Consider the following 71,889-nt stretch of genomic DNA (forward strand, 5'->3'; position numbering starts at 1 on the left):
TGACGATGGGACCTTCAGCGAGTTGTAGTTGAGCAAGCTGCCCATGCTGCTACTGGCGAGAACAAAGAGGGACTTTGGCGAGCAGCACTGTAAGGTGTCTAGACCTCATTGTTGGCGACAGAAATATCTAGCGAAGCAGGTGGTGCTTGAGCTGGTTCCCTCGGGTTGCTCGTCGTCGTGCTCCCAGCGTTCACATGATGTACAGCCTTCATGGTGTGCTACTACGACAATGACAGGTTGAGAGGAAAGCCACTGTAATTGGGAACCGTCACTCTAGCGACAGAAGAGGTTGGCAAAATTTACAGTGGTTGGTGACAAGCTCATGGACGCATGGTCTTGGTGATTCTTTTGGTAGCTTGCATCCCTTGCCCGATGTGCTGTGCAAGGTCGGTGGTGGTCGGTGGTGTTCCCTGTCTGCTGCGCTATGCAAGGCTGGTGCCTTGCCCATGCGCATCCTCCACCCTGCATGTGGTTTACTTCAGGCATCGAGGAACCACCCCCACTGGCAACAGAAATTGCTGGCGGTGCAAGTGGTGGCTGGTGGTGGCTCCACTGGCTCGCAAACACTGGTGTCCGGTGTGGGGACCTCCAGCCACTAGTTGAGCTTTGCCCACACTGTGCAAGGTGTGCACAGTGTGCCGATGCAATGAGCGTCCGGTGGGGGCTCTGCCATCACGACATCCCCGTCCCACTTTGGGGATGGTGGCCAGGCTGTAGGTCTTGCCATCTGCACAATAAAAACTGGGTGCGCATCGTGCGCCCATTACCCACGATCATGCAGTTCACCGGTTTCATTAATATATATTTATTTTATTTATTGTTTTTTTGTTTTATATATATATATATATTTATATGCATGTTCGGTTGATCTTCATATCAATTGCTTTTCATTTGTACTTATTCTCGCTAAGGTTGGTTGCTCAGTGGAGAGGTTCTCGCCAAGGGACGTTGTTGTGAATCATTTGTCGCCATGCAACGTTGCTCTCCGTGTGAGCTGCTCATGATTGTCTCCATGTGTGAGGAAGCTTCCATGGGCTAGCACTGGCAAGGAGCTGTATCTTCGGGGTGGCGAGGAAGTTCACAAGGCAAGTTCACGCCGGCCATAGAAAAATCAGCGAGCTGGGGGTGGTCAAGCTGGTTCCCTTGAGGTGCTCCACGAGCTAGGGTAGTCAAGCTGGTTCTCTTGAGGTGCTCACCATTGTGTTCCCCGTGTTCGCACGGTACACAACCTTCATGGTGTGCCACTACGAGGATAAGTTGAGAGAGAAAACCATTGTGATCAGGTACTGTTGCCTCAATGACAGGCGATGTTGGCGAGCTTGACGGTGGTTGGCAACAATCTCACCAACGCATTGTGACATCCCTTTTTATGTATATTTTTAATGAATGAGTTTTTTAATTTAATTAATATATTAGTTCTTTTATTTTAAATTATTATATTTTAATTAGTTTTATTATAATTTGACGTGGTGTTTAATTTATTTTAGTCGTTTTATAGTTTTAAAATCGTTTTCGTCGGATCAATTTTTAGACTTCGGAGGTGAGGACTGGACCTCATTTTCTTTCTCCATATTTTCTTTTCTCTTTTTCTTTTTCCCTTTTTCTTTTTTTTCTTCTTCCTTTTTTTCTTTTTTTCTTTCTTTCTTTTCTTCTTCTTCTTTTTCCTTCTTCCCCGCACGACCTGCCCTCTCTCTCTCTCCCTCTTCCGTCGCCGTCCAGCTCTCCCACCCAGACCCACCGCCACTGGCTGACGTGGCATACACAGCCCCCACCGTTCGACTCCCCTCCGGCCGACGCACCACCCTACCAATTTTCAGCCACATCCGTGCCGCCGTTAACTACTTAGAGCACATCTAAGCCGCACGGCTTTGGGCCATTTCCGGCGTCGTCGCTCCACCTCCAGCCACCACCTCTTCACCACTTCATCCTCTACCTCTTGCCGTCCTAACCCATCAATTTTCAGCCCCGATCCGTTGCCGGAGCAGCTCCCACGAGCTCAACTCCGATTTGCTCCTTTTTTCACTTCCACCGCCATTTCCACCGTCACCCACGGCCAAAATTCACTTCCATTAACTTCATAAACATCTCTAGGCCATTCTCTATTAATTTCGTATCTTGGTTTGTCCCTGTTCGAAAGTGGGTATTTTACAACTCACTGCCACAGTGTAAAATACATTGTTACATTGCTTTTTCTCCGTCGTTTGCAACATCGTGATCTTTCAAAAAATACCTTATAGCGCTGTAAGTATTTTTCAAACTCTATTTTAGATTTAAATATATTTTTACTCTTACAATAAATTATTTGACTGATTGGTTGATTCCGGACTGAGTCCGAGGAGTTCGGGGGTCGGATGGATTGATGACGGAATTGCTTGGTTTTGTTATTTTGTGATTGGTTGGTTGATTTGTATTTTGAGACGTGCATTGCATGACGCATTCATGTACTTTTATTAAATTGAGAAAAACTGAATTTTTCGTGTAAATGAATTTTCGGGTGCGTGTGTATCACGACCCCAAGCTGGGATGGGGTATTATCTCGGTGAAGCTCCTCTGATCAGTCGGGAGTGGATAATACTGAGTGACATCCCCTGAGTTGTCGCTGGGCGACAACCGGATCGCACGATACAGTAATGTTGTCGTGTCGACTCCGTGGTCCCTAGAGTGGCGGGGACTAGAGGATAGCCTGGTCCAGGTACGCGCCGGGTGCGAGTACTGGGCATCACTCGTTTAGGTGTCACAAGCGTAGTCGTTACCTGCAGTGTGGTACAGGAACTAGAGTGTGCGGATGATCCCTAGGGGAAATCATGGTGCATGCAATAATTGGATTGGGTTTTTGGATATTGGTTACGGGCCATTTTCTGGGAAAATGGTGAGGTTATGATTGAGGCTTTGTGATTAATTTTCTGGAAAAATGGTGGTTTCTTAATTTAGGCCATTATCTGGGATAATAGTAAGGACTGGTTTTAAAGGTTATGTTTTGAGCCAAAATGGGATTTTGGCGTGCGTGGAAAAATGTGATTTTATGGGTTATGTGCATTTGCATTCTTTCATACATATTGTTTAACTTTAATATGTTTTTATTTAGTGGTGTTTGGATCTTACTTACCTGCGGCACCATTTTGGTACCGTAGATTTTGATGCAGAAATCGAGGACAAGGAGGAAGCTGAGCCCGAGAAGGCGGCTCCGCCGGAGTATTGATTTGGAGTTTATGTTTTGTAGTTTGGTTTGAAACAATATTTGTAGCTTGTAATATTTTATTATATATGTTTTGAACGAGTTTGTCTTAAACATAGAAAAAAAAATTCTGGTACTTAGTTATAAGACTTTCGTTATCCGCTACTTGTTTTTAACTGCACACTTGTTGCATGTACACACACTTGGGACTTGGCGATAGGGATAGGGTAGTGACCCGTGTTGTCATCATCCCGACGTCTCAATTTTCACGTTTCCACACGTGGGATTTGGGGGCGTCACACGCATGGCTTTGCTGGATCCTCAACTGCTTGCCTTCTCTTCTTGCACTATGGCCAACATGAGCGGCTCCCGTGATGAAGGAACTACCCCATTGGCAACAAAAAACTCTGGCAGTTTTGGTGGCTGTCGATGGTGCTACTACCAACTCACGGATGCAATGCATGGGCCTCTAGCAGCTTGTTTTCCTTTGCCCATACGGTACACGGCGTACATGTAGCACTCCAATGCGATGAGCGCCCAATAGGGGCTTCATCGCCATTCCGTTGGCCATGCATGGTTCCTGGAGTCAAACCTCGTTGAGTGCTATGTGGTGCTCGTTGCAGAACCTGCAAGAGGAAAAGAGAAAACCAACTAAGTGCATTGCATGCACCCTTTACATACATTGTGCATGGCACATGCGTAGTTCATGATGCACACGCAGTTTGCTTCTTGTGCTCTTCCACTTTATTATTATTATTTTTTTAATATTTTTTTTTATATTTTACCATTCAATATAGCGCTAGGAAAATAATAGGAAAAAATAAAGTTGAAAAGATCTTATATGGTTTTTGGAGACAATCTTATGAGTCACGGAATTTCCCTCCTCTCATTTCCAGCATTAAGAAATCACGGTTTGTGTGTGATCGCGTGATAGTTGGCATGTGAAAATCATGTTAAAGTCTATATAGATTCCACAAACGGCTCCACTGTTAAGGACGTGTTTAACACCACCAACCATACGGATGACCTGCAACAAACAAAGAGGCTACACTGGATGCCCTGGAGACACTCTGATGCCAAAGTCAAAATAATAATGAGGGAAAGTGTATATAGAAGATGAAGTAAATCAAGTTCTCCATTTGTTACCTCCTGTAGACTATTTATATAGATTATTTCTTTGGAATGATAGGAGTCCAATTAGCCTTGTGAAGCCTTTTTCTTTTAAAAGTTTGAATCTCTTTCTTGCTAGAAACCTGAGTCCCTTCTTAACTTTATCTATTATCTAAAACATAGGTAGTAGGTCTCCTAGCCATGGATCTCCCAGCCCCAAGCGATAACTTGGACTGATGCTCTAGTCACGGGCTTTGATACTCCGGGGGCCCAAATATCCCTTCCAATAAACTTAAAAGAATAAGAAATTGACAATTTAGGAAGCCAAGGGACCTCCAAACCACTATATTTTGCAAAGGGAAATGTTCTCTTTTACTCATAATTAGCACTTGCCTAAACACCTATTAATGCTATTAATGAAACCAAAACTTACTCCACCTACATTATTATCCAAATTGGTTTCAACAAATTTGTTAGCAAACGTTTGATATGCTGGCATAACGTGTCGTAAAAAAAATTGATGTTAAGAAATTGAGTAAAGAATAAAAAAACTAAGAAAAAACTTGTTAATAAAAAAAGGAATACTATTGAAATATATAAGAAATGAAGAAATTTTAAAAAAAAAATCTAGAAAAAACTAATTATACCTTAAATTGTAAAAAAGAAAATTCATTTATTTATAAAAATAAAACAAAAGGAAAGAGCTCTTGGATTTGGGGCTCCGCGAGTAATGAAGTGGGCAATGGAGTGGTTTTTGAAGGCCATCTTAAGGAGGTAGGTCCCCTTGGCTTCATTTGGGTAGGGTGACAATTTTTCACCCCATTCTCGATCTTGCACAATCACCTAATTGCCCACTCTCCATAAGACGATTGGTTGTGAGTCTTTGTATAGACCCATAGCCATGGCCATGCCATGAGTTTGTGCCCCACCAAAAATGATGAGAAGGAGGAGGAGAAGAGAAGAGAAGAAGAGCCATGGGCTTACCGAAGAGAAGGTGGAGAAGAGAGGGATGGAGACGTGGCCAGGAAAAAAAATAAGGGTAAGAGAAGAATTATGATATTTTTTAGTTATATGAATCGTGTAGATGGAAACCCCACTTTGGACTCACCCCAAGACTTAAAATAATATTTAGCTTGCCCACCCCAATCCCTGAGGTGGGCGGGTTGCCTACTCATCCCCTAGTGGGATAGATGGGGTAGGTTCGGGTGACTCACCACCCACTTGTAGCCACCTTGTGGTGACACAGTCCTCTTAGTGTCTAAATATTGGTGGCTCAAAATGGGTTGAAGATAGGCTTCTACTTGACCTATACGCTCAGCAAGTAATAGACCTCCTCAACCCAGCCTCTGCCTTGGCAAGGTGGCTGTATTCTCTCCCACCCCTACCCCAGAGGGAAAATTACTTGTCCTCGCCCTATGAGAAGATTGGGTGAGGGGCAGGACTTCGCTACTCAATCGTAATCAAGCAACAAATGTTTTATATAAGAAAATCAAAACAAAACGAACAACTAAAACAGAATTCCAACAAAATGAGCAAAAGAACAAATCTATCACAATAAAATCAGCTATAACCAGGAAATATCTCAATTAGTATCAGTTCTTTGAATTATTTTTTGTTTCTCTGTAGTAGTTCTTCATAGCACCATAGTCATGATTGGAACTCTATTCATGTGATGACTTTGGAGAAAATGGAAAAGAAATTAGTAGCCCGATTTTTGTATGAGAAATTGCATAAGACCAATGTTAAGGATGTGTTTCACACCACTATCTACACGGATAACCTGCAACGCACAAAGTGGCAGCACTGATTGCCTTGGAGACACTTCGATACCCAAGTCAAAATAATATGAGAGTATGTGTATGCAAAAGATGAAGTCAATCAAGTTCCGTTTTAGTCACCTCCTGCAGACTATTTATAAAGACGTAGGGAAGAACAAATAACCATTCCTTGAATGTATACCTTCACGATTTCCCTTATTAATTCGAGTGATCCCTTCCTATTATACCGGCATTGCTATTTGCTAACTATTTGGTCATTATCTGGTCGACAGCCTGTATATGGTTCGTCTTGGACTGCTGGGCTCATAGGCTTAACAGGCTTATAAACGAATTAGGCCCACAAGCACTAAAATGTCCACTCCAACCAAAACTTTAAAAAACTTTTTAAAGGCATTTATAAACCAATTTAGATATAAAAAATGAATTAATCTTAATTAGAATATTTAGAATTTATTAAAAACAAAGGTGACATGTGGCAACCTTTGGACATGCCATGTGGAAGCCCATGAACTATTTTTTTGTTTAAAAACTCAACTGTTTCAAATATTTTCTAACTACTATTCACTAGTTTTTTATTATTATTTTATTACTATTCACAAATACTCTGAGATATTCTTAGTATCTAAACTAAAGTTTTGAATTCCATTGCAATGACTATTCCAGTTGAGGTATTGAAATAAAATATTTCAATTTTAACATATTTCGATATACCGTTTCAGGATAGTTAATATATAGAGAATACCTGGGGACCGGTTGGGCTGTTAACCCTCAAATAACAGCCCTCCAGTAATTGGCTGCCACGTACGCGTCTCATGCTCTTTATGTCTAAACCGCAATTCACCCTATCTTTTTGTTACTTTTCTTTTTTGCACTCTCTTTCTGTTACTTGGGGACTCTGTCAGACCCAATCAAAATGGAGTTCACCGGGCCCGGGCACCGTCACTGCCGTTCACCCTCCTCCGACCACTTCCTCGGCGTTTTCTCCCTTCCGGCACCATCATCCACTGAATTGCCCGGAGAACACGAGCTCAACGAAGCAGAAGTCTTCTGGACCGCTGATTTTACCGAACCTAACCACTCCGATACCCACCATGATCACCATCGCCGCTTGAATTTCGGGCAATCGATGGAATCCGAAATCCTCTCTGTGCTACCCCAAGCTGATCGATTGCGCTACCAGACCCTCCGTGAGGGACCAGTCCTGTGCCGCAAGCCTTTAACATCATCCACGTCTTTGTCGTCAACGAAAGCGATTCCATCGATCCCGAGACCGCCAGAGAGGGAGTACTCGCAGTCGTCGTTGTAGGGCAGGAACTTGCACCACCATCAGTCTGCGCCGATGAAGGTGCCGGTGCTTTCGAATGCCATGGCGAAGAGGAGTAACGTACTGCTTCTCGACGTGGACGACGATGACGGAGAATAAGCCGATATGTTACCGCCTCACGAGATAGAAGCCGATTTGTTGATTGATTTGAGACTTTTAAGTGGACGAGTCGGTGTTATTTTTAATATACATATTACATATATTATAGTATTTACAGATTGTGGTGGTGAACTGGCGGTGAACTGGTGGTGGAGATCGTTCGGGATTGCCTGAGGGTCGAAGTCGTCCGGAGAAGCACGGGTTCGAATAGAAGAGATTTCTCAATTTGCCGTTATTATCCCGTGTGCATGAGTGTAGTGTGAGTTTAGTGTACTAGCTGAGGTGGCAGCTGCTGAGTGGAGGGCTGTTATTCATTAAAAATCAGTTCGACCGCTTAGCAGCGGAACTGTAATATATATATATATATATAGAGAGAGAGAGAGAGAGAGAGAGAGAGAGAGAGAGAGAGAGAGATTATATTACAAAATAATATCAATACAGGTTTTCAAAATATATATACATGAAAAATTTAGTAATAATTTTAAATATAAGTATTATAAATATGCTTATTTAAAAATTGGAAAGTTATGTTTTTTATGTTGACTCTAGGAACTCTTTTGAGTTTTTTTAACTTCCTCCAGATGAAGAACAAGGAGATTCTTTTTATAAAAACAATTAATCGCCAGCACAAAAAGTGCATCGTAGGTGTTTGTGGGTCATTGTCTTTTTCTTCATTTCCATAGAAGGCCAAGAGAAAATCATGTAAAAATTTGCCGTTGTTTCATCAGTTTCGAGACTGTTGCAAGAGAAATGATTCAAAAAGGCTAAAATTTTTCTGTTATAGCATTTCAGACCGAAAAAGAATTTTGGCCAAAACACCGGAATCCAGCTGGAACAAACCGAAACAGCCGATATTTAATTCAGAATGAAAAAACGGTAAATTCCGATCCGAACAGAACGAAAATAAAAACATTGATCTAAACGAGCCTAAGTGGGTTGTAGTTCTCACAATTTCTTATCTCATCTCATTACTCAAGCATGAATAAGAATTCAATTAAAATAACCTAATAAAATAACTACGCGTACTCTCAACTCGTGGATAGCCCTCAAAAGTGCCTTGCATCTCAATTCTGCAGAAACTAAAGATTTTTTATGCTTTCTTTATCCATTAGATTTCAACTTCAATTATGTCCGAACAAAGTCTGATATTGCTATGGCTAATGCAGAAGGAAATAAGAAACGGCCAACCAATTTAAATTAGAACTCAAGGATCGATTTTGACTTAAAAATCTGGCAAAAAAAAATCATATATGTTAGTGAGGAAAAAGCAAATATAGATATGTTCCTGGTCATTTCCATGCTTTCTTCCCCCGGAACTGTTTGCCAGAACGCTGCTGTTTTTTCTTCTTCTCTTGTCGAGATCTTACTACCTTGGCTTTCTTTGCAGCCAAGGGCATAGCCTTCTTGTGCTCCTTCTGCCTATTGCTCAGACCACCAGTCTATCAAATGACAAAATACGGATTTATCAATACTCAAAAGAAGCTATGTATGAAGAGGCATCATAGCCTAATACACATTGTAGTTTGAAGAGAGGACATAAAAAGAAGTACAGGATGTTAGGATCTGTGCCAAATTCTTAATTAGCGGTATGGTGAGGCATGACCTTTTACTTCAAGCCAATGTGAAAGACATACTCCACACCGCCAACAAGATCTCCACTATATCAGCGGCGTGAATAGCATGACTCCACACCGGCTTGGCATACTTTCCACATCAACTTAAAAATATAATTTTTCTTTCTTTTATTTTATTTTTCACAAGTAGAGAAAATCATCTGAAGTTCAACAAGAAAAATGAAGAGGAGGAAACTTAAATCAACTAATAAACCCTTTTATGCTCAAATAAAATCTTTGCTTCTATTAGCTTTATGGTAAATTGGTCATCACAAGAAATTCATTAAATTTTTCCATCCAAATCTGCCCACTTGTGGATCAGTGAGGAAGAGGGCCCCTCTCCGTCTCTCTTTTTCCTTCCATCTAGACTATCCCTTGTTCCTTACCTATTTCCAGATCTTTTGGATTCTCCAGCAAAGATGTTATATGATGACTCTATAATTCAAGCCCAAGCTTTTTTTGACAAGTAAATCCAAGCCCACACTTGGAAGATAATTAAGGAATGCATTACCATTCCACCAACATGATTGTGAAATGCAAGCATATGAATGACACGAGACAGTTAAAAAAGAATTACCTTTTTCTGTTTTACAGCAGTTCGAGCCTGGAACTTCCCTCTTTCCTCCCTCCCCTCCCTCACCAATGCTAATCTCTCCTCCTTGCTCAACCTTTTTCGCACATGAGCCTACAAAATGTACAAAAAGTGGATCAACATATGCTTTACACGGAGAATCCTAAAAGGATCCAAAGAACTTAAGAAATTTGGCCAGCAAAGAAATAGAAAACTCACTTCAAGCTTGGCAGGATCCACCCGTTTAACACTCAGTTGATCAGAACTTGGGACACCCTTTCTTAACAACCCATGCTGAGCCAAAGCCATTTTTGCTTCCTTCTTTGCCTGAAAAAATAATCATATCATCATCAAACAATGAACATAAAACATTATGAAATCCAACAAGTATCACAAATTTGCAAAATATTTAAAAAGAATTGAATTGTTAATGTTTTCCACACCACATGATTCAAAATAACTAGCAACTCGCCCCCCTCCCCAACAAAAAATAAAAATAAAAAATAAAAACCCGGGGAAAAAAACACTAAAGTTTAGTTGAGATTATTATACCTTCAGCTCCTTGATCCTTCGGAAATCCTCGTTAGAAAGAATTCCATCGGTTGACTCTGATGGGATACACCCCATTGTCACTCCTGCCAATCTCTTTAGAGCTCGAAGACTTGTGTCAGCAGCAAGCAATTGTCCGTCAAAATCAGATAAGTTCCTTTTTTTTGCATTAGATTCACTTCCTCCAGTTTTGCTGTCCCTGATGTCAGGGTCATTAGTTTTATCAGAACCATTCATTCCTTCATGCACATTCTCCTCAACAGCCTTCATGTGCTCTTCCTCTTCCTCGTTCTCTTCTTCATCACCATCATTACTCCCCACATCACTATCATCATAATAAATACTGCTCTCACCATCATCAGATTCTTCTAATTCATCATCTTCACTTCCAATAATATCATTGCACAGCCAGTTCTCTTCACCATCACTAGCAGCAGCGATCCCATCACTATCATGGCCAGAATCACCGAATGTGGATCCATCGGTATCACTAACAGCATTGTTCTCATCATTTTGTAATAACTCAACACCAGGAACGTTGCTGATAACATCAACTTCTCCATAAGCTTTTGGCCTTGCCTTAGGGTCCGTAGGACGCCCACGATCCTTCTTGACTAGCAGTGAGGGGCAAACCTGCATGAAAACAAATTTAGTGATTATTCCTAAGTTGACCATAGGTATGCACCCGTGGGCGCACAAACACAGAGAGAGAGAGAGAGAGAGAGAGAGAGAGAGAGAGAGAGAGAGAGAGAAGTTTCTAATACCTCCCTAAATAATGTAATCAGTGAACGAGCTGCTACCGAAACTGCCTTCTCATGTGATTTCTTGTATAACACAAGATCTTGCAGCAGATCTTCTGTCATCAACTAGTTTCCAGGAACAAACAAAATTAATCCTAAAAGCAGAAAGAAAACAGGCCTACAAATGGCAATATATGCAAACCCAAAAAGAAAAAGACCCATGATGACAGCAATTAAAAAAGCAAAACAAAAATGACGTGTATAGTGTATAGCTGACAGAAACAAAAAGACAATGACATGAATACCAGACAGAAAGATTCTAGACAACTTCAATTGCATTTTCGGTGGTGAACTCAATTGATCATAGAATTGGGGCAGGGTAATTACCAATGGCATGCGTAAACATATCTCCCGTATTACATTCAGCCCAACAGCAATGACCTGGCAAAACAAGGTGACTTAGAGGCAAAACCTTAGGCAAGTGCAGAAAAATATAATATAATGCAGCTGCAAAGCAACACCTCTGGGCGTGAGCGATCATGGACAAAAAGATTTACTATCTGTTTGAACAGTGATTCAACCGCATCAGGCGGCACCTGCTTACAAAAAGTCAATTAAAATTATTAGTGTAATTCGTAAAAGTCCAGAAGGGGAAAAACTAAATCTAGTCACGCAAAATGGAAGAGCTTACTATACCATGTCATGGCACGCCTGAACTGCTGCAGCAAGTAAATTTGTGATATCACGTTGATGGGGCTGCAATAACCAATATAGTTACCACTTCAAGCAAGAAAATAACAACTTTAATGCATTAGTTAGAGAGTATACCTGAACATATTTCTCAAGAAAACGATAAAAATTTAGTAGAATCAAGCGATGAAGCCCAATTGTTCGAGCTATTACTTTTAACATCATCATCTTAACCTGAAGAAAATAATCAAAAGATCGGATCATTTCCATTTAGCAAATGTAATAAACGGTGAGAACTAAACATATTAACTAAGTTAAAAGCAAACTAACAGAAACATAAACCACGATTTGCCCCAATCACAAAAAATAAGTCAGTATTTGGCTCCTCCTTATTTTTTGACCAAGCATTCAAAACTTTGGCTGCTCTTTTCATGCTGCACACATGGTAATCATTTAAGAAGATGACTTGCCAAAACCATATCTAATGATACGAAGGAAGTTAAACCCCAGATACACAACCTCATCCACTAGAACCGTGTGCCAACTTAACCAAGGCAACTTTTAGAGTGGAATTGAACCCAAATTGTCTAAGTTTACAGCTCATCTCCAAACAGGTTAGTGAACTAGGGAAGGCAGCAGCAACTCCCTTGAACCCATGGGGGATGATCGTGACCAACCCCAAGAGATATGGCTCTTGACTCTGGTTGGGCTTCAACAACCCCAAGAGGAACGGCTGACCATCGGGTTATCTTGTTTTCTATTTTAGCTTATCCCCCAGTTATTGTGTCCTTTTTTAAAACAAAATTCAGGGCTCACATGGCACATGGATTGCCCACGTCATTTTGGTAGATGATAAGGCAAGTGCCGCATGCACTACCACATCAGTTTGTAAGGGGAATGTAGAAGAAGCTGTGGTACCCTCACATACTCTTAATGATTCCACTACACTTCTCACAACTTTTGGGGAGAAGTAGAAAGTGGAACCAATAAGAAGTTTATCCCCTCCCACTTCCATCCACTTCTTTTTTACTTAATATCCACATGGTAAGTATTCCTAAATTTAATCTCTCACTTCTCTTTGATTTACTTCTCAGTACATTCCAAACACGGTAAATTAATCCTTCCATCATTTTGAAATAAAGACAGAGCATATTAAGCTTGCATATTTTCCTGAAAAGTTGACCCAAAAAATTGTCTGTCTCCCTTTTTAAATCTCTTCCTTTCCAAAATCTAACACTTCCCTTGTTTCTGTCCACAAGACCATCTCCAAATTCTAGCCCCCAAGTATTTGAGCCCAAAGTTGGGGAGAAGTCCAACCAGTGCCCACAGGCAAGATTTTTCTTTTTGGTATAAATTGTATGATCATACTTTTGTTTATTTCATATTAGATGAATTGATTGGGTTAAGGCGTATTTTATTTAATTCAAGCACTTAAGAGCCTTGGGAAGCCTAATGTCCAGCCCAGAAAAGCAGTTTGTGGCCTGGGTCGGTGAAAGCACTAGTCACACTTAGGTGCACTTAAGCAGAAGCACAGTCTAGACTCTAGAGCCTATGCATGCGCACAACTGAATGAAGTAAAGCGCACGTGTTTAAAAATATGTAGAATAACCAAAAACCATAAAATTAAAAACAAAAACTTTAAAAAGTAAAGTGTTAAAATATTTAGCCTGTTTACACAATTTATTAGAGTATTATGCAACAAAAAAGACAAGTAATAAACTAATTATATAAAATTTAAACAAAGTACATGGTTCAAACAAAATATACCAAAAAGGCCCTGACCAAAAAAGTTTTCAGGAATTGCTTCTGCACTAACACAAGCAATCAAATATCAATCCATCTAGAAATCCAACTAGGAATATTATGGTGCCATGGTGGTGCCATGGTAAGTAAATTATCTTCAATATCAACTAAACATTTGAGTATATTTGATTGCATTATTTTCTACATCTTGAGCTGATTTTTATAATTTTCTTTCTAAAATCAATTAGAAAAGCGCACTTTTCTGCACTATAAGCTTCCAAAAACCACGATTTTGTAAAAGCGCTTCGCTTTTGGTATGTGAAGTGCTTCAAACTTGGCATTTTCTGCTTTGAGCTTTTACTGACTATTTGTGGAGCCTACTTGGAGCCCAAGCTGTCACCTTAAAATCCTTGTCTAGTGTTAGGAATCCAAAATGTTCTTGAAGGCTAATTTAGGAAATATTAGGCTGAGATATTCCTGGAAACAAGACCTGCGGCAGCCCTTAATGCCAAGAACTTGGTGCCTAAGCTTGACCTCCACGAGTCTATCTTAGGAATGCATCTGTAGCACCCTTCAATCCCAATTAAAATGGTGGTTTTTTGCATCAAAGAAGGAAGCTTCCCTACATTGTGCCGCCCCTCCCCCCTTAAGGATACACTAGTAGCTGCTGTCCCACTTGGGAGATCCCAAGAAAATCAAGATTTGAACCAACTTGGTGCCCAAGCATTGACTAGTCTGAAATAGGAAACTCCTGGCAACTTCTAGCCAGCATATTCCCCAAGCTGGCGCCCCCCTCATGACTCGAGAGACTCTAATCCCAGCCTTTATGATAATTTTGTTTATTGATTGGCACCGGGGTGTCCAAGAATAACAACCTGACTAATCCCGGGGGTGCACAAGCACTCAACAAGGAGTTTCCCAAAAGTGCACCTCGGGTAATTCAAGGAGAAAATCCCATAGTCCGATGACCCCTACAGATTGTTTGCACCCAAGAAGATTTGAACCTTAGACCTGGGGGGAGCAAACCCCCTAACCCAAGGCCTTTACCACTTTATGATAATTGTGAAGGCCTTGGTCTAGAGGTATCACTCCCTTCAAGGTCCAAGGTTCAATACCTCATGGGTGCAAACAATCCTTTGAGGCCACACCCCCTTATGAAAAACCCAGCGATTTAACTAGTTCCGTCTAGGGAAACTTCCAAAAGTGCTGTGTATGGGACCGGGATTTCCTCTGCAGGGAGTGGGTCCAAAGGGCCCTGCCTTGGAGAGGTTTCCCGACATTTAAAAAAAATAAAAATAAAAAATCTAGAGAGAAGTTGCCGACAATATGGACATTTAGGAAGGAAAGTCAACAATACTCAAGGAAAGCTTAGAAGAAAGTTGTCCAGACCAGGAATTCCTCACTATGTCACCAGTTAAGCCCTGAAAACCCCTACAGCTGCTGCTAAATCTGCTAAAATCAGAAAACCTAAAGGAACGAAGCTTTCAACCTAACCCCTGCTGCTGCCACTCTTATGCCACCCTAGGATTATAGTAATTTTTAATAACGGTACCGGTACGTTATGAGGCATGAAGTAGAAGAGCCCAGACTCCAAATGAATGAAAACATGACTGAATTGGTCTTAGTTACCCTTCGGACTGGGGTGGAAGAAGAGAGTAGATTCTCGAACGAGGAAAAGGATCTAACGACTTCAACAGAATTGAACGAGGAGCTGTATGAGGTGAAAATCTCATGTACAGTTTTGTAGAGTGGCAGTAATGGTGACTTATCTGTCAACTTTTCCACTATCACCCCAAAAAAACCAAAATCTGCCTTACGTAAAGTTGACAAAGTACGACGCTTAACCTTTGGATTTGAAACCACTCTAGGGTTATAGCAATTTTTTATATATTGAAAAAAAGGAAAAGAACTATCCAGCAACCTCAGCAACAAAACCCTAATTTTCTTGTTTGTGCCATGACTCTCCTCTTCCTCTCTCTTCGCAAAAAGATTAAATTCTGGTTAGGTCTAAAGAAGCTGACTGGTAGCACACCTTGTGCCACCACCCTCAGTTTCTTTAATTCAATTTCTGGTTTAAAGTCATAGGAGGCCCACTACTGCCACTCTACAAGCCTTCTCCTCAAGTTTTATTGCCAAATTATTGGAAGTAAACATCTTATCAAAAAGAAAAATTATTGGAGAAAAATCTCTGGAAGTAACAGCCACTCTAGTAAAGGTTCGATCCAGAGTTTCTTCTTTTCCACCCCTCTGCAGCCTTGTTCTTTCAAGTTTCCTTCACCATTCTCCATAGAAATAGGTTTCCCAAAACCCAGGTAAGAAAATTGTAAGAAAAAGGCCTTCCAGATTCCCTATTATGTGGCAGGTACACATACTATTTCCCCTTTGAGGCAACTCCGCCTATATGATTATAGCTCTCATTGAGTGCTGCTGTCCATGCATTTACAGCACCAAAGGGAACCCAAAAAAGATTGTTAACTGCTGCCATCAGTGTGTCACCCACTTCACAGCTCCCTGTCCTGGATTTTTATCATAAAAATTCATTGGAAAAGTTCCTTAATGGCTGATGCAAATTCAAGGTAAAAATTAAACACCCAAAAACCACTCCATGTTCTTTGTATTGGAAAAATTTTGTTCACTTGTATCTATGTAAGGCCATCTTTATGAATCCTTGTTGGATTACAATGGTATTGCTTGTGGATATTACGCTCCATGCAAGATTCATGCCAAGGATGTCATGATATGATAGCCATGCATACAAATATTGCTATGTCACAATTAATGCTGTGCCATGCATATGCATATGATACTTCGAATGTCCTAGGTGATGACGTGTATGTTTTGAGAAAGCGAGCCAGGCATAGACCAAGTTTTGTGAGTTATCTAAACATCATCATGTTCTGCTTCATAATTTAGTAGCATTCTTAACTCTATGGGAAGGGGGTGTTACACTAAACTTCTAATCCTCCCTCTTTATGTAAAGCAAGTCTTAATTTACACTATCCTAAAAATCTGATGTGAATAGTTTTTCTATAATCTTATTTTCTACCATAATGCTATCCAAAGAACATTAGAAGTTTTTTTTTTTATTGGCATGGGGTGTCCAAGAACAAAGTCCCGACTAATCCCAAGGGTTCACAAGCCCTCAGCAAGAAGTTTCCCGCAAGTGTACCTCAGGTAATTCAAGCGATGGCCACTAAAAATTGTTTGCACCCAAGAGGATTTAAACCTTAGACCTAGAGAGAGCATACCACCAATACCAAGGCCTCAACCACTTGAGCCAACCCCTAAGGGTTCCAAAGAACATTATAAGTACCCATTGACAATCTTAGTTAGCTGGACTCATAAAGAGAGAAAACCTAATACAGCAAGAGAAGAACTACAACATATTGACATATGTTACCCGTATATAATAACACAAAAGAAAAATGACTTGAGGTTGTCATTCGGGAAAAAATGCAGATAACTTTTCTCACCTCAAAACGTTCATTGCATGTTTGAAGACGAGAGAATAACTTCTCAGCAAATCCCTGCAAGTGAATAGAAATGTAAAATCTCGTTCTATCACATGGAAAATATTAGAAGTAACTGGACAGAAGATGATGAAAAAGCATTAGAACCTGTGCATCCCTAAGATGGCTAAGAGGTGAATAATAGTTTGAGGTCGTTTTTTCTGATGATAACCGTTGCTGTCTTTTCATGCTACGAATTGCACGCTGTATTTTTGCTTGCTTTTTCTTCTTGCTCGAAACTGTTCCTTTATGGTGTGCCTGTAGTCAATACAAGATACCCATGAAGTGTTGTATTCTTAAAAGAATTTTTAAATCTTTACAAATGACTTCTCAAAATATCTACTGCTCTAAATGCAATAAAAAAAAATATGTACTTCATTACCCAACAGCTGTCCCTGCAGTGGGAGGTAATTTTCTTGGGCAGGAGTGGAATTGTAAATTCCATCCCACAGTAGTCCTAAAATATATTGGGGTAATCTGAATTGTCATATGAACAACCTAGTGAAATCTACAACCAACCTTATAAACAGCCTCTTTACAAAGGACAGCTCGAGGCACTTGAGGACTCAAGTCATCTTCGCTGCTCAAAGCATCACTATCATCGTCGTCTTGAATCTTCTCATAATCAAGGAGAAATGACAGAGCCGCAATCATGATCCTAAGTAATTCAAATGCAGGTTGTGATTTTCAAATGTTCAAAGATTATAAATTACCCATGATTACCATAAAAAAAAAAAAAATACTTATATACCTTGATGAAGAATGAAAACATGCAGTACAAATTGCATCTGCAGTTCTATCATCGAACCAAACTCTTCTTCGGTGAAGTTCACATAGGGTGATAAGCGATCTCTTGGCTTTTGCTTCATCCTCTTGCTATCAAAATATTTACAAAATATAAAAATCAATTATCACTCCGACAAAGCTTTGCTCATTGATTAGGCAAAAAAATTACTAATACAAACCTGAAGCAGTGAAAACAAGATATTTTGAAGCGGACGATTCTTAACCTCGTTCTTATGCTTCTGATTCATTCGCCTGATGCTATGAACAACATGAGAGAACGCCAATTTTCTTAAAGCCCTATCGCCCATAGTCTGTAGCTCCATGAACAAAGCTAGGGTGTCCCCAATATCAACCATCTAAAGTAAAACAACGAAATATGCAAAATTCAATATGAAAAAACTCCGTATAAAATAAAAATCACTTCAATTTTTATTTTTTCGTTGTGAGATTTAGCGATATTACCTTCCTATTAGCAAGGAGAATGAGCGATTGAACAATATGACATCTCAGACTCGAGGGCAGCGAACACGCGGAGGAGGCGAGGAAATGGGAGAGTTGCTTGGGGAAGTCGGCAAGGTGTTGAGGATAAAAAGGTGTGACATGGGCCAAGAGCATGGCCCTATCGCCGAGGTCTTTGGCTACGGCGGGGTCGGTGGTGATGCCGGTGATGGAGGTGAAACTGAGCGCAGCTTGTTGCTGGAAGAGCTCCAAGGAGGATTTGAATTGGTTGTAGACGAGGACCAACTCTGACTCGTACCCTTCTGGGTCGGACTTCATCTTGGATTGAAGCGTCGGAAGGCTAAGCCTATCGGAACTACGTCCCGACGCTGAGAGTGGCTCAGGAGAAACACCGGGCCGCTGAGAAGCCATGAGACGTTGGTTTTGCGATTGAGAAAAGTTTATAGGCTTTGGTTTTTGGGGGGTTTAAAGTGAAGAAAGAAAAGCCCTAGAAAGGAGGCTCAAGCCAAGAAAAAACTAAAAAAAAACTGTGGTGAAATAAACAGAGTAACTTAATACACACGAGATGGTAAAATAAACTTGAAACTGCTCTTGAAATTAGGATCCTATCGACAAAAAAAAAAGAGGATGAACAAAAAAAAATTCAAAAAACAATTCCACAAGAAAGAAAAACAGATTCAACATGCAACTGAGAAATCCAAAAAAGAGTCCCTTTCAACAAAAAAAAGAAAAGAAAAGAAAAAAACTCTTTCGAAAATGAAATTTTAGAAATTTACCATTTTCTTCAAAGGCAACAACAAAGAGACCGTGACGAAAGAGTGGTTGTCACTGACCAGGCACGATGAACATGACAATGGTGGCTCATGGCGATAGATGTGGTGGCTGTGCACAGAGGATCAGTGAAACAGAAAGCATGCGAAGGAGGAAGAGGGTGCTGCATCGGCTTGTGGAGGAGAGGAAGGAGGTGGTGGCAACGACGAGGTTCTGACTGGCGGTGGCTGGAGGCAACGATGGTGGCTCACGGTAGCAGATTTGGTGGCTGTGCACAGGGGATCCCAGAGAGAGAGAGAGAGAGAGAGGCAAAAGAGTACTTCTATATGCAAGCACACGGCGCAACACATGCGGACGAAATCTGACGTGGCAACTTAAAATAAAGAGGAAAAAAAAAAAGACGGAAACAAGAAAAAGTGGGAAATGGAAAAGTAGCTTCCTTCATAAGCTTTTCACCATTTCATTCGTCCCGTACGTAGTTCTTGCGTGAGAGCTTCCCCGACCAATCATGTACAATTTTCGGTGAATCTTCTCCACCATTTTCAGTGTGACGACCAACCCTCTCATCAGTTAATTTTATTTTCATCTATCTATCACTTTCTCTATTTTAATCCTCAAGTGGTCTCCATTTTTTTGACAGGTTTGAGGTTTCTCAAGTGGTCTCTGTTCCAGTCCATTTTATACCATTAGAGTACATGATAATCTCAGAAGGAAAATCTCACGTAGCATTCGAGTTTCAGATGTAAAAATGTGCTTCCCGAAAAGGTATTTTTAGTTTTCTTGTTTATTTGAAAATAAGCATGTAACTTTTTACCATTTTTTTACTCTTATATAACGAGGTGGTGTTTTCCTTTACCTTACAAAGTGTTATTTATTTTGGTTTACAACCAAACATAGTGTACATAGCTGCTGATCGAGGAAACCAGTAGAAGAAGGGGGGGTTGAGGCTGCGTTGGTTGGTTTCCTGAAAATAGGGGAGATTGAGGCTAGAGTGAGGGTCGGAAGCTTGTTGGAATAGAAGGTAATTTTTCCTGACTTGGGATTGAGTTGATTAGTCAAGTAGAAAGTAGTGAAATAATTGGCCCTCATATCTCAAAAACATTACAGAAGTGTTATACAGGGCATTATTAGCAACCAACATCTCTCTTCTTTTTTTTTCGAAATATTTCTCCTGTTTTATCCATCCCGGTTCTTCGTCTTAATTTGGCAAAATGAAAGTGAATGTATTGTTAGAACCAATATTTGTGAAGTAACCAATATAACACTGGCTAGCTTAGCACCTATGTTAAGCTCTGTGTTAATGAGGAAATAGGACCAGATTAGCTAGTTGGTTGTTATACTAACATAGACTGGTGACTGCATTAAGGCACCCATCCCATCTCATGCTTATACAACCAGTTGGATATCACGGGACCATCAATCCTATACTAACGTGAGACTGGTGAAGACAATTGCTTAATACACAAGAATTTGTGAAACCATGGTAATTCATGAAAAGTTCTCATTCCAAAATAAAGCTAGAGTTGAACTCCAATTTGATACATAGCCGAAAGGAGGAAAAAATAGGTTACAATTTGATAAATGAGATGTACGTGCTTGCTCTTCTTCTTCTTCTTTGCCCTTTTTGTTTTTATTTAATAATTTTATTTTTTTTTTTATTTTGCTTAGGAAAAAAAAATATAGTGTGCATCTATTCATACATACAAGCTCTGTTAATAGAGTTTGCACATTCATCAAACTATGAAAAACTGAACGTGGTCAACAGTAACGTAGAAGACATAATTTTAATATTTAGTCTTGTACTACTATCTATTTTAGCTAGAACTAGCATGCACATAAACTCTACATATGCAATCATGCATGGTTGTATGTATTAAGTCCTCTTGATAAAAAGTTGCAGCCATATCAATTTAGTTTCTAAATGATACATTATTCTGAGCATATATAATATCTATTACTGTATACTGTTACCAATGGGTTTAGGTAATATAAAGCTTATCTCCAAATTATTTATTGCATTTTATATAATTTATATAAGCTGATTTTTAATGTATAAATCTATTCTCTAGATGGAGAAAGGGAAGGAGCATGCATCTTCCTCTACACCTCCTACCGCACATCCAGAAATAAATCCTCTGTCCCAAGTAGGAATTTATCGCTTTTCGGCATATTAAGCTTTTATAGCATTATCATTATTGGTTTTATTCCGTAGTTGGCACGAGTACATCTTTGTTTCATAATCATTTTTATTTTATATGTTAGGCGATACCAATACCATTTTATCCGAGTTTGTCAAACTATATGCATGGTTTCCATCCACCAATGCCACATGCGTGGTTACCACCATTTGTGGAGCATCCCGATGCAAACCCATCTACATGGACTAGTCAGGTGAGGATACTTCATTTCTTAAGTACAGTGGTTATTTTTATCAATGTTTGTAATCAATTTCGTGGGTGTAATTGCAGGGAAATCCACTGCCCCCATTTCACTCATCAGCTTTCTCTTTGATTGGTGCTCAGTCGACAACTTCAAGCCATGTGGATGAAATCCAACATATATCACCCGAGTCTACTGGAAAAAGTTTGTCGACTGAGCCTTCCATTCATGATACTGTTGAACCCAATGATGCCGATCAGTCCAGGGATAATGTTGAACTCAAAGATGCCGATCAATCCGAGAGTACAAATATTGAAGGGGCCGATATCGTTGAGGAGCCAAAATTGGGAATGGTGTTTAAATCTGAAGAGGAGTTACTTTCTTACTATAAACGATATGGGCAACAATCCAGTTTTGGGATTATGACACAAAGGAGTCATAGGTTTGAGGATGGGAGCATTAGATATGTCACATTGGGTTGTGCTCGTGGTGGGAAGGCACAAAACCGTACGACAAATGTCGCAAGGCCGCGTCCGACATCAAAGACAGAATGTAAGGCATGGATAAATGTGATGTTTAAAAAAGGGGTGTTGAAGATGTCGAGTGTTAACAATTCGCATAATCACGGCCTAAGTCCACAAAAGTCAAGGTTCTTTCGTTGTAATAGAGAAGTGAGCGAGTCTGTTAAGAGAGTGCTAGATATAAATGATCAGGCTGGGATCAAAATGAACAAGAGTTTTGCCTCTCTTGTACAAGAAGCGGGTGGGTTTGAGAAGTTGTCATTCACTGAAAAAGACTGTCGTAACTATATTGACAAGGCACGCCACCTTCGACTTGGAAAAGGTGGCGCTGGAGCCCTCAGTGAGTACTTTACTTGGATGCAATATAAGAATGACGGGTTCTTTTCACTAATGGATATGGATGATGAAGGGCGACTGAGGAATGTATTCTGGGCGGATGCACGAAGTAGGGCGCTGTACAAATATTTTGGAGATGTCGTCACATTCGACACGACATATTTGACAAACAGATATGGGATGCCGTTTGCACTGTTTGTTGGTGTAAACCACCATGGCTAGTCAATTCTATTGGGGGCTGGATTAATTTCTAGTGAGGATACAGTAACGTTTACATGGTTATTTCAGACTTGGTTGACTTGTATGAATGGTGAAGCTCCCAAGGCTATTATCACAGATCAAGATAGAGCCATGAAAAATGCCATTAGTCTCGTCTTTCCAAACAGCCGACACAGATTTTGCTTATGGCACATCTTGAAAAAATTGCCAGAGAAGCTAGGTTCACATGGTGTATACATGTATACAAAACTGGTTTGAAAAGCCAGTTGCTAAATTGTGTGTATGACTCTGACACAATAGAAGAGTTTGAGGGCTCTTGGGAAGTGTTGATTACGAAGTACAACTTGCAGGAGAATGCTTGGTTGAAGAGTTTATATGCTGAGCGTACGTATTGGGCACCGGTGTTCATGAAACAAGTTTTTTGGGCTGGAATGAGTACAACCCAGCGAAGCGAGAGCATGAATGCTTTATTTGACGGGTATGTTCATGCTAAGACAAACTTAAAAGAGTTTGTCGATCAGTTCGATAATACATTGAGGAAGAAGATTGAGAGTGAAAGTGAGGCGGACTTCCAATCATTCAACGTCACAATTCCCGTCGTCTCTCCCTCTCCACCTGAGAAGATTTTTCAGGGGATATACACTTGCAATAAATTTAGAGAAGTTCAGAAAGAAGTAATAGGGATGCTTGCAACTCTTCCTACTCTACACCGGAAGGATGGTGTAATTGCGACGTACCATGTAGAAGATGAAGTGGATGTTGAGGATTTCATCAAGGAGGTGACCCACACAGTGTACTTTAATGAGGCCGAATGTGAAGTGAAGTGTTCATGTGCCTTGTTTGAGATGAGAGGGATACTGTGTAGACATGTGTTAGGCATTATGAGAGTTAACAAAGTCCGTTCGGTTCCTGAAAAGTACTTACTAGATCGATGGCGGAAAGACATCAAAAGGACATACACTCTTATACGAAGTAGTTATGACTTAGTTGATCAGAGGCCTGAAGTTAGCAGATATTCACATATCATCAAGAAATGCTATGAAGTAGCCACAAATGCATCTTCATGTGATGAGCACACTGAGGATATGTTAGATAAGTTAGATGCGATGAACTTAGGCTACCGCACCAAGACGCCGCTCTCGAAGGTTGTAACTACTGATGCCGACACAACGACAGCTGTGAGTTCTAAGAAAGTATTGAGTCCTAATGTAGTCAAAGGAAAAGGTAGACCGTCATCTCTTAGAAAAAAATCAATGATTGAGAAAGTGAAACACACGACGAATAAGGCTAGTCAAAAAGGAAAGCGTAAACAGGTTAACTAAGTGCACTATTCTGAATATTCACGCTTTTATACTTTGTATTTTACTATTATAGAGCCATGAGAAGTGAGGAAGTGTTTATTCAGTACTTTAACACCATCTTTTTTTATCTTTGTAGCCGCATGGAATACAAGGCGTGGATGTTGGAACGTGCAGGAATTTATTTGGACAAGCAGATGTTGGAACAACACAAAATGTTCCAGTTCAGGTAACATTTTCCGGGTTTTCAATGATAGGAGAATTAATTTTTTAAGATAATACATAAACTTTTATACTTTTCACTAATATTCTACTTATGTATTGTTAGCCGTCACAATACACTACCGAAGTGTTGGACTTTAGTGCAACCGAATTAGGCTTTGCAGTGAATGAGACTTAAGAAAGTGTAAATGGTTTTCTTTATGTTTGTCATACTGTGTAAATGTTCCATAATAAAGTCCTCATGTTGGGTTGATTTTTAAATACTTCTTTATGTTCACAGATGCAAATTGGGTTGGATGGAACCCAGCCGGAATTCATGCATGAGACACAACCGTCACAATAAGTCACTTAATGGGGTTTGTATCTCGAAATTAATGCACTATGTGTAAATTATAATTTGCTCAAATACGTGAGAAGTATCATATTTGCTGTTAATTTATGGGAGTTTTATATATTCTTTATGTTCAGATTTGGAATTCATCTATGGGAGTTTGATGTGTTGAAGGACAGATTTGGTGTGCTGTGGTATCAGTTTTATAATGGGTACATTCATGGAAGTTTTGTACAAAAAAAGGAAGAGTAAGGGGAAGGGTATTGGGCACTCAAGCAACTCGGTGTTATATATTTTTTTCGATGGGCACTCAAGCAACCCAGATTAGTGAAGCCAAACAGTCTAAAGCACAAACAGCTGTTATATATATTTTTTGTTGGGTAACATCTTGCAATTGTAATTATTTTGTGATAATTTTACTCAAGTTATGGATGAGTGGTTGTTATTATTTTTTGATGAAAAACAACCAGCTCAAATGCAAAGTACTGCATTTATACTACAGGTATATGTGTAAATATTCCACGTTAATATTTGATGGGTACCCTGAGTGGTTGTTATTATTTTTTGATGAAAATAGACCACTTGTTGATGGGTAACTTGAGTGAATGGTTTGTTGTCTCCTACTACAGGGTTATTATTTGCAAGATGTTGAACTGGCATTACACTACCCAAGTTAGCAGATTTCAGGATGTTGATGGCCACATTAACAACCACTATATGTTTTATTATTGTTATATATATATAATTTTTTATATATTTTAACTTCTATAGTGTAGCTTTTATTTAATACATATATATATAGAGCATTTGTCATGGTATGTCTCTTTATTTATTTATTTAAGATCAGTTTGATATGTAAAGTTTGTCTACGAAGTCCAGATTTTCTATAATGTTTTGGTCTATCCAAACATTCACCTTAATTGGTTTGTTGAGGCGGACTTCAAGTTTCTTACTATGGTGTCGTGTGCAATGTATATAATTGGTTTGTTGAAGCCAGGTTTAAAGTTGGACAAGCAGGTGTCGTGTGCATGAGTTGTTAACTTGCCCAGATAAGCAGTACCTGCCATTTTAAATTCATACTACTAATTCGGTGTACATGTTCCATGGGAGTTATTAAATCAACTTTACCTAAAGATATGACCAATTCCAACTTTACATAGCAATTTAATCTTTGAAGAGTTAATCACATTTGATAGCAATTTAATCTTTGAAGAGTTAATCACATTTCAGCAAAATAACTGAGCAATACAGATTCAACAATAAAGATAAATGCAAAATCTGGGCATCTGATCAGTACTTAGATATGTTTCAGCAATACAGATTCAACAAACTAAGCACATTTCGGCATATACATGGTTCAATTTATTTCACGTACTAGGCAACTGAACAGTACCACAGACTTTTCAACAATACAAATTCAGCAACATAAGCACATTTTGGCTTCACATGGTTCAATTCATTTCAAGATCTGGGTACCTGAACAGTACCACATAGCACTTACACCACCTGAATTTTCCCACTACACTATCTTCACAACACTATCACACTTTCCAAATAAACAAACTAAATGAGCTGCAAGTCACATTTTGCTCAAAAACACAATCAGCAGTTTCATCAGAATGATCTGTCAGTTGCCTACTTGTTCTAATAATTTCTTACACATTTCCATAACTACTAGTCTAAAGCACAAATTCACAAGTTCAAGCTTTATACAAAATGTTTGACAATCAGTGAGTATTCACTGTGATCGTGAGAAGTACAAATAAAGTAATATACAAATTATAAGATAGAGCTTTATATTTCTGCATTGACAGCCAACTCCCAAGTCCCTCTTGACAATTTCACCATCTCTTTTTCGAACCTCTTCCATCCAATTTCGAATCTCTTCCATCCAATTTCGAACCTCTTCCTCTCTTTTTCGAACCTCTTCCTCTCTTCTTTGAACCTCTTCCTCTCTTCTTCGCAACTCTTTGGCTATTTGTTGAAACTGAAACTCTGCCTTAGTTTTCTGAAGTTCTTCCTCATTCCTTAAGGAGTTAATTTCTATTTTAACTAGTTCTTTTTCTCTTTCATGGCCGCTATCACTATCTGCCCATTTGAAATAATTGCAGTGTGGTAACCCCTGTATAAATAAACCAACAAAAGGTATAGTAAATTAACTTGTAATTTTGACTCAAACCCAAACAGAGCAAGTGCTTCTGACTCCAATTTTTTTTTACCTAAGAATTATACTTTGAACACCCAAAGAATGATCGACCTGGATTTCTTGGCGTATTCGATGTTCTAAGCGAGGCGGGTGACCCACAAGTGCACATTGGATTGTTTCTCAAAGTATGAGTAACACGTGAAGAAGAAGAATCTTCACTCGATACCTTTTCTCCATACAACATTTTTCCAAAATAGGCAATGGAGTTATACTGTTGCTATGAAAAAGAAGTTTTTCTCATTTTTAGTTTATGCTCGGGTTAAGAAGTATTTTTTTTTTAAGAAAAGAGGTGGAGCAACTTAGTTACCGTTAGGGGAGTGTCTGGGGAAAATAGATAAATCATATTAGTGTCAGGTGTTAGGGCAATAAGAGCCTTAATGTCATGAACATAGCCAGAAACACAAAGATTAATTTCTTATCCATAAATGATAGACCCAGCCCATTCAATGAACAAAACTGCACAAGTTGAGACTACACAAGCACAAATTCGAGCTAAATGTTTATGTAGTGTAAAACAAAATATAAAAGTAGTTTCAACATATTTTATAAAGAAAAATGGGGCACATCAGCTAATTGTTCCATGAAAGCATGCATATATGCAGATCCATTGTAATGCAGTCAGGTTTGCAATTGCCTTTATTGTTGCAGATAAAAGGGGCTAGCTAGCAGTTACCTAGCTACTTTTTTAATAAAAAATGTACGATATCACTTACATTGGATATTAAAATGTAAGTGATATCACGATACTACTTGCAGATTTAAATTAGCTATTAGCTATTTCAAAAAAATATACTTTAGTTACCTAAAAAGATCACTTTCTGAGTTTTCTAGCTGTACAAATGATATTATAATATGAGTGGTGGAAGTTTAAGGTTGGATTTTGAATGATCAACTTGATAGTTCCTCTAGAACTTGGTTATTGAATGAGGAATCGATCTCTTGTTAGTTAACATATTCTACTCTATTACATTCTAGTCTCCTGTGTAATTATTGCTTTCCTAAGTCTCTTTCATATGTCATTTTAACCATACTACTATCTATTGTTTCTGTCTGTCATGTATTTCTTTCCTTCTAACTTTTTCACACATCATTTTTTGTAGATGTTCCATCTGATACCAACACCACAGGGGAGCTTTTACGTGTTGAATGACATTTTTTGCTTAAATTATTCATAAGGAGTGTTAAGACAATTCAGTAATTTGACAGATAACTCTATGTTAATTTTTTTTAAATGTTTGAATTGAACATCGAAAGTTAAAACCAAATTTTGTTTTAAGGTTTGATTTATATTATAATATGACCAACTTGATAAATGGCTTGTTAGATTTTGATGGTTTCAGTTTAGGAGACCTTCAGTTCAAACCTTTTCAACAAATTAATCTAAACACACAAATCAACTATATTTTTACAAATAAAATAAGTTCAAATTTTCGAACCTCTTCCTTCCACTTTCTCGGCAGCCAAACAGGACATCAGAACGTAATGCTTTCTGTGTGTCAACATTAAAGCACTATACATAACTCAATCTTCGTACAAAAATGAAAACTATTAATTTCTAAACAGAAACCCTAGCAAAAAATGTTCGTTGTGAAACCAAAACTATACATTTTCAAATAGAAACTCTAAAAAAAATTCTGAATACAGATTATTTGCTTCTACTTTATTCATCCTATTAAAATATAGACCAAATAACCAAAAGCACCATTGAGAGAGAGACAAACCTGTTAGGCTCGATTTAGGGTTTCCAAACTCGGATCTACATCATAGAGTCCACGAACAACATCGATGATATTGAAAACAAAAAATCGCAATATATCAATAGCTAAAATAACTAAAAGCAGGAGAGAGAGAGAGAGAGAGAGAGAGAGAGAGAGAGAGAGAGAGAGAGAGAGAGAGAGAGAGAGAGAGAGAGAGAAGGGAAGACCTTTCAATCTCGATTTAGGGTTTTCGCAATCTCTACAAATCTACGCCAACCAGTAGAAGAAATACAACTGATTTTCAGTCAAGATTAAGCTGCGAAGGTACAACATCATACGGGGGAGAGATTGATAGATGAGAAGAGTTTCGTAGGGGGGAGGGAAAAGCTGAACGAAGGGGAAGGAAATCTGAAGGGGGGAGGGCAAAAGATTTCTCTTAATTACGAAATCTGTCAGATTTCAATCCCCAAAGATATTTGCTGCTTTTCCCGCTTAGACTTAAACGCCCCGTTTTATTTATTAATCCACGTCAGCAGTTTAGGGCGCAATTCGTCCCCCCCGTGCCTGCATTAAGACTTTTCCGAGGCAAAATGTGTTGGGAGAAAATGAGAAGTGTAGGAGAGAGGAGAAACGGGCACATGTGGCTAGGGTTTTTGCTATAAACGGTGTCCCATAGAGTGCATCGGTTTGTGATCAGAGGTGAAAGATAAAAAAAAAAAAAAAAACTCCTAGTGGTGATAAGAAATTTCATTTTTGCAAAATCTAATAACAGTTAAATATTATTTATTAGATTAATAAAAAATGTGATATTCATAATATTATTAATAGAGTTATTCAAGACATCATTGATTAAAAAACAATCCATTTATTGCAGTATTTTATTCCGTTCAAATTTTTAGTCTATAAATACTAAATTTATTTAATGAATCTATTATTTTTATTATTAATATGTTAATAATTTAGGGCTGAAAATAGATATATCGGCGTCGGTTTCGGTGCCAAACCAAAACCCCCACTGACCTGGGAGAACGTTGCTTACAACTGGCCAAAACCGATCGACTAAGGGAGAGAAAACTGATTCCATCGATCTCTACTAGGGTTGGCGCGGTCTTCGGTCTACCGTCGACATCATCTATGACGAAGGAGCAGCGTCTGTGACTCTGCCATGGGTGTGCGAAGAACCTCTGATAGAAAGAAATAGAAAAAACCCTAGCGCTTGAAGAAGAAGATAGAGAAGAAGCTAGGAAGGGGAGGAGTTCGTTTAATGCCATTTTGGAACGACGTCGTTTGGCTTAAGCCAAACAGTGCTGTTCCACTAAAATATTTTCTCAGTCAACGGTCTTAAACAATGTCATTTCACTCATTAAAGTGAAACGGCGTCATTTCTCTATAGGTAGAAAACAAAAACAAAAAACAAAAAAATGTTATAGCTGACGTCGACCGGTTCAGCAGTTTTTCCTAGGGTCGAACCGTGAATTGAACCTACCAACGTCGGTTCCTATATATTTAACTCGACCGCCAACCGGCTCTTCATCGGTCTCCATTGGTGTAAGCCGGTTTTTTGATTTGGTGTGTAGCCCTAGTTAATATAGTTATATTTAACAATATGACTATACAGCTTATTTTTCTTTCTAATATGTTTTTTCAATAGGTCTACAATCTACTTGTTCTCGATTTCTTCTACTTCTACTATTTTATTCGTCTTTTACGTTGTGGTACGTTCTCTTATTTTTAATAAGAAAAAATCCTACTCTATTTTTTTATATTTATATAAATGCACATGTACTTAAAATAAATTGGTTCACATTATATGTTTCTTATATGAATAATTCTTTTCCTCATTAGATGGATATTTTTGATAGATTTGTGCTATTGTTAAACATACTAACTAATTTTGTTCATATTTTTAATTATATACCCCAAAATAATGTTGACTTCAATGTGATAGAAATGTAGAAGATAGTGTTAGGAGAGAAGAAAGTATAATATTTCAGTGCAGAGAGTAAAAGGGAGATAGAAGAAAAGGAAAAAAGAAATTACTACAGTTTCCAACTTTGTTTAAACTTCATAGGAAACAAGTTGGGTTTTGTGTATATTCTTGTGCTCGTTTTCTATTTTAGAAAACAGAATTTAGAAAAAAATTTGTTCAATTTTGTAATAAAAAATTTGATATTTCCAAACTTTAATACTATTTGTTAAATTTGAATTTTATATTAATAAAAAATGTGATATTCATAAAGTTATTAATAGAATTAATAAAAACAATATTACTAACAGATTTAATTTATCGCATTATTTTATTTTCTTCAACCTTTTTTCTATAAATATTGAATTTTTTTATCTGATCTATTATTATTATTATTAATATATAAATATTTTCTTATTTAACAAATATAACTATACATTTTTTTTGTTCCTTTTTTCTAACGTGTTTCTTGTAACAGATTTGATGCTTTTGTTCTTATTTTACTACTCTTTAGTTCTCTTGTTCTTGAATTCTTCTACTTCTACTGCTCTTTTACTTGTCCTCTACTTCTAGATACATGCTCCTTTTTCGTATGAAAAAATCTTATTCTACTTTTTAATATTCATATAAATACACATGCAATTTACAAAATAGTAATGCTACATAAAATCGTGGAGTGAACAAGCGCCACACAATCATTTTGAAAAATTGTGAGATCCACGATTAAAAAGTTAATTTTTTTTCATATAGATCCCGTATTAATTCACTTTTTTCATAAAGACTACGTGGTATTTACATAATCCACGACTACAAATATCATTTCTCTTTAAAAAAATGCTTGACATCATGTGTTTGTTGTACGAATTTTTTTCCCCTCATGAGATTGATTGTTTTTAATAAATTTCTTCTATTCTTAGACGTTTTAATTAATTTATTTAATTTAATATAATCTTTATGAATTTCTTTGGAATTAAATTTTTTGTATTTTTGTTTTTGCTTTTTTTTTTTAACACTATTTTTGCTTTTGCTATAAATGCTTGTCATATGTGTTACGTATTATATCTTCATATATAAATATATATCTATGTCTACCTATATCTATGATATCTTCTCAAATCTTTTTTAGATTACATTCACAAATCAACGTAGAACTTATAACCTTCCATAACTTTTATGCTGACTGGTAAGACAATATTATTAAATATAGAAATGCATTTAAACATCATTAACACCTATTCTTCTAATTTTTATCTAGCTTTCCTTATAAATAAACCTTGAAAAGCCTGAAAAATGTCTGCTAAAAAGAAATTTGTATGCTGCTCAATCAAACGAGATAAAAGAAGAGATTTGCTGATGTAAAACTCCTAATGTATATATAGTTAAAAATATAAAGCCATATACACTTATTTTAAGTATAATATTGGGTTTAATACAGTTCACTTAGACCCTTCCTGTGTACACCAGAAAATAGCACCGATTTGCCCTGCTAATTCTTACGAAAATATATATTAATCCCTAATTGTTTGTCGTATTTCTACCATCTTCATTCACTGGTACAATTCTTTTGTTCCATCCACCAGCGAAAGCACCATTACCTAAGTTCTGGTTGTTCCAGCCCCCAACGTGAGTGCTTGATTTGGTTCCACCATTCCAACCACCACCTTGTTAATTAGTTTTTTTTAATCTCAATGAATATAATCAATTGGTTTTCTTTAATCTCAATGGAAAAGTTATTGATATGATGCATGAGACTTATAAAACTAAGTTAGCAAGAAAAAAGCCTATGCTGGAAAAAAGAATTTATTCATTGTTAATCCACTGCTCCACAACAAACTTGAACTAATTACTGTTCTACTAGAGGATATTCAATCGAACAAGTGTAGATATAAGGTTTGCGATTGTTTTATTTTTAGAAAAATGCTTATTATTTTAAATTTTAGTTAGTTTGAAGAAATTTCCATTTTATTTAGAAATAATAGAAACCATAACGTTAATAACCAAGGAAAAACAAATGATAATGACATAAAAAGAATATGATGTTTGTTGACAATATAAAAATCACTCAACTAGCCATAGGGAGAGAAATAGTCATTCTCGTCCTACGAGGATTTACGTGGTTCAGTGATAGGCCTACGTCCACGGGTTTGGAGAGGGAAAATTAACTATAATATTCTTGTTCTTGTTACAATCTCTCGTGGTCTCTTATGCATCACTGTACAATAATGGTTTTGAATATATATTTATTGGAGGAGAATCCCTTTGGTTTGGAGTTTGGAAGTGGAGTTGAAGGAGAAGAAGTCAAGAGAGAGAAACTACGGGGGGAGAGAGAGAGAGAGAGAGAGAGAGAGAGAGAGAGAGAGAGAGAGAGAGAGAGAGAGAGAGAGAGTTTTTCCCTTTTAAATGCCCCCTAACACCCCCTACCCTGCTTTCTGTCTTCCCATTTCTTCCTGACATCCTATACCTCATTTCACATCTTGTCTCCTCTTGTCTTCTAGCACCCAATCAGATGGGCTGGGCTTGGGCCATGAGCCCTAGGATTTTACCTCCCTCATAGTTCATATCAGTCAAAAACATTCAAAGTAGAGATTAACTTTACTGCCAACGTTCCCATCCAACCTATTGCAAATCAATTACATGGTCAACAATTTAAGAGTTGTTAAGATTTCCATGCAGTCTATTCCCATGCTAACATAATAATGTAATAAACTAATGTTTAAAATTTTGTTATATTTTATTTTGTTATATTTTTATTATATAAAAAACAAAATATAACAAAAATATCTACTATATATATATATATATAAATGTAAATATTAGAGGAATAATATTTTCATCTAACATTTTTGTATATCCTAATTATTTGTAATAAGATCTAAAGTTCAAAAAAAAATTTAAACTATTTTTTTTTCTTCTATATTTCAATTTAGCTAATTTATAAATTTCTTTTTCCCATTTTCCCCTATTGCACGGTTAGCCCCAACTAACACATTGTCTTTTATATTTTTCTATAGTATATTACTAAACTCGAAAGTTTTTATAAACATTATTATTAAATTTGTAATAATTACTAATGTATAAATTAAAACAATAAAAATTTACAACATTTTAAATTTTATTTTTTTATATTTTAAACTCTTAATACAATTTTATTCAAAATTCATATATTAAGTGAAAAAATTTAAATGAACTATGTGCTAATAACTAAGTAAATAAACATATAATAATGTGGTTTTTTTCCATTTGAAACCAAAAAATAGATAAAAAATGCATTAGAAAAAATATTCATTGAAATAAACAACATATATTGTTTTTAATTTGTAGCTAATTTGTAAAAACCTTCCACTACATTTAAAAATAATGAAAACCGTAGCATTAATAACCAAGGAAGTCCAAATGACAATAACATAAGAAAAAAAAATACAATATCTATATCAGTCAAAGACTCACGTTTGCTAAGTGTAGTTTTAGAAAAAAAAAATAGATTATATACTTACGCATAAAAATAAATGAATATGGATAATTACACTAAAATAAACTCAACGTGCTTTACGCCAAATCTATAAATTAAACTACATTATAAATACTCTAAATCTCTTTTTGTTAAACTTCTCACTTTTATTATTATATCTTTAAATAGGACACTGACTTATATATAAAGTTTATATTTATTTCTTCACTTTTGAATTTATATAAATTTCTCATTGTTGTGATTATATACTTGAATAGGACATTAAGTATGTAAAGTTCATTTTTATTTTCTTTATCTTTATCATCTAGCCATACATGTAGCAAATATTACCCTTAGTGTATATAAATATATATATATATATATATATATGATTACCATAAAAATTTTGACTAAACTAGGCAAACGTCCAAAGGACGTTTATTCTACTAGTTAATAATTTAAACATATAAATTATAAAAAACTAATAATATAAAATCCAGAAATTATTTCTACCTTTTATAGTTAACCCAAAATGGGGTGTTATTCTACTAGTTAATAATTTAAACATATAAATTATAAAAAACTAACAATATAAAATCCATAAATTATTTCTACCTTTTATAGTTAACCCAAAATGTGACACCCCAGATTAGGCATGGAAGGTTGCCTAGTTGTAGATTCTGATGGGAGATGAGGTTTGGTGCTGTTTTGAAAATATGAGAATGCTATTGAGGTGATTAATTACTCAAATAGGCATATAAGTGTGCAGGTTAAAGGAGATAAGGAGGGAAGGGATTGGCACTTTATAGGTTTTTATAGGCATCATGAAACAAATAAAATAGGTCTTTCTTAGGACCTATTAAGGCAGTTAAAGCCTGCTAATGATGTTGCTTGGTGTGTATGGGGAGACTTCACTGAGATTTTGTTGCAGAATGAGAAGGTGGGAAGGCAAGAAAAGACCTGAGGGTCAACTTCATATGTTCATAGATGTATTGGAGGATTGTGGTCTGGGTGATATTGGTTGTCGAGGATGTGCTTTTACTTGGTCTAATAAACATGATGATCTATCATTTACAAAGGAAAGACCGGATAGATTTGTAGTAAATGAGAAATGTAAGTCTCTCTTTAAGGATTTGAAGTTAGAGATTTTGGTTGGAAGATGCTTTGACCACTAGCCTATTTTGCTCTCTATTGTTGAAGGGGGAGCTTTGTAGAAGGAAACAAAATTTTCATTTTAGTTTCGAGGCCTGCTGGATTAAGCAGGATGGTTGTGAGCAAGTTATTAAGCAGGGATGGGAAAAAGGAGTGTTAATCACATAACCTGTACAAAGAGTTCAAAATGGACTGTAGTTTTGTAGTGGTTCTTTATTATCTTGCTTTAAAGGGAGAGATAAGGGGAGAGTTCAAGAGATTGACCTAATCTCTAAGAAGATTAAGGAGTTGCAAGGGGAGCTGTCTCAGGACAATATGGTGAAGATGAAGCTGTTGCAAGATAGAGTGGGTCTGTTATTGGAATAAGAAGACATTAGATGGAAGCAGTGTGCTAAAAGGAATTGGTATACTATGGGTGATAAAAAAAAAAAAAACACTCGATTTTTTCATGAGTGTACTAACCAGAGAAGAAGGAGAAACAAGATTGTGTCAATTCTGGATGGCAAATCAGTATTGAGGGAAGATGAGAAGGGTATTGCAACTACCTTTAGGGATCAATTTTTTGAGATTCATTCTAGTGCAAAACCATCAGTAGAAGCCATTAATGAGTGTATTACAGTTTTGGAGTTGAGGGTGTTAGATTCTATGATTGAGTTTCTCGAGAAGACTTTTATAAGAGAAGAAGTGGAGATGACTCTGAAAATGATAGGGCCAATGAAAGCTCCAGGGCCTAATGGTTTTGGGGCATTTTTCTTCCAATCCTTTTGGCATGTGGTTGGGAATGATGTGTGTGATGCTGTGTTGAAGTTTCTGAATGGGGGTAGATTACAAGGTTCTGTCAACCAAACATTTATTGCACTGGTACCTAAAGTTAATGATCCGAAGAGTGTGAATGACTTTAGGCCTATAAGCCTTTGCAATGTATTCTACAAGATCATTGCAAAGACCCTTGCAAACAGGTTTAAAAGGGTGATGGATGAGGTTATTTCAAGATGCCAAAGTTCATTCATTCCTGGGAGATTGATCTCAGACAATGTCATTGCAGCCTATGAGTTGTTACATTCTATGAAATGCAGACAAAATGGTAGAGTGGGAAGTATGGCTGTGAAGCTTTATATCTTTAAGGGCTATGATAAGGTGGAATGAGGATACCTTGAGGCAATAGTGAGAAAACTTGGTTTTGGGGCTAGATGGACAGATCTGATTATGAATTGCACTTCATCAGTGACTTATGCTACTCTTGTGAATGGTAGGCCAAGTGAGTTTATTGTTCCCACTAGAGGTTTAAGACAAGGAGATCCATTATCTCCTTATCTTTTCCTATTATGTGCCGATGGATTAAGCTCTATGCTTGAGAGAGCAAAAAATAAAGGTGAACTTAAAGGGGGGTCAGTGGCTCGAGGAGGGGTCAAGTTGACTCATCTTCTATTTGTAGATGCTTGTTTAATCTTTGGGAAAGCTACATGGATGGATTGGAGGAAAATTAGTCAGATTTTTTAGGTCTATGAAAAGGCATCTGGGCAGAGTTTAAATAAGCATAAGACAACTGTGTTGTTCGGTCCTACAGTTGATATTGTTGTGAGAAATGCCATTGTAAATGATTGTGGAACTCAGGTGCAGAACAATTGTGAGAAATATTTAGGCTTGCCAATTATGGTTGGTAGGTCTAGATATCAATCCTTTAGCATTGTCAAAGATCGTGTGTGGAAGAAGTTAAGTAATTGGAAGTATTAGTTCCTCTCACCCTCAGGAAAAGAAGTTTTGCTTAAGGCAGTCATTCAAGCAATTCCCACCTACTACATGTGTGTCTTTAGGCTGTCAAAAAAAGTTAGTGTCATGAGATAGCTTCTCAACTGGCTAAATTCTGGAGGGGTTTTAAACAAAGGGATAACAAAATTCAATGGAGGAGTTAGCCTAAGATGGGAACGTCTAAATCTGATGGAGGTTTGGGCTTTAGAGAATTGCAAGTTTTTAATCAAGCACTCCTTGCAAAGAAATGCTGGAGGGTGATGATGAACCCTCATTCTATGGCTGTTGTGGTCTTAAAGGACAAATACTTTAGACATTTAGATATTTTGCATGCTTCTTTAGGGTTTGAACCCTTGGTTATCTGGAGAAGTTTGTGGAGTTCTTTGAATCTGTTGAGGGATTGGCTAGTTTGGAGAGTTGGGGATGGAAAGAGTATAAGGATTTGGAAGGATAAGTGGATTCCAATAGCTCTCTCCTTCAGAATTTAGTCTCCAGTAAATGTTTTGCATGCTGAGGCAAAAGTGCAAGAGTTGATTAAAGCTAAAAATAGGGGATGGAATGTAGAATTAGTGCAGCAAGTGTTTAATTAATATGAAGCTGCTATAATTTGCAAGTTACCTGTCAGTCTTTCTGGGCTTCCTAAGAAGTTGATATGGGCTTTTTCAAAGAATGGTATGTACAGTGTTAAAAGTGCATACCATTTAGAAGTAAATAGGAAAAGAAGGGAGAAGGGGGAAGTTTCGAGTAGGTCAGATGAGGTTTGAAAGGAATGGTGGAAGTTGAATATTCTAGGAGTTGTGAAAGTTTTTGTTTGGAAGGCTATTAATAATTGTCTACCAACAAAGATGAACTTATTGAGAAAAATTGTTATTAAAGAAGCTTCCTATCCAGTGTGCAAGAGTGTGAATGAATCAGTTTGTCATGCTTTGTGGAGCTATAATTGGGCAAGTGATGTATGGGCTTGTGAGAGGAGTACAGTGCATAAATGGTCAAATAGTGAAAGAGATATTGTTTTAACTTTGGTCTGATTGGTCTTCAAAGTTATCTCAAGATTAGATGGAGGTTATGGATGTGGTGCTGAGAAGAGTTTGGTTGAGGAGAAATGGTTTGGTCTTTGAAAATAGGTTCGAGGGACCTAATAAAGTGTTTGATAAAGCTGTTGAATGTTTGTCTAAAGACTGGTGGAGATTGTATTAGTAGGGTTACTCATTGGAAACCACCTATAGGGGATGTAGTTAAGGTTAATTGGGATGGGGTTTTGAAGATCAATGAGAACAGAGGTGGGATTAGGGTGGTGATTCGTGACAGTTGTGGAGAAGTGTTAGTATCTTTATGTTGTCCCAGAGATTTTGTTTTTGAACCTATTGTAGCTTAAGTATATGCTTAATGGAGGGCCATTAAGCTATGTGATGAACTAAATTTCTGGAACGTTCAACTAGAGAGTGATGCTATGTCTATTGTAAATGTTGTTAATAGTTCAGAAGCGAGTTGGGAGTGGCATGGTTAATTGATTGAAGATTTAAAAGCTATTTTGAAGAATAGAAGCAGCTGGACAGTGTTGCATGTTAACAGATCTTGTAATAGTGTTGCACATAGTCTTGCTAAAATGGCTTTAACTATAAGTGAAGAGTTAGTCTGGATGGAGGACCATCCTCAGGAGGTTCTTAAGAATGTAGTTTTTGATAAACAGTGTAATTCAATTTATACATGAATACAAATACAAGTTTTACTTCAAAAAAAAAAAAATGTGATGCCCCAGCACCTGCTTGTGATTTGGTTGAAGCTGGGACGCCGAGATGCTGACCGTTCGGGCTATACACCCTCGCACATTGTGAAAATGAGCTTATGCTCACATGCTTAAATGGTGTACAATTATTTCAGAGCAAAAAAAATGAAAAGATAGTCATTAAAACTAATTAACACCATTAAACACATCATGACCTTGATATCCATAAGCCACTTGTCCCCAAAACATAAGCAAAAGACTAATTACAGTCATCTAGCCTTACAATAAGAATTCAAACACTACAAAGCCGGGAAAAGTCTCAATCCTTAATCCTCTGGTGGTGCCAGATCTCCATGCTCATAACCGTCATTGAACTCCATTTCAATCCCAACCATCACAATCCCTATATTCAATCAATAAGCCTGTTAACAATAAATAGAACACATATTCAATTTATCATCCATTTAAACTCAATGTACAACAAGCCAAATAATCACATAGCTTTACAAATCTCAAGCCGATATGATAATCATGCTCTTCACAATTTCCCAACCTAAACAATCCCAACACTACACCAACTACACACACATACTCAAAACAAGGTCCAATTAAACTCCACACAGAACAAATAACACAAATATCATATTTCACAATCTTTATGCTTCACCTCCAACTCTATTACATTCCCATCCACACATCACTTCTTCTAAGTCTACCATAATTAACACAGTGAATAATTTAGGATTTTATGGCAATTAATTTAGACTTTACATCTTGAGGTTCTTAATCTAGATCCAATGGTGGAGATTAAACATAGACAAATAAAGTAACTAAACAATAGAAAAATGAAATAGAAATGCAATGGAACTAAACTTTTAAAACAGACATTGGTTTATTGATACAAAATAATATTTTTCATCATAAAATAATGAAGTTTACTAAATATTTTTTAGAGAAATAAAATCATCTAGATAATTAGGGTTTTTAATATAAAATAAAATAATGAATATTAAATAATACTCTTAAGGAACTAAAATCATTTAAATAAAATAATTTTTCAAAATTATATTATTTTCAAGGCTCCAAAAATATAAAGAGGCTTACTTTAAAAATTAGGCTTGGTTCAATAACACTAAAAATGTCCCATTTAAATAATTTTGGACTTTTAAAATATTTTATGAATTTTAAAATACTCGGCTCGCTTTAAAAATCATCTATTAAATTTAAAACACAAATTCAAGATTTAAAACGCAAAGACGTGACTCATGACCAATCAAGGAAAAACAAAAGCAACTGAGCTTTTTGCCCTCTTGGTTCCTAGCCTTTCGTGTCTTTCCTAGCGTCCAACCAAAACTCTTAGTCCAAATGAAAATTCCTCTCTCTCTCTCTCCAAATAATTTCTACTCCTAAGAAAATAAACCAGAAGCCAAGAGACCACCTACTACGTGTCCTGCTTCTCTCACCAAAGCTAGTCCACCAAAGCCTAGATGTTCCCACTCTCGTTTTCGTTTCGTCTCGAAAAAACCCAGAAAAAAAAAAAAAAATCCAACTCCCCCCTCTGGTTCTCTCTCCAGCTGCCCAAAAACCACAACCAAAGACTCTTCGTAAATCACTCCTGACTCAACGGACCAAAACCAAAGAAAAAAAATTTCCACCCCAGTCCACTCCTCTTGATCTCCCCTTGTTCAAAGCTCCAAAGGAAAATAAATCTTCCTTCTTTTTCTCATCCAAGCTTGTGTTCAGCTTTTTTTTAGCAGTCTAGCTAGCTCCTCTCATTTTCAGCTAGCTTACCTTACACGAAAAATAACCCAGCATCCCAGACGAAAAAGTCTAGCTCTCTCGCCTAAGCCAGCGTCTTTCAATCCTCTCCTAATGCATTTCTTCCTATAATCACCAATAAGACCCCCCCTATTGCATCTCTATGTTTTGAAAGCTTGTGCAGAAAATCCCCAAAGAAGAAAGTCCTGAGGATTAAAAGTGAAAAAGTGAGGAAAAGCCCTTTCGTTCATGTCGTGGTGATTTACTTTCAAAAATTGAGAAAGAAATAGAACCCAAAAATAAACAATAAAAATAAAAGGCAAGAATAGAATATTAAAACTGTATTGTTGCCTGTGAAGAATTATTACCTAATTAAATCATAGATTATAAAATTAAACATAAATTATAATATTAACCAATTTAAATCACAACTCAAATCTATGCCTATTAGTCATTTTTCAATCGAAAACCAATAATAATGTCAATAAACTAATTAAAATATATTAGTTTTAGATATAAAATATGCAATATTTCATCTCAATCACCAAGCCCAGACAAGCGTTTGCTCCTTGACTTAGCAGCCTCCCATGACATCACCTCTCAAGTTTTAAATCTCCAACTTCACTCTGAATATGATGGTACTAATGAGGTTATTATTTGAGATGGATCAGGTTTGCCAATTACTCACTCTGGCTCCCTCATTTTATCTTTCCCAAAAAGAAATTTTCAAGTTCAAGATACCCTTTTGTGTGCCTGATACAAATAAGAAGCTAATCTCTGTTCATCACTTCACCAATCAAAATAATATTTTACTGGAATTTCACCCCAATCAAAATAATAAGAAGGATCGACGAACGGGGGAGATAATTCTTCAACAACCGTATGAGCATGGCATATATCCTCTACCTTCATCATCTACTGCTACACCTGTTGCACTCATTCATGAAGAACTTCAGCAACTAGTTGGCACCAAAGACTAGGCAACCCATCTTCAGAAGTTGTCAACAAAATTATTAGTTGTTTTTCTCTTCCAACTAGTTCTTGTGATTCAAATTCTACTCATTGTCACACGTGTCTTATTAATAAAGCTCATCAGTTGCCTTTCCATAAGCATGGTTTAGCTAGTAAAGCAACATTTGATTTGATCTACATGGATGTATGGGGACCTTCACCCACTGCCAGCCTTAATGGTCATCAGTTTTATGTCATTTTTGTATATCACTTCACAAAATATGTGTGGTTCTTTCCATTGCATCAAAAATCTCATGTAAAAATATATTTCATCATTTCTACAAAATGATTAAAATGAGATTTGACATGAAAATTAAAGGGGTGTAAGATCGTTCTTCATTGAGAATGGCATTAGCCATTACACAACATCCCCCCATACACCCCAACAAAATGGAGTTTCCGAGCATAGACATAGGCAATTGTCGAGGTAGGCAAAACCTTCTCACTCATGCATCTCTTCCCTCATTAAACTGGGCTTATGCATTTGCAACAACCACGTATTTTATTAATAGGCTTCCTTCACCTATTCTTCAACATAAAACACCAGTTAAAGCTCCTTTTAATCAAAAACCTCGGAATGAGAAACTGAGATCTTTTGGATGCCTATGTTTTCCATGGCTTAAGCCTTATAACACCAACAAGCTTCAAGATAAATCTGCACCTTGCATCTTTGTTGGCTACTCACTAGTCAAAGTGTTTACTTGTGCCTTCATCTCCCAACTCAGCACCTCTATACTTCTAGGCATGTCATTTTTTTATGAAAATGTCTATCCTCTAAAAAAAAGGCAGCTACCACACCTAATATACCATCCATTTTAGAAAATGAATTCATCTCGTGTAATAACCCGATCTTTCTTTCTTCTATAATTACGAGCTTCGATTTATGTGTCATACCTCGATGGTGTGTTTAAAAATATATCAAGTGGATTTTTAAGTAAGCCTATTATTTTAAAACTTACGAAAATTTTAAATATTCTGAAAATATTTGTATGTGATATTTGTAGTGTTATTAAACTAAACTTGTTTTCAAATAACACAATTATAATATTTTTAAGAGCTCCAAAAATATTATAAATGTGAAAAATTATTTAAATTAAATATTTTATTCATTTAAAAATATTACGAGATTTAAATTTTTGTTAAAAACTGTAAATTAATTTAAATGGTTTTATTCTCTTCAAGTGATTAACGAGACTTCATCATTTTAATTAATGATGAAAGAATATTATTTTATAAACTTTAGTTTATAAAATAATATTCTATCTCAATTCCTCTTAGTGTTTTAATTTAAATAAAATGCTTACGCATTTTTAAATCAGTATTTAAACTCACCGTTAGTTCGTTTTGAAGATTCCTAAACGAAAGGTCTGGATTTAATACCCAAGCCCCTCTCTTTTTCCCACACTTTTTCCTCTCTCTCTCTCTCTCTCTCTCTCTCTCTCTCTCTCTCTCTCCCAACCCGACGTGCACTCTCCCTCTCCACCGTGGCCTTCTCTCTTTAGCCCAACGGCACCACAGCTTCGCCCAGTCTCACCGTCGGTCACCAGCCAACCCTTTCCCTCCGGCGACCTCCCTTACCTTGGTCTTTCTAACTCACGTGCTGTCTCTCTCTCTCCTATGGTAGCTCAACTGAATGGGTTTCAAAGCCCATTCTCCTCCTTTATGCCGCCGTACATGGCAACCCAGGCTGCCGCACCTCACCAGCAACCTCCCTTCTTCACCGATGACCAACCCTCCACCAAATTCACCTCCTCTCTCCCTCCTCGTGGCACACACGTACACAACCCAAAAATGGGTTTCATGCATGGGCTCTCACCACCGACGGCCATAGGGCCGCCGTGCGTGGCCAACTGGGCCACCGAGCTCTTCCACTGGCATCCCCACTCCATGGGCTTCATTTCCATGGTTTTCTTTCTCCCTACCTCTCTCTCTCCAATGGGTCACTACACACACACACGGTTTCTCCATCGTGCACAGCTACCCATGCCGCCATACCACCACCAATGGCCTCCCCTGACCACCACGACCTTCCCTAGCAATTCCATGCCCAGCTAAAGTCCTTACAACTCTCACTCTCCCCCACTCTCTCATGCACGAGTTGCACCACTCACGGCTAGATTCGCCGCTGTGAGCCACCATCTGGCCACCACTTGCCACCAAGCACTATCACTAGCCTCCCTCTTCCTCCCCTAGCTCCCCATGAAACTCCATAGTCCCCACCTTTCTCACGCACCCTCACACTCTCAGATGCACTGTTCACGGCGAGATCCGTCGTGCTCCGCCACCCAAACCACCATGAGCCTTTCCAAGACCACGCTTAGTTATTCCCAAGCTCAAACCGCCACTTTATATGGTGGACAACCACTGTATGTGGCTAACCGCCACTGTATGCGGTGTTAACCGCCATGTATGACTCTTCCGACTTTATTGATTATGATGAATGGCGGCAACGCACGGGTTATCCCATCGATGGTAAAACCCTCTATCCCTCATTATTTATATTAATGTTAGTTGGTTGATTGGATTATAGACTGTGTTGTTAATATTGTGGAGTTGGCTACGTAGTTGTGAAGTGAATTGTGATTGTGTAGTGAAGTGTGGTTGTGTAGTGAAATGTTGGGCATAATTGTGTAGTGTTGTGGATTGTGTTATGAAGTATGGGCGTGAGGCGTATGCCATAGTTGTGATGCGGCATGGTGTGTGAAGGGAGTACGCGTGGAGTGTACTCTATGTAGTGCAGCGATGCACCGTATGACGCGTCGTGAATAAAAGGATGGTTTCGTAGTTTAGGAGCGTAAAGTGTATTGTGTAGCATCGAGAACTGTGTAACAGTGTCCCGAAATAGCTATGATGTAGCCTATAGTTCGAGGTGACAGGTGTCACCTTGTGGTTGACTTATGGCTGAGAGTATGTGTGAAATGATGGAAAAATGTAAGAGTAGCGCAGCGGAAGCATGACGGGTGTCATGACGTGACTCGGGATTTGTCTTGAGCTGCGTGACATGACAGATGTGCACTGTGGATGCAATCTTCTTATTAAGTGTCGGGATGAACTTGTACAGGACCGGGAAGTAGGAAGAGTCCTATCAACCGGTCTAAGCAAGTTGGTATTGGAGTATGGTGCTTGTTCATATAAGCAAGCTACCAATGGACTTTGTGTAGTCTTAAGTGATAAAGAGATAAGGTACATGTGCCTTTGGTAAGACACGTGTGCTGGACATGTTTACCATATGCAATGGGTAATCTGTCCTCAGCATAGTTGCACGATGTTTTAGCCTCAGAGTTGGCTTAAAGTCATGTGACCTGTATGGATGGGAATGAGGATTGAGTATGGGCTAGGATACATGAAGGTAGTAATGGTAAGTTGTCTAGAATTGGGATGCGTGACTTAATCAGTCTGAGTCATGCGTTGACATGTGGTTGATAGAAGGATAAGATGAAAGTCTTAGTATATTAACCCTAAGGTGAATTACAGAAGTTCACTTTAAGGAATAAGACTTCGAAGGTTTTAGCATAATAAATGGCACGTAAGAGCCCAGGGATGGACGGAGAGTGTTCCAAGTGAAGCGTAGTTCTATTTTAGTATAGTTGCTTATGCATTAGATAGAGAATGATGTAAGGTTATGTGTATACATGTAGGTTGCCATCTGACACGCACACGAATGGACTACATGGAATGAGTATGGCATGAAGTCCATATAAATATTGCGTTTATACTCTTTTAGAGTTTTCTAAATATAAGTAGATGAAAACGAAACGCTTTTCTTTAAGATGCTTTAGAACTGATGTGAAACACTGCTTTAAGAAAGAACGCTGAGCATAAGTTTTCAAATATACGTACATAACGACCCTTCTTGGCAGCTCCTTTTCATGCACCCAAAGTATGTAAGTGTATGCATGTGGATGGATGCTATATGTGGTATGTATTGTATGTATGTTCACGAAACGAAATGAGAGGCCTCGGCTCAAAGAAACTGTTTTAAAATGTCCCATGTTTTTAAAATGACTTTTATGAATGAAAGGACTGAAGGATTGTAAGAACTGTAATGAAAGATGTTTAAGCTCATGCTTTTTAAATAACTTTTTACGAATGAACTGAAAGAAAGGACTGTAAGAACTAAAGGAAAGGAATGTAAAGAACTGTAAAGGACTGAATGGACTATAAATGAATGAAATGACTGAAATGAATAAATGGACTGAATGCTTAATGTATGAGAATAACGGCCACATGAATGAAATGGAAAAGGTACCGAAGGACTAGACTGAGCATATTGAAATGCCGGGTAAGTAGTACTGGTAGTGTACCTAGTGCTGTACCTTGACGAAATGGATTCCCAACCCATGACCACAGGGCGGAATCAGGTCCAAAAGACTGCTAATCCCAGCACACGAGGTGCAACAGTATGCAACGACCAATGAAAGCGATACGAAAGAATGTATACATGTTAAGAAATAATGCATATATGTATAAAAAGATGTATGCATGAAAAGACTCTTTAAGAAATGAAGATAGCGAGGCGTAAGGAGCTGTTTTACGAGAAGAAAATATTTTTAAAGAAAAATCTCATCTCGCAACGTTTCAAAACGAATCAATTGTCTGCATATGATATGTATATGTATGGAGTGATAAATGCATGACTAAAACCTATGTTATTATATTTTAACTGTATGAAGTAATGCTTTCGAGTCATCAACTCATTTTAGTTTTTATGTGTGCCCTCCCAAGGACAAGATGAGCATGATGCGTCAGGACAGGCATAGCCCAAGGAGAAGAGAACGAAAGCCTAGGTACAATATTTTGTACGAGAGACTCTAATTATGAAATTTAATATTTTCCGCTATAACTTTTAAATTAAGAAACAAGTTTTATTTATAAACATGGAGTCTTTTATATCCTGGCACGAAAGGAAAAGAAAATTTCAAAAGGAACCGTAATTCTCGTCTATTTTCTAAAAATTATTTTCTAAAGAACCCACCACAAGAACGAGCATTACATAGTGGTATCAGAGCAAAACCTAGGTTATGAAAGACTCTATAAAACTTTTTCAAAATAAAAGAAATAAAACTTTTTACATAAAAGAAAACTTTTGAAAAGAAAAATGAAGGAAGAAGGAAAAGCCTATGCTGACGTCTTCCCAAGGCATGTCTCGTCCTGCAGTAAGTATGAGGAAGTATTTTCTTTTAACTATTATAATATTTTACAAGTATAACCCAGTTAATGTATGCATGTCAGAATGGCACCTACTAGGAAAGTTCATGTTAAGTACATGTCATGAATGAAGTAATAGAGAATGAACATAGTTAGAAAACAAAGGAATGAAAGATGAAAGGTTAGGAATGCATAGATGTAGTTCCATGTCATGAATGAATAGACTAGAATTGCTAAATAGACTGCGATAGTTAGGAAACGCATGAACCACCATGAGCTAAGGGGATGTTCTCTAACTCTGCTACCTAAACCAAAAAAGACTGAGGGGATGTTTGGAAAAATTTTTCATCTTATCATATTTCTTCTTATCTCATATCATCTTATCTCATTTCTAAACTTCATTCAAATATAAATATTTTCAAACTAATCATTACAACTTTTTCAAATTAATCATTCCAAATTTTCCAAACTTCTAAATAAAAAAATAAAATAAAATAAAATTTTCAAATTTCAAAACAAAAATAATATTAAAATTATATTCTAACAATATTTTAATTTTTATAATATTTTTTATTCAACTTTTTCTCTCTCCTTACCCAAAGCCACATAAATACTTAACTCAAACTATTACATCACTATTCACAAACCATCTTATTAGTATTCACAAAATTCTTATATTATCTCATTCCCCAAGCATCCTCTTATAGCTTTCATTAATTCTTATCTCATTCTATTAATTCTAACCTCGTCTTGGTTTCATCATCAATTATTCTATTACATCATAAAAAATATTGACTTTCTTGGACTTAGGCCTTGTTTAGATTAAAAAACGCTATCAACTCATCTCATTTTATCTAATAATAATAATTTTTTTAAACAAAATATAATAAACAATTTAATTTTTTCAAATTTTAAAATAAAAATAATATTAAAAAATTATATTCTAACTAATATTTTATTCAACTTTTAACTTTTATCTCGACTCAATTTACTATCCAAACCTCCCCTTCATGCATGGTTGTACAAGTCTAAACCAAAATCACACGCCATGAGCCATAGACAACAATAATATTAATGTCACCTCACTGAGGTGCTGGGTTTTGCCAGTGTCTTTCACTGTGCTAGTTCTGCCTTGTAAATTCAAATAATAGTTTGTTATCTTTTGAATAGATCATGTTTATAAGTTGTAATTTAAGGAAAAATTTTCCGATTCGATGATCTCAAAATGTGAATGTTGAAATTTTGAATGTTAAAAATTCTAGATAGAGTGCATAACCAAAGCATTTATCTCAAGCGATAAAACTTGAATTGAGTACGGTTGTTCCACGGACTTTTCTACCTTTCTTATTCGTCCAAAATTATACTTTTCGATGATGGAATATGCTACGTACTAAAATTAGAATATCACTTTCATATTGCACAGACTAAATGCCAGAATTAAAAAGAAACCTTTTGAGTTAAAGATTTTTATTTATTTATTTTTATATTAGAAGCACTCACTCGGGAAAGGAAGGGCTATCTATATAGCCCCTCCATTTGTAACTAGTTAGCATTAAAGGTCAGCCAGCAAAACTCTGGAAATAACTTTTAAGCGACTTCATAACCTTTAAACATATGTAGGGGAAGGGGTGTCAACTTTGAATAATTCTATTTAACATATCACACACCACATATCTTTTAATTTTTTTTCTTTTTTTTTTATAAAAAATATATGATATATAGATGATAAATAGAACAATTCAATTAGTTTAATACGAATAAAAAAAATTAAAATATATATTGTGTGTGGTGTTGAATGATAAGTAGTATAACCCACCAACTCTATAGAGGATTAGTTTAATTTCATTTTCACATTTTCTTATACGCTACGTAAAAATGACTGTATATATTATAACTTTTTGTAAAATAGAAGATAGTTGAATGAGATGCCCCAATACTAAGCAACTATTTTCTTTCTTTGCTTTAGCAATGAAGGAAACACGATATCAGTCCATTGTTTCCGTTGTCAACTTGGCCTTTTCGGTTTTCAGAAGGTTATGGGTTTTTACACAATACTTCGAAATGTCTGAAATTCATATTAAAAAAAAAAAAATCGATTTTTACATCATTATGAAGCGCATATCCTTAATTCAGATGTCGTTAACGTGTACGAAAAATTCTGGAGTTTAAATTTTAATATTTTAATTTTTTAAGAGTAACTTAGATACAGTTATAAATTATATAAATTGTGTATTTATTTTAAAAAAGAGTAATGTTTATTATTAAAAAATTATTATTATTTATGTGGATATTATACTTACTCACTTTTAAAAAAGAGTGTGTTGCACTTACACTTTCTATGATTGAAAATATCATTTAATTTGGCATTTTAATGGTATACCCTCTAGAGAGCGTATCACTTGCTAATTCAATTTTTCTTACTACATGCAGGTATGGATAAGATAGTGAGAATGGTTAGTGACCATAGCAACTGTACCTAATTACTTTAATTCCACAATTTGTTCCCTGATTCTCTTTACATGGCTTTCATTCCATTTGGAAAATCAGTTTTCTTTGATTGAGCTGCATTATGGAAGGACCAGTACTGCATTTCAAGGCTTGCAGAGATTCTATTGTCAAGGACTACGCCATTGACAGAAAGGGTGGAAGTGATTGAAGGAGATGTAATGGAAGAATGAGATCTGTGATGCATCATCTCCATTTAACAACTAGATTCAGTTTCTTTTAAACATCAACTGCTTCAGAAGCTCATTATTATGTAGTTCTGGGCGTAATAGTCAATTTCAAACTCTTGTTCTATTATCTTTGGCTGATATGAGCTGGAGATAATTTAGAATCTCTTATACAAATTAAACCCTGCTATGGTAGTAGTGTGGACACTATCTCGACTTGCAAGTAGAGTTCAGTCCATGAATAATCTTGTGGACACATGGTATTATTTTTCTCACAATATTTGAACTTTCAAAAAAAAGAAAACTTGGAAGGTATGACCATATGAAGATGAAATACTCTTTTGTTTTTCTCTTCTTTTTTTTTTTTTCTTAGCTTTTAGGGTACTCCGTTATTAACGTGGAATGAACTGTCTCGGTTAGAATAGAAGATCTGAGGAGTTGTGGCATCTGCTAGATTTTGTATCAACAACCAAAGTCAGTTCATTAGTCAAGTTCTAGAAACTTAACAGCATTACCCAACGGGAAAATAAACTTACAACAGAATAAAATAGAATTAAAACTTGCTGCATAGGTAATCAGCTCAAGTACACTGATCTTTGCTTCTTAAACTAGATGCTAACCGTTTGGGTTTTTTCCTCCTTTTTTGTGGTATTAGACCTAGTATATATGGGCATATGGAGGAGCTTCACAATTTACATGGGATATGGTAATTTTTACAGTTGTGAAGTGTCTGGTTACTCTCATACTGATCATAAAAGCCAAGATTGAGCTTTATCAGAATGATTCTGTAGCGCTTGAACTTCTTGTACTGTCAACAAGCTTGAACCACTGGCTTCCTGGGTCACATATATCATCTCTGCTTATGCATTTGCAAGTATTTGTGACTATGGTATTAGTGGAGTCTACATCTAGGCAAACGGTAGCACCACTGTCAAGCTTGGTTGAGAGATGCATCTTTGAATCCGAGGTGGTTTCCCATTTCGAACCAGAACGGTTGCAGATTATGCCGAGTCTTGCTGGCTTTCCCAAATCTTGTGCTTGTAGGCAGAAATATGTTCCCTTTACGGTTAAAGTTTTCTGTGGGGTGTAGTTCCAGCCATCGGAGTCTGTGCAGGGACCCAACCTTAATGGCTCCTGCAGTGTTTTTCTTATAACACAGAGACCAGTTGATGGATGGAAGATTTTTTTGTGTGGTTTAGTTTGCGATAGACCAGGCCCTGCAAGTCACATGAGCACAATCTTGAAATGTCCAAAGGACGATAGTAGTTAAAATGAAGATGAATGGCATTTGTCATCACTAATATACCTCGAAAAGGAGATTGCAGAGCAGAGATCCTTTGCAAGAAGAATGCATTTCGGGTATTACACCAATTCCAATCAAGCACACCATAGTTCTCATTTAATCCAGTAACTCCTCCCTCTCTCAAATAATAACTCCCAGCAAGTGTCCAGAGGGCCCAATCCAGGTCAAGTTCAGCTGCCACACCCGAGAAGCAATTTATATACCTGTTGTCATTCACATTCGTACCTGTTAGGTCTATCCCAAACTCACCCAAGAATAACGGCCATCCTTGTTCCAACAAAAATCCTGACAATCTCATCATGTTATCTACCACTCTCCCGCACACTTGATTCGGGTTGCCAGATTCCCATGCCATCCCATCTGAAAAACCATACCAGTGCGTCTCATACACTAGCTTTCCCGTGAATGTGAGGTCCACTGGTTGATTGTGGAGGAATGACAAGTCTCTGCCGTAGTTGAGGCCAGAGAGAATGACCAGAACATCTGCGTTTGCTGCATGCACTGCTTCTGCTCCCTTCTGCATGTACCTAGTTTGTTTGAAAACTGAAAATTAGAACTAACACAAAAGAATTGAACAAAAAGAACCATTGACATGAATCTATTTGTGGAGGAGCTGAGCATTGTGCACAAGATTAGGCCAGCCCTTTTTATGTCTGATGTACCTGTACCAATCATGCACGTTTTGTCTGGGGCCTCGAAGCTCATTCCTCAAGCTCATGCCGACAACATTTTCGACACCATTGAAGATGGTTGCCATCCGAGTCAACCCCTCAATCCAGAGGTCCGGGTTGAAATACTGGTCCCCAAAGAACCCATTGCGATCAGAGTTGCTGCAACACCATCCCGGTTGGCTTATATGATTGTCCAATATGACCATCACGTTGTTAGCCCCCAAGCTAGACACTACCGCCTTGATTAGACATAAAATTTTATCAAATACGATACAAAGGGATATGAACAACATCTTCATCTGAGTATTAGAGATTAAATGTGTAATTTTCGAACATGGAGTTTTGCTAACACGTCTTATTGATTTTCTTAGAAAAGTTGAAATTATTAAACCAAAAATAATTTATCTAATTAAGTTAGTAATTGTTATTACTAATTAGTATATTCTTTTAATTTCTTAATATTTGTCTTTTTAGTTTTCTCAATTCATGTATATGCCCACTTGAATGTTGAGTTCAGTTGAAATAAGTTACATTTTTTTATAAAAATAATAATGAGTTAAGATATTGGAGTGAGTTTTGTGAGACCCACATAATATGAGTTTGGATGTTAGGATGAGTTTATATATATTTATGAGAAATTGAAAAAGGTTGTAGGTCTCGTGCGCAAAAGATGTTGAGTTGAAAAAAGTTTAGAAGTTTCACGTGTAAAGAAATTTTAAGTTGAAATGAGTTTAGTGATTTGAGAGTAGGGTGTTTGAATATTAAATTTAGATTAAAATTAAATTGAACTGAGTTTAACCAAATTTCAAATGGGGCCTTAGTTTTGTCGCCTATAGATTCATAAAAGTTATTAACTTTAATCTTAATGGCCGTATATGTTTACTTTGAGACACTAATTAACTAAATAGTTCTTAGCCCCTATCTCCGTTAAAACAAAGTTTGTAAGATTCCTCGCCTATCACTAACATGACAAAGAATAAGGAGAGAGAGGGTTAAGAAATTTAAGATGTTCAACAAAATTGGAACATCAAAGTACTGAGATTGATAGTTTTTTTTATTAATAATAGTAAATTGAATTAGTAAAATGAGTTATGTGGAATCTATTTAAAATGTGTTTGAATGTAAATATAAATTTAGAGATATTTATAAAAAGTTAAAAAAAAATAGTACATCTTCCGTATAAATAAATATTGAGTTGAAAAAGATTATGATTTTACGCATAACAATTTTTTTAAATTGAGATGAATTTAATAATTTAAAATTTAAGTATTATAATATTAGACTCAATTTTAAATTAGATTAAACGAAATTCATCTCCCTTAAATTTAACATCCAAACCGGATCTAACCAAATAAGCAAAGTTCATTAAAGACGAAACCAAGTTCACGAAGATAAGGATGTCCTCCCATAACCTTTATAATATAATATAATATAATATAATATATATGTGTGTATACTTCCTCTCTCTCTCTGTGAATGTTTATGGGTTAACTTAACAGGGGATTTGAGAATTAAAAAGAAGAGGGCTATTTTGTTGTTACCTGGAATGTTTGTAAGAGGGAAAGATCAACGATGGAGGGGTTGTTGGCCTGGATTCCGACAACGGATTCGGACAGCCCAAGACTCTGAAAGGACTGTCGGACAGTGAGAGAAGCGAGAGAATCGTTGGTGGCCAAAAAAAGTGGCCAAGTGAGCCTAACACAGTTGAATCCCATGGATTTGACCCTCTTGGAGATGGCGTCCATGGGCTGTTTACTCAGTCCCTCCGCCACCACAGTTTCCATGTGCGACGCCCAGTTCACGCATGCCAGCTTCACCCTTTGCCCATCCTCGTCCACAATCCACCGTGAGTCGGTGTACAGCGGTAAAGCTGCGACAGGCTTGCTTTGGAGTACGATGCTCGGAATCCACAGAATACAGAGGAAGAAGACGACGAGGAAGAAAAAGCACCTCCCCATATTGACTTTCTCTTTTGATTTTAGGAGGCCGAGGCGTTTGGCAATGCTGAGAATTTGCTACCGTTATTTATAGAGATGATGGGCATATGTAATCGCTTTGTTGCTTATTTTAGAAGATAATTTAAAGTATTAAATTAAGTGACGATCAAAACATTAAAATTATTACCTTCTAGGATAATTGGTGCTTTAACAAAAGAGGGGTTTTATTCATTAAACTATCACCTTATTTGTATCTTATTATATATAATATAGAGTATTTATTATTATTTAATAATAAAAAAATATATAATAAATGATCATTTAATAATAATAAATATGTTACATTTTACTTAATGAGATGATAATATAATGTATAAATTTTTTTTTAATAAAATATAACCTTTAATTTTTATTGTTTTTAATACTCCACTCAATTTCAATCAAATATTTTACCTTTTGAGTTTACTTAGTAACAGAGAATATGTGCTTCAAGTAATAATGGAAATGCTAAACTTAACTTAAATGTTAAATTTAAATGGAAAGTTATTCATTATTTTAACCATTATCATCTTATTTGGAATCAAATGATTTGTAGACAATAAATAGTTTCTTTAATTATTCGAGGTCATTTATAAATTAATGTGAAAAATATTTTATGTCGTCATTTATAAATTTTATATAATTATAATAATAAAGTGTGTAAAAAATACGTAAAAATAACTATACATAAAATTTTTAAACTATTTATTGCTCAATTTATTTAAATTTTTCAAACATTTTGAATAACATAATAATTAAAAAGATAAAGATGCGTGATTAGCCATAGTTTTTATTTTTTACTTGTTTAAGAATTCGTTGAAGCGCATCTTAATTTAATCGTCAAATGTTAAAATAGACATGTTGCCAATGAAATTCAAGGAGTCATTGACTTATTTGTACAATGACGTTACCAAAGTGGAATGATGTGATTAGTTTTAAAATTTAGTCACTTTGGAGATTGAGTATGTGAATTCCAATTACCCATTGTCATTGCAAACACGCCAAGTAATGTGTACGTGGCCAGGAATAAAATGCCTCCCTTTTGCCATTACTTGCACCCTTTTTTCCTTTGGAACTTGGAAGACTTTCAAGGCAATCCACATAGCATTATTATTGCTTTTGTCATCGGTTTATCATTTCTTCACTATTGGTATTGCTATTATTAAATTGAGTTGAATTATTTATAAATAGTAGTTAATTGAAATAATGAAATGAATTTTATGAAATTTATCTAAGATAAGTTTAGATGTATTTGGATATTAAACTGAGTTTAAATGTATTTATGAGAATTTAAAAAATATTGTGGATCCCACATCTAAAGAGATATTGAGTTGAAAAAAGTTGTGGGTTCCACATATAAAGAAACTTTGAATTAAGTTATTTGAAAATTTAGTATTTAGATTGTAAACTCAATTTATAATTAGACTAAATTAAATAGTCTAAATTTCAAATGGGACCTTAAACTTACTGTTAAGATGATTCTCTTGACACAGTGATGGTGCCACGCGATTTATTAAAAACACATATTCAAAACAAAAGGGTATTCAAAAATACATAAAGAGAGATTAAAACTTTAAGACTCTGTTTAGATGTTGAACTGAGTTGAGAAGAGTTTAGTTCTTTATGAATAGTAGTGAGTTGAAATAGTAGAATAAGTTTTGTGAAGATGAGTTTAAATCTGTTTAGATTTTAAGATGAATTTAGATGTATTTATGAAAAGTTAAAAAATATTATAAATTCTGCATGTAAAGAGGTGTTAAGTTTAAAAAGATTGTAAATCTCATGTATAAAAAGATTTTGAATTAAAATAAGTTTAATAATTTAAGAGTTGGGTATTTAAATATTAGATTTAGTTTAAAATTAAACTAATCTAAATTTCAAACGGACCTTAGTTTCCTATACCATTTTTGTGTTTGTAATTTTATATTCTTTTAATAAATTATGTGGCATCATACGGTAATAAATTATGTGGCATCATACAGCGGTGGCACTTCAGATGACTATTTGAATGGTAAGTTTCAAATAGTCAAATAGTATTATTCTTGTGTATTATACTTCGCTCATTTTGTTGATTCCTTTATGCAATGTTATAATTCTGAAATGCATTTCATTTAAAAAATTATATATATAAGTTACTACGAAGGACATCGTTTACGTCCTAACATGATTTATTTTATAAGATTACTAAATTTTAAACTTATTTTATAAATTAAATTTTATCAAATAAATAATATAATAAATAATGCCTCGTCCTTCTCATGAATCGTCACTTCACTCTCGATCTTCGCCTTTCAACCCAAGTGATGGAATTGAGGTAATAAAGTTAACTTGAAAAACGCATTTATAGAGCAGTTCTAGTGCATGCGTTTTTCAAGTTAACTTTAGGATGATCCCCGCCTCAAGTTCAATCTTAGAACGAGATCTATAGAGATTCTCCATTGGGATATTTAGAAATAATTTTTATTTTATTCTATCTCATATTTTTTATAGATATAATTTAAATATAAATATTTTCAAATTGATCATTACAATTTTTTTAAACTAATCGTTATAATTTTTTTTCAAATTTTTAAACAAAAAACAATTTAAAATTTTCAAAATCTATAAACAAGAATTATATTAAAAAGTTATATTCTAACAATATTTTAACTTTATAATATTTTTATTTAAATTTTTCTCTCTCATTTATTAAAACTCAATAAATAAATAATTTAAACTACCTCACTACTATTTACAAATTATCTTATTATTATTTACAAAATTATCATTTCATCTCATTTTCCAAACATCTCCTAAGACTATAGCATCTTCATTGAACATTTATTATTAAAGTATAAAACTTGTCTAAGATTACATAAAAAGCACTTGCATTGAAATTGAAATAGGCAAGTTCAAATAAAATTGACTTTGAGCGATAATATTTCGCACCCTTAGATCATATTTGACTTGTCATTGTAGTTCAATTATATCTAGGGGTGTTCATCCGGGCCAGATTTTTATTTAGAGGTGTCATTGTAGTTCAAATTACAGTCGAGGTTGATAGAACCTAGTGCTACTATACCTTCATCGGGGTCAGAATCAATTCTCGATGTGATGTATTTTGATAGCCCTCCGCCTATAGCTAGTCCTAGTATATATTATATATATTTTTCATATTTTTTTAATAATTATATTTTTAACATAATTTTTTTTCATCATATAGAGATGATTTTGAATAATTGTTTGGATATAGACAGTTGAAGAATATAAGGTATGTCCACTTCCTTTGTTATATGTGTAATCTAGAAATATAGCTTTAAGTACAGAATCTATATACTCCCTCTTTTTGTTTGTTTAAATTGTACTCGTCAAACAGTATATTGATCATATGTGGGCTTAATCAAGAAGGTAATACATCTTTCTATCAACTTTCTAAATGCTAAACATATGCAATTTTAAAATAGGCACACTGCATTATGAGTTGCCTTCCATGTGAAAAGAGCCATTTTTAAGTGCATTTTAACTAGCAATATATGTTGAAGTGATGGCTCTAATAATTAACTTGAATTCACAATTAGAGAAGCATAAAAATGATTTGTTGGCCAGAATGGTGTTGGAGGAGCATCGTGATCGGGAGCTGTCTAAGATTGTGAACAAATTGCTTCCTGATCTAAAGAAAACTACTGAAAAGCCTTCACAAGCCAGAAAGGTACCCTCTTTTCCTGCACTCTTGCAGGTTGTTGGGTTTACCCTTATTTACAGTAAAAACTTTCTAATAGTTTGATTGTTTCCAATTAACTCTCCCCCTTTACAGAGGGTAAAAGTGAGTTGACATTTTAGTCTATATGTTTTTTGCCAGAGGAGTAATGATGCTACTCCTCAATCATGCAAGAGTAAGGCAGAGCCACCCATAACTCCTATCAACTTATGGGATGCAACTCAGGTACTCATTCTTTTCCCAGTTATGATTCTTTTGGGGTGGGGGTCAGGTGGAGGTGATTAGGTAAAGACGGGCTCATAGATTTGAATATGCTTTCAATTGCTTTCATTTTGCATAAACATGCCTCTTAATATTTAGTTTTTGCTTAATGGGCTGTCAAAGCATGCCTACTATTAGTTTCTAAACCTAGGCTTAAAGAAAAATCTATTTGCAAGCTTGCTTATTGGTACAAAAAACATGTCACTAATGTAAATAACTGTTGCACCTGTTGGCATACATACCGGCGTATAAGTAGTAGAACTCTTGCTTGTATGTTTGTTTCTTCATACTTATTGTAATTTTTTCCTGTGATTCATTGTTCCCTTTTTTTGCTCGATAAGTAAATAAACCCCTGAGACTCACATTTCCTTGAACCACATTAATAGGAAGTGTCCAATGCACAAAATCAAGGTAATCATTCCGCGAGCAGTCGTGGGAGCTAGAGCTTTAAGTCATAAGATTAGATTTGATATCTTCACTTAAAATATCAGTACGCTAATTAATAATTTTTAATAATTCAGATGATATATTGATTTTGTTTCAACATGTATATCTTGTAGATAAACTTGGACCAAAAATGGCTATTTTGAGACAAGAAATTCATCATAAACTAAATTCAATTGTGGAGGAATGCATTGTTTGCATGAAGCAGGCATATTATATATTGGTAGCTCTATGTAATCTACTTTTGATATGGAATTTCATATATTGTAATTTTTTTTTATAATATAATGTATAAATACCAAGTAATAAAATATGTAGTGACTGCATTATGTTTATTTAGATGCATTTAGTTAAAAAGGTAATTAGTTTTATATATAAAAGAATATGCTTTGCAATATTTTTTCTTGAAAAATTTACAATAATAGAATATAGGCTTTTAGATTAAAAAAAAAATGCTTCTTGAAAGGAACGGAATGACATAGGTTATTGTTTAAAAAACCAAAAAAAATCTAGTAATCGGCCCAGGTTTGAAATTTGGGTTCCGGGCTGGATATACTCAGATATCCGGTTTGAAACTCAAATGAATAGTCCTAACTACATTATATTTTATTATTTTATTTCATTTTACAAATGGTTAGACCCTCTCTCTCCCTCCAAGTTTCTCTTTTTTCTCTTCCCTCCCCTCTCGAACCTCTCTTCATTTCTCTCTTCCATTTCCTGTTTTTGCCCTTGGGTTTCCGTTATAAGAGAATTTTTTTCTCGGCCAAAGGTTCAAAAGACAAGTCCAAAAATTACGTCACATTAATTACGCCATCCCAAGAGTCACACTGCATTAAAGGAATCTGACTAAAGCGACTGTTGAGGGGACATATCCTTCTAATGCAAGGCATGGGCGACCCACCCCTAGAAACCTAGTATAAAAACTGATCCCCAAGTATGAGGAAATCTCTGATCTCTCTAATTTCTTGCACGAACCACTAAGGTGATACTAATTTAAGTATAGGAGACTCCTCAGCCTACACTAAGGTCCTCAACTCTTTGTGTTTTATTCAAGTGTCTAGGTCCAAGCTCAAAGACCCAAGTCGCTGGAACCTGGTCCAAAAGTGTATGAAACACGACTTTAATAGTGGCGCCTTCTACGAGATCTCCATAGACTTCATGTGTCCTTCGTTTGCCTATGAAACCCGTGCTCATATAACTTTGGGAAAAGAGGAAGCAACATCGATAAACATGGAAGCAAGATTGGTAGGAAAGTTGACTACCGATGTGGAGACCCTCCAAAAAGAAAACGAGACACTCAAGGGAACCACTAATGAGCTAAGAAATGACGTGGAGCCCAACAATAGCAAGCACATTGGGTCTAGGAACGTTGGAGGGAAAGGTGACGTGGAGGAGGAGATGAAGAATATGCAAAATAAGCTACGTAACCTCAAAGAAAAATATGAGGAAATGGCGAGGAAGAAGGGCACTTTGTCATCGGTAGACTTGCTGCTCATCAGCACGGGCCTGCCCTACAGTGAGTAGGTGAAGGTTATGCCCTTATTATTGAAGTTTCTGGTTCCCCTCATAGAAATGTATGACATGACTAAAGACCCCGACCTTAAAGGCTCACATGACCTTACACGACTTCCTAGGGGAGGTGCTTGTAGAGCTTTCCCACTTACCTTGAAGGGGTTGGCTAGAATGTGGTTTGGGTCCTTAGTGCCAGGGTCCATAAAAAGCTTTGGGGAACTAGCACACCTATTCCTCAAATAGTTTATGGCAAGTAGGAGAAGGAGACGCCTTGCGGTGTACCTTGTCACCATCAAACAAGGAGAAGATGAGACCCTGAAAGAGTACTTGTCCAGGAGTGCATGACGATGGATGACGGGGATGAGTAGATAACTCTAGCAATGCTCCTAGGGCAAGTATAGCCCTGATCCCAGTTCATAGCAGAGCTGGCAATGAAGACTTCCGCCATATTGTGAGAGTTCATGAATCAAGCCGAAAACTTCATCAATGCCAAGGACACACTCCTTTCCTTGACCAAGCCAATGAGAAAGGAACTGGAGCGTGTGGATAAGAAAGGGAAGGCCCCAGCCAAAGTAAGGCCCGTAAGAAGGCAAAGAGAGAGCCGTGTGATGGCAAGAGGGAAGAAGCCTCCAGGAAAGGCCTAGGACATCGGTTTGATCGATCAGCTCTTGCCATCCAAAAGATTATCAATCGCCCGTTTAGAAGACGACCATGGGAGTGCCAACTGCCGCTATTTCACCTACCACCTGTCCACCACCCATAATACTGAAGACTGCCTTTCCTTGAAAGGGGGAAGGAAGCGAGTGGACAGGCCGAGGCCGAGATATCCTACCGCCTGTAAGATGAAACAGAAGTGGAGGAGAAGGTCTCGGGAAATGAGTACTGAGAGAGGCAATAGGCTAAGAAGGGAAGAAAGCCCGAGGTGAAGGAAGGCAGAGCGAAGGGCATGGCCTCCCTCAGTTGCCAAGTCAGGAAGGACCCCCACTGGGAGAGATCAAGACCATTGCAGGAGGATGCACCGATGGGGGCGCAACCTCATCCAGACGGAAGGCGCATGCCAAGGAAGTGAGGTACCAAAAAGTGTACTCGGCAGAGTACCGCCCCACCAAGTATAGAAGAAGCGAACTGGCCTGCATAATATTCTTTGAAGAAGGCGACGAGGAGGAGGTCCTTTACCCGCACAACGATGCCCTGGTGGTGACTATGTTGGTCACCAACTTCACCATTAGGAGAATCCTTGTCGACAATGGCAGCTCGGCAGGTATCCTCTTTTGGAAAGCCTTCACTCAAATGGAAATGGACATCGCCCAAGTCCAATCACATGCCACTAAAGGGCTTCTACGGGAAGACAATCCAACTAATCAGAACCATCACGTGGTTCATCTTGGCAGGTAGTGCCCCTTGCATAGCTTCTTTTATGGTCAACTTCTTGGTAGTAAAAGCCTCATCATCTTAATAACACCATAATTGCTTGACCAACCCTCAACAACCTGAGGGTAGTCACCTCCACCTATCATTTGAAGATGAAATTTTCAACCTCATTGGGAGTGGGAATCTGGGAGAGATTCGAGGAGAATAGGTCCTAGCATGAGAGTGCTATATGCAAGAACTGAAACCCAGGGCTAGTAAGGTATGCATGAACCGCCTCTTGACCACTTAAGAAAGTGAAGCTAAAGGGGCCATGTCAAATATGTGCCTCACATGAAGACTCAGCAAGTCTTTCATCGACGACTCCCCTTATCGGGTTGGAAGGGGAGTGGGGGTACATATCATAACGAATGCAGGGAATAAGCCACTGTGCTCCCAGAAAGCTGAGCATCGGTAGAAATTGCAAAATTTTGTTAATAGAAGTTTTGTAATTTACATTCCTATGTCAACAGTGTAGACTTTATTAATGAAAGCGTGACATTTTTTGGAATAAAATGTGCAAACTCCAGTGAACATTATCTCCATCAACGGGATCTCCAATAACTACTTACCTCCTCGTGGGATACCAAAGGGATGAGTCACACCTAAGTGTTGCTTTATCCCTCCCGCGGTGGAGTGGGGGTCAGCCCTCAGCTAGCCGACAACTTACCAACTTCATGAGTGTTAACAGGTGGGAGAGGGTCCAATCCCAGAGTAACCAATAACTTACCTCCCAACGGGGCCCTAAACAGCGAGATGACCCTTAAGGCCATCTTCTCCCTCCTGTAGAGCCTTTGTCTACCTGACAACTTATCCCGACCTCTACTACGATGAAGAGTGGGATTAGCGCTAGCCTAACACAACACTTACCTTCCCTATGATGTCAACGGGCTAGAGCGAGTCCAATCTCAAATTCCTGAACAACTTACCTTCTCGGGAGGGACAACAGGTGGGTCTAGTCCTTGTGGTGGCTTGACCTCTCTCACATTAAGAGAAAGTCCAGCCCCTAGGTTGCCTGAACGACTTACCCCATCCCCATCATGACAAAGTATGAATCGGCTGTTTAGCTATCCAACATTTACCTTCCTCACAGGGTACCAAAGGGATGGGTGTAATGCCTAAAGCTATTGTATTTATGTCGTGGCAAAGTGTAGGTCAACTCTTTGCTGCTCGACAACTTACATTCCTTGTGAGTATCAACAGATGGGAGTGGGTCCAATCCCAAACAATCTACCTTCTCATGAGGGTCAATAGGCAGGACCAGTCCCATGACGGTTTGACCTCCCCACTGAGGAAAGGAAGTCCAGTATCTCGGCTGCCCGAACAACTTACCCCACCGCTATGACGAAGAGTGGAATCAACGCCAGCCTGACCCAACACCTACCTTCCCCGTGATATCAATGGGCGGGAGCGAGTCCAATCCCAAACTACTCGAACAACCTACCTCCCCGTAAGGGTCGATGGTCAGTACTTGCCCTTACGATGGTCTGACCTCCCTCATGGAGGAGAGTTGGGATAACCTCTTGGCTGCCCGAATGATTTACCCCACCCCCATCAAGGTGAACTGCAGACCAACTTCTCAGTTGTCTGAAGAGTCACCTCCACTGGGACCAAAAAGGTGGGCTTAGCCTAAGGCATCCTTACTCCTCTCCCTGTAGCGTGCAGGCTTAGTCCTTCGACTACCCGACATTGCTACTAAATGTCATCTCCTGTGAAAGAACACCTAACGCGTATCGCCTCGGATCTTCACCACACTTCAGCAGAAAAGCTCAAGTTTGCGAATTTGAGAGATTGTTTACACTAACTGGTTTGATTTTTGCAGCATGAACAAAAGTCTCCTACTTACCTTCCCATTGAGGGCCAACAGGTCGACTTAGCCTTAAAGTGGCCAGGCCTACCTCACGGTAAAGTGAGGGTTCGGTCTTGTTGAACTCAAGGTTTCAAGTTTTGTGTAATTATATATCTACACATGGATTTTGATGATAACAAATGAATTCAAAGAATAAAAGAGTTTTAAACTCAAGTTGTCTACACAATAGAGTCAAGCACATCAAGAAAACAAGTATGGGTAAGAAGGAAATAGGTTCACATTAAAGTCCTAGAATAATGTTGTAAATCTCTTAAAAATTCAAAATTAGAATTAAGGCTCAAAATTAATATTTTATCATAAAGCATTAAAATACATTTTTCACATGTGCATGAATATTTTGAAAATTAAATTTTAAAATTTTGAAAGATGATTGATTGTCATCTTTCATATGTGCATACCTTGATTAAAGGGTTGAACTTTGAAAATATTAAAGATGATTGATTGTCATCTTTCACATGTGCATGTTTTATTTGAATCTTTTCAAAAGTGATTGATGCTTTTTTTGATTTATGCAAAACGTAGATGATTTTGTTTGAAATATTTGAAAAGTAAAGTGTGCTCCTTTTGTTATATGCAAAAAGTAAAAAATTAGGTTTGAATTTTTTGAAAAGTAGAGTGTGCTCCTTTTGTCATATGCCAAAAGTAAAAGATTAGGTTTGAAATTTTTGAAAAATGAATGATGTTGTCTTTGAAAATTGAAAAAGAATAACATTTTATTTGAATTTTTTGAAAAAATGAATGATGTTATCTTTGACATGTGAATCTTTTTTAATTTGAATATGAAGTCTCATATGCCTATAAATAGATAATTTGAGAGTTTCACATTCACAACACCAAGAGCATACAACATTCATTCAAAACTTTCATTCTCTCTTCTCTAAGCATTGAGCCTCAATCCTTGTTCATTTTGAGAGATATAGTTTGCACTGTATTGTTCTTATTTCACTCATTGAGGAGTGTTTTCTGATAACCTACCCACTATAAGCTCTTGTATCAGTAAAAGGGTGTGTATAACCCTTGTGCGTGTAGAAAGTATTCTACACAGGGAATAGTTGAATCACCACATGTAAGGTAATTGCAAGTGTAGAAGGTGTTCTATACGGATCCTTTATAGCGGTGTTGTTCAAAGGTGTAATAGGTTTCTATCTCCACCTGAAGGAGGTTGAATAATGAATTTCGGAATCCTCAAGGGGTAGCTTGAGACGAGGACGTAGGCAGTGGGGCCGAACCTCGTTAACATACTGAGTTTGCTTCTCTCTTACCCTTACTCTTTATATTTATTACTATTTCGTATTTTGTTTATATTTTATATTGTATATTTGACTTTTAATTGTTATTTTTTTAAATACAACTCAATTTACTTCCCCTCTTGTGTTAGTCATCTAGGCAACAAGCCTCTTGACTGCCTAACATTACTTAGGGCGAGTTTAGCCTTAACATGCTGCTCGGCCTCCCCTTGCCAAGTACAAGGGTCAACGAGGCAAGTCTAGCCTGAACACACTGTTTGACCTCCTCTGAAAACCTAAGGTGAACCAGTCTTATTAGCTATTCGACTTCCATCACACCAAAGAAGCGGGTCCAATCCTTCGACCACCTAGCTTGTCACCAATCCTATAACAAGTTAACAAGTAGGAAAGGTTAGGGACTGCCCGACCTCCTAAGAGCCTGAGTGTGCAGGCAAGTCACTTGCCTGCTTGACCACGTTCGTGTGTACTATACGCAGTTGAGACCACCTCCCGCCTAACTTCGACTATGTGTTAAACTTCTCTACTGCAGGACAACCCGCCCTCCAGGGAGGCCAAAGAGAAGGGTTAGCCCAAGGCACCCCAAGCCCCCTCCTCATGGAAGGGGGGCCCAATCTTTCCACAGCACGACTTAACTCCCTAAGAGTTCCACCTGATTGGGGTCACTCAAATATGTAAGAAATGTCAAATCTGCTTACGAATTGTCCGTAGTGACGATGATGTTGCCTCTCGCTCAACACACTCCCCCAAAGCACGCGAAATGTATATGCGAAATACAAGTGAAGGAAACAAACTTAAAAAGTGCCAATGGGAGAGCCAAGTACTGTGTCTCCGTGGACTTGCCTCAACCCTTGTCTCCATTGGCAAGGCCGATGAGGAGACTAGGCTCCCATCAATTCCATCAAGGCGACCAATGAAAAAGTGAACGAAAAACAATAAGTTGAGGTGCATGACATAATAGTGAAAAAAAATACACGTTTATTTGCAATTGGAGTCTTTACAAAAGGAAAAGGAAAAAGGAAAATTACATCATCACAAAGAATATTACAATGCAAGAAATATAGATAAAAGCTAAGGTAGAGGGACATCGAGGTCTGGCCTTGGAGCATCAAGATCTACCTAAGGCATGGCGGGGTCGACTTCAGGAGTGTCAGGATTTGGATCATGTCTCTGCTAATATTGCAGTTGTGCTCAAGGGCATTAGAGTCTGGAGGAAGATCGTGAATGTCGATGGCTTTTAAGTGTGCCTCAAGCACCCTCGAATTCGTATGAGGGTTCTCCAATACGTGGTCCCTCATCCTCTTGAGGCCTTCGATATTCTCGTATGACCAAGCCTGATGGCAGACAAATATAGCAGACCTCAGTTGTCCCTCTAAGTGGGGAACAACCTCTAGGACCTAGAACAAGTCACTCTGTAAGTCCTCAATGACCACGTCCTAGGTGGCTACCCTTTGTTGGTTTTCCTCCAACTCCTTTGACGCTTTATCAACCTTCCTCTTCTCCTGGTCGACAGCGAGTCTCCCCATCCCTTTAGAGTTTTTGAGAGGGACTGACATTCTTCCTCCAGCAGCTTGGTAACCTCTCAACTCAACATTCTCTCCTTATAGTTGGCTCAATGACTCTTCAAGGGCCATCACCTTGGTGGTCAGTTTATCAATCAACTCCTAGGCAGAGTTGGTCGCTGCCAATGCCATCAAGACGTCATTGCGAGCCAACTCAGCCTACTTATTCTTCAAGGCTAGCTCAATCTTCAAGGTCTTTTGCCGCTGGAGAATGTGCTTGATTTGCTCCTTGCTCTATGTGTGGAGAAGTTGAGCTACTGACAATTTAACCTCTAGGCACCCTTTCTCCTTCCTTTCTCCACTCACACATTTAAGGGCTTGCTGCGATAAATAATGGAGGGTTCTCCCATTCGACTGCCTCCCGGCCACCCATTATGAGAATCGAGTTGCTCTTTGTCACCAAAGAAAACAAACACCAAAAAGTTAAGAAAGGAAAAAGAGGAAAAAAGAAAGATCGACGAGTGAAAGAGACCTCAGAAAAGAAGTCCATCAGGGACTTGGTCACCCGTTCTAAGGATTCTGTCAGGGCTCCCTTAGCCTTAGACTGAGTGGAGGAGGAATAGTCTCCACTTTGCACTCTCCGAACGATGGCCGCACCTTGGCCCTCACCCCCTCGGCTACTCCCATGACCCCTCTATAAGGTTGAGGGCAACCTAGGAACCAGAGGGGACCTCAGTGGTAGGAGAATGCTCCTCCATAAGATTTGAGAGCTCCCTCCCCTCACTAGAAGCACGCGAGCCTCCTTCCTTGGCCTTTGTCTCCACAACCACCTCCATCTTGGCAGTTGGCAAGTCGAAGGTGGGTGATAGAGAGACTAGAGCAATTGGCACCTCGTCTATGTGGTCAGAGACTGTGGCCAAGTTCAACTTAGCTACTCCCCCATGAGTCCTCTTGACCAGCTTCTTGGTAGAAGCCGTTCTATGTTTGACACGGGCGGAAGTAGAAGCAAGACCCTTCTTGGAGGTTTGGGCACGAGGAGGCTTAGGTGAGGGCGGCCTCTCGGCATTTGGGTTGGGCCTTTCTACATGGTCTTCAGAAGCACCCTTGAAGACTTGACCTCTAACTGCAGATTGTGTAGTGGACGGAGAAGAGAGGATCATCTCCACGTTCACCTCAAGAAGGGGCTCTACCAAGGTCAACCAACAGGGAGCCTGCTTTAGGAAGGCCCTGTAGAAGTGCATCGCAAGTACGTTGGCCCCTTACTCTCCCATCAAGGGCAATCGCGGATGGTGGAACAACTAGCACTTCTAGAATGGTAAGACTCTCTTCCTCCTTCCTCTATGGAGGATTTGAAGGTCAAATGGAAGGAATTGGAGATGGGGTGGCATCATGGCCGGTGCACCTCAATCACATTTGAGGAAACCGAAGAGGGGACATTGGGCTACTATTAGCCCTAGCCCTCTCCTTGTGGGGTTTCTTTCCCTTGCCTATAGGAGGGGGGTTGGGGGAACGCTTCTTGGTCGGCACAACTTTCGACTGCATGGGAATGGTACGGTCACCAAATATGGTGTGGCTAAGAGCATTCACATTGGCTTGGCCAAATAAGATGCTTGGTCAAATTTTACATAATTTGGCTTAAAAATCCTTCACATTTGATTGGAAAAATCTATAATAATTTGGACTTTTGCTACAGTGGTTGGCTAAAGATGGAAGACTACTATTCATTTATCAAACATTAAAATATTAATTTCTCATTCCAAACAAATAAATTAAATTAATTAGAATATAATTAACATTTAACGTTTAGAATATAATTATTATTAACATTTAATAATATTTTTTAATATTAATATTAACATTTAATAACATTTAACATAAACAGAATAAAACAACAATAAAATAACTATAAAATAATAATATATATATTATATAATAACCGTTGGCTTTGATACCAACTACGTATACCAGGATATGTATAATAGATAATATAATATATATATATATTAACAAATAATAGAATAAATATTAATAATCAAATGCATGAAATGCAGAAAATAAGGGCATGAATAAAAGTAGAGAACAATATTGTGATGACCCGCTTTTACGTGTATTTTCACTGAAGGGTTGTTTTTAATTTAATTAATATATTGGTTTATTTATTTTAAATTATTGTGTTTTAAATTGGTTTTTAATTTATTTGAGGTTGTGTTTTATTTCTTTTAGATGTTGTGTGGTTTTAATCTTTTTCGGCGGTTTGTTTCGTTTCCCGGAATGAGGATTGGACCTCATTTCTTTTCACATCTTTTTCCTTTTTCTCTTTTTCCTTTTTTTTCTTTTTCCTTTCTTTTCTTTTTCCTTTCTTTTTTCTTTTTCTTCTTTTTCTTTTTTTTTTTCTTTCTTCTTCCCGCTCGTTCGGACACCCCCCCGGTGATCTCTCTCTCTCCTCCCTCTCCCTCACGCCGGCGTCTCCTTCTCTCTACCAGACCGCCGCCGTCCGGCCACCAATCGACCCCCCACCGGTCCCATTCTCTTCCTCTCCCTCCGGTGCACCACCCCACCCAAGCTCACCCCCAACCGGCCGGCCATTTGGCCGGAAAAAGCTCAACAAAGCCGCACGGTTTTGGCTCCGATCCGCCGCCGTCGCTCCACCTCCGGCCACCACTTCTTTACCACTTCATCACCGACTCCTTGCCGTCCTAACCCACCCATTTCCGGCCTCGAACGACCACCGGAACAGCTCCTACGAGCTTAGTTTCCGTTTTGGGTAATCCGGCCATTTCCGGCCATTCCGCCGCCACCCACGGTCGTTCGTCACTTCCAATAGCTTCACAACCATCCCTAGACCACCCCCTATCAATTTCGTGTCCTAGTTTGTCCCCGTTCAAAAGTGGGTTTTTCAAACCCATGGCCACAGTGAATTTTCACTATGACGTTGCTTTTCCGGCGCCGTTTGCAACGCCGCTTGTTTTCTAAAATTGCCGTATAGCGCAGTAAGTATTTTCCAAACCCTATTTTCAGATTTTAATATATATTGCTCATTCAATTATTTACTGTTGTTGGTTGTTGATTACGGACTGAGTCCGAGGAGTTTCGGGGGTCGGATGGATGGAGGACGGAGTTGTCTGTTTAATTGTTTTATATTGTTTGATTATTTTATTATGCATTGTTATGGCATTACATGGTGCATGCACGTGTGTTTGTGGATTTATGTGAAAAGCCTGTGTATTGGCGTAAGTGTGTTGCGGGTGCGTGTGTATCACGAGCCCAAGCCGGGATGGGTTATTATCTTGGTGGAGCTCCTCTGGTCACTCGGGAGCGGAATAAACTGAGTGATGTCCCCTAAGTTGTCGAGAGAGATGACGGGAGCGGGGCTAGGGGATGCTTGGCTACGAACGCGCCGGGCGTGGAACCGGGCATCGCCCTACTCACCGACTCCGTGGCCCTTCGCTGGCGAGGGCTAGAGGATGCTTGGCTACGCACGCGCGGGGCGCGGAACTGGGCATCGCTCGTTAGGTGTCACATGCGTGGTGGTGCTCTACGGTGTGATAGTGGAGCCAGGGTGTGCGGATGACCCCTAGGGGAGGTCATGGTGCATACGGTTAAAATTGGTTAATGGTTTATGAGGCCAAATGGGACTTTTGGCATGGGCCAGATGGACTTCTGGCGAGATATTGGGCCGGATGGACTTCTGGCGAGATATTGGGCCAAATGGACTTTTGGCGGCCAAATGGACTTTTGGCGGCCAAATGTGACTTTTGGCGTGTTTTTCAGAAAGGATATGCTTTTGGCGGCCAAATGTGACTTTTGGCGTGTTTTTCAGAAAGGATATGCTTTTGGGCCAAATGGGTTTTTGGCGTGTGTGGAAAACTTGGGTTTTATGGGCTTTGTGCATTGGGCATGGTTCATGCATCTTGTTTGAGTTTTATGTGTTTTTATCTGGTAGTGTTTGGGTTTTACTTACCTGCGGTACCATTCGTGGTTCCGTAGCTTTTGGTGCAGAGTTAGAGGACGAAGAGGAGGAGGCTGAGCCCGAGGATGCGGCTCCGCCGGGTTGCTGAGGCTATCTTTTATATTTGTTTAAAACTGTATTTGGCTTTTTGTAATATTTTATCTATGTATGTTTTAAACAGCTTGTATTTACGTTAAGAAAAATTCTGGTACTTAGTTATGACTTTCATTATCCGCTGCGTGTTTCTCTGTACACATCTGTTGCCTTGCACACACTCGGCACCCGTCGATGGGATGGTGACCCGGGTTGTCACCATCCGGACGTCTCAATTTTCCCGTGTTCGGGCGTGGGGATTTGGGGGCGTCACAGGTGGTATCAGAGCAGTTTGGCTCTGGGTAAAACCACAAGTTCCGTAGGGAGTACCATAATGTTTTTAAAGTTGTGTTTTAAAATTTATTTAAGTATAGTTTTTATTTGACATGTTTTATTTGTTTTATTGATTTGAGCTTATTTGCTGGTTTTTATTTATTTAGTTATGTTATTGCATGCTAGTTTCTTTTGTTTCTGGCTTTATGGTGTTGGTTTTGGTTTTTGGTTTTATGTTGTTGGTTTTACTTGTTTTCTTAAAGGAGGGTCCAGTAGCATGGTGCAAGCCGGATGCACCTATGAGCGCTTCCTGGCGCATAGGACTCCACACTTCACTGGAAATGAGGATCCACTTCAGGCTGGAAAATGGATCAAAGATCTGGAGAGAACCTTTGAGGTGTGTGGATGCACTGAGGCACAACAAGTACTCTACGCCAGCTATCTCTTGCAAGGTACCGCTTCTGATTGGTGGGATACCAAGAGGGTGATGCTGGAATCGGAATTGGGATCTTTCGCTGCGGTGACCTGGCAGCGTTTCAAGAAGGAGTTCAATGACCGCTTCTTTCCCGCATCGGTAAGGAAGCAAAAGGCAAGAGAGTTCTCCAATCTGGTCCAAGGGGGCGCGACAGTGGAGCTGTACGCCCGGAGGTTCATAGAACTTGAGCGGTTTGCTCCTCACCTTGTCGCCACTGAGGAGATGCGAGCAGATCGTTTCCAGGAGGGGCTACGCCATGACATACGCCGTATGGTGGTCAGCCATCGGATATCCACTTTTCAGGAATTAGTGGATGTGGCCACCCTGGTGGAGCGGGAAAATAATCTGAGTGTGGGCTCCCCTCCAGGGCATAAGAGGCGGAGTTTTTCTGGTGAAGGAAGCAGCTCGGGTTCGCCCCAGAAATTTGTTCAGCGGTACGGAACTCGACCTCAAACGTCCTCGGGTGTTCGTATGGGAGGACGGGTGCCTATTTGTGGAGCTTGTAATAGAGCTCATGAGGGCGAGTGTCGGATGAGTAGTGGACTCCAGTGTTACCGGTGCGGTCAAGTGGGACATATTGCTCGGGATTGCCCCGTCAGAGTTCAAGGAAGCCGTGGAGGTAGACACGGTGGAAGAACCAACCCGAGACAAGTAGTGCAAGCCCGGGTTTATGCTGTCACATCTGGAGATGTGGATGATGAGACACCAGCGACTCAGAATGCTGGAGTCATGGCAGGTATGAGTCTAATCTAATCATTCGTGATGAATGCCTTGTGTGGTTTAGTTTTGTTTTATATATATGTTATCGAGGCTTTAAGAGAATGGCATGATCTGGGTGATCTTTTAGGGAAGTAGAATAATTGAGTTCTTTGGTTCCGTGGAGTTTATGAAATGGTCTATAGCGTAGTAGTTTGTAAGTTCAACAAATTTCAAGGATAGATTTTATGAAATTTCATTAAAGTTTTAAAGTTTGGGGCCTTATAGATTTTAGGAATATAAGTTTATGGTAATTAAGGTGTTAGGTTCGACAAGCTTTGGGGGGGAAATAATTAAATTTCGAGTTTTAGATTTCGTGATTCGGATGAATAATTTGGTGGCAATTGGGGCTTTAGATTTTACAAGCTTTTAAGGTGAACGATTTGGATTAAAACCACCAATCTTGAGAATTTCAGAAAATGGTTTATTATCTATTAATGTCTTAGAATTTGAAAGATTTGAGAGTCGATTGTTCTTTTAAGGGATGTAAGTTCTTTGATCTTAGAAGTTTCGGAAGATGATTCTTATTTGATTTAAGGTTTTAGAATGGTAGAGTTGAAGGACTGGTTGATAATAAGAATTGAGTTCTTAGTTTTACAGACTTAGTGCTGTAGCTTGATCTACTCTAGTGAGTGATTAGTTGTAACCATTAAAATGGAGTTGTTTCGAGTTGAGTTATTGATATGAAAATTTTTCTAGAGTAGATTCCTTTGAGGATTGGAAGTAATGATCTAGTTCATGTATTTCTTTGAGGATTGAAGATATCGAACTAGTTTAGAAAATAATTATTGTTAACTCGAGGTTGTAGTAATAGATTTTAGGAAATGATTTTATCGGTTCGGAAGAAATAGATCCATCGAGGTTTTGGAAACAATAGTTTAATTGTTGGTATTGAATTCGACTGAAGTTGAGACCTCATGTTCGGGAGACTTTTACGAACGGATTATTAGTAGGTTTAAGGTCATTTTCAGTATAAAGTTTTAAGCGGTAGCTATTTGCCAATGTTAAGGGTATAAGTTAAGCAAATATAGGAATGATTCATGTTGATTTGCGGATATAAGTCGAGATGATGGAAATAGTGGTAATAGACTATTTGTGTGTTGGAATGACTATTCGTTTCGGTTAAGGACGTATGAGATCGACACGTGATAGTGGTGAATAGATTGGAGTGTTCAGTCGAAACGTGTTACTCAATGGTATGTTGGTTGGCAATAATTGTTATAGCTCGAGGTTATAGTGATAGGTTTTAGGTTTGATTCATACCGAGTGAGGATAATAGATGATGCAGGTTTTAGAAAATGAATTTTTGTTTATTTTGAGGATAAGGTACGGATGTTGGAAATGGAAGTGATGGATCACTTATCCGTTAGAATGATTATTGATCTTAGCTAAGGGGTACATGAGATCCATTTATAGTGGTGGTGAGGGTGTATGGATTTCGGAGAGTACAAATCCTAGTCTCTTTTTGGCTTTGAGTTGTTTGGTAAGTTGAATGGAATGTACAATTGAAGTGGGTTACCAATTGGAGTGATGGTTGGCATTAATGGTTGAGTCTATCTTCAAGAATTAATTGTGACTTGAGGTCACACAGGAATTTAAATTGGTGAGGTTGGAGCATACCTGCAGGTCTCTGATGCTCGACCTTTACCTGACGGCATGTGTGGCACTTCTCAACATATAAGGCGATGTCCTTCTTCATT

At 37.8% G+C, this 71,889-nt stretch overlaps 3 protein-coding genes and 2 long non-coding RNA genes across 7 annotated transcripts; 1 reads left to right on the plus strand and 4 right to left on the minus strand.

Annotated features, from left to right (window-relative positions):
* Positions 1 to 8,554: 8,554 nt before the first annotated feature.
* On the minus strand, positions 8,555 to 18,988 carry LOC122313492 (protein SDA1 homolog). Of its 3 annotated transcripts, none has more exons than XM_043128557.1 (16): positions 18,923 to 18,988; positions 18,150 to 18,633; positions 17,867 to 18,043; positions 17,653 to 17,777; positions 17,421 to 17,559; positions 17,010 to 17,159; positions 16,866 to 16,919; positions 11,788 to 11,883; positions 11,656 to 11,715; positions 11,481 to 11,555; positions 11,347 to 11,400; positions 10,984 to 11,085; positions 10,223 to 10,852; positions 9,890 to 9,997; positions 9,677 to 9,784; positions 8,555 to 8,925 (listed from the first exon to the last, which is right to left on the minus strand). In XM_043128557.1, exons 2-16 carry the CDS (start codon positions 18,555 to 18,557, stop codon positions 8,776 to 8,778), a joined length of 2,436 nt encoding a protein of 811 aa, XP_042984491.1. In that variant the 5' UTR covers positions 18,558 to 18,633; positions 18,923 to 18,988; the 3' UTR covers positions 8,555 to 8,775. The 3 variants fall into 3 exon arrangements, with proteins under 3 accessions (XP_042984491.1, XP_042984492.1, XP_042984490.1); XM_043128558.1 differs by having other exon boundaries at positions 18,150 to 18,545; positions 18,923 to 18,983; XM_043128556.1 differs by lacking the exon at positions 18,923 to 18,988 and having other exon boundaries at positions 18,150 to 18,791.
* Positions 18,989 to 22,830: 3,842 nt separating this feature from the next.
* Positions 22,831 to 24,070, plus strand: LOC122312675 (protein FAR-RED ELONGATED HYPOCOTYL 3-like). Its single transcript, XM_043127338.1, has 3 exons — positions 22,831 to 23,685; positions 23,810 to 23,899; positions 23,999 to 24,070. The coding sequence occupies exons 1-3, from the start codon at positions 22,831 to 22,833 to the stop codon at positions 24,068 to 24,070; spliced, it is 1,017 nt and encodes a 338-aa protein (XP_042983272.1).
* A 1,710-nt stretch (positions 24,071 to 25,780) lies between these two features.
* On the minus strand, positions 25,781 to 26,597 carry LOC122314444. The gene is made up of 2 exons (XR_006243712.1): positions 26,443 to 26,597; positions 25,781 to 26,345 (listed from the first exon to the last, which is right to left on the minus strand). It is a non-coding gene; the product is annotated as an uncharacterized LOC122314444 (long non-coding RNA).
* A 1,272-nt stretch (positions 26,598 to 27,869) lies between these two features.
* Positions 27,870 to 28,775, minus strand: LOC122314246. The gene is made up of 3 exons (XR_006243659.1): positions 28,354 to 28,775; positions 28,151 to 28,185; positions 27,870 to 27,918 (listed from the first exon to the last, which is right to left on the minus strand). It is a non-coding gene; the product is annotated as an uncharacterized LOC122314246 (long non-coding RNA).
* A 20,436-nt stretch (positions 28,776 to 49,211) lies between these two features.
* Positions 49,212 to 52,738, minus strand: LOC122313650 (glycosyl hydrolase 5 family protein-like). The gene is made up of 4 exons (XM_043128827.1): positions 52,272 to 52,738; positions 50,722 to 50,969; positions 50,063 to 50,586; positions 49,212 to 49,973 (listed from the first exon to the last, which is right to left on the minus strand). The coding sequence occupies exons 1-4, from the start codon at positions 52,686 to 52,688 to the stop codon at positions 49,531 to 49,533; spliced, it is 1,632 nt and encodes a 543-aa protein (XP_042984761.1). The 5' UTR covers positions 52,689 to 52,738; the 3' UTR covers positions 49,212 to 49,530.
* Positions 52,739 to 71,889: the final 19,151 nt, after the last annotated feature.

The sequence above is a fragment of the Carya illinoinensis genome, chromosome 6 (genome assembly GCF_018687715.1).
Source record: "Carya illinoinensis cultivar Pawnee chromosome 6, C.illinoinensisPawnee_v1, whole genome shotgun sequence".
Taxonomy (NCBI): domain Eukaryota; kingdom Viridiplantae; phylum Streptophyta; class Magnoliopsida; order Fagales; family Juglandaceae; genus Carya; species Carya illinoinensis.

What these genes read in the sequence shown, in the direction of transcription:
- LOC122313492 (XM_043128557.1), bottom strand. Translation starts at nt 18,557, where the DNA reads ATGGCTTCTCAGCGGCCCGGTGTTTCTCCTGAGCCACTCTCAGCGTCG. An exon ending in GCCATCTTAGGGATGCACAG is followed by an intron (nt 16,920 to 17,009) that starts GTTCTAATGCTT and finishes ATTCACTTGCAG; the next exon opens with GGATTTGCTGAGAAGTTATT. An exon ending in CTGCTGTAAAACAGAAAAAG is followed by an intron (nt 8,926 to 9,676) that starts GTAATTCTTTTT and finishes GTCATTTGATAG; the next exon opens with ACTGGTGGTCTGAGCAATAG.
- LOC122312675 (XM_043127338.1), top strand. Translation starts at nt 22,831, where the DNA reads ATGAATGCTTTATTTGACGGGTATGTTCATGCTAAGACAAACTTAAAA. An exon ending in AAAAAGGAAAGCGTAAACAG is followed by an intron (nt 23,686 to 23,809) that starts GTTAACTAAGTG and finishes TTATCTTTGTAG; the next exon opens with CCGCATGGAATACAAGGCGT. An exon ending in CACAAAATGTTCCAGTTCAG is followed by an intron (nt 23,900 to 23,998) that starts GTAACATTTTCC and finishes ATGTATTGTTAG; the next exon opens with CCGTCACAATACACTACCGA.
- LOC122313650 (XM_043128827.1), bottom strand. Translation starts at nt 52,688, where the DNA reads ATGGGGAGGTGCTTTTTCTTCCTCGTCGTCTTCTTCCTCTGTATTCTG. An exon ending in CCCTCTTACAAACATTCCAG is followed by an intron (nt 50,970 to 52,271) that starts GTAACAACAAAA and finishes TGTCTAATCAAG; the next exon opens with GCGGTAGTGTCTAGCTTGGG. An exon ending in AACGTGCATGATTGGTACAG is followed by an intron (nt 50,587 to 50,721) that starts GTACATCAGACA and finishes CAAACAAACTAG; the next exon opens with GTACATGCAGAAGGGAGCAG.